Raw genomic sequence first — 72,089 nt, 5'->3', positions numbered from 1 at the left:
GTAGAGAGAGATTATGGGAAATCATGTCTGCCATGGAGGCATGGGGAGGGTGGGAAAGGGGGGGTATACCGGGGCTATTGGTGGGGAATGTGCACTTGTGGAGGGATGGGTGTTTAATCATTGTGTGATTGAAAGTCAAAAATGAAAGCTTGTAACTCTCTCACGGTGATTCAATTTTTTTAAAAAAAAGGTATGTGGGGGCCATGCCACAAAACCACCTACAGCTTAGCTACACAATCTCATTTATTGGCATTATTTCAGAGACCCATAGATAGCTCTTGAATAAGATCAAAAACCTCAATTAGCACCAGCAACTTTGTGCTATGGGTGAGCAGGTTTGCCTTGCAGGGCATATGCTAATAGTTAATTTCTCTGGAAAAGATAGAAACAAGGGCCATGATCTAGAGAAAGAATCTCTAAAACAAGCAGTTAACTGCAGAGATGCCTCCGGACTTTAAGCCAGGATGATATCACAGGTGTGTCTCAGATGGGGACTTCATACCAGGCATCATCTCTCCACCTGCCCCCTAAAAATCCCAGCAGTCGCCAACTTCCAGAATGAGAAGCGCAGAAATGCGGGTTGAGTGACCACAAACTCCAGGCCTCAAGGACAGGAGATGGGCCATTTCTTCTCATCTCCCTGTCCCCATGGGACCCTGGAGGTCATATCCACAAAATGCCTCTGGCTGCTACTTAAGCTCCTTAATGGTCATGATCCAGAGACACAAAAGAATCTCCTAACCAAGCAGCTCACTGCAGAGATTTCTCTAGACCCTAATTATCTGGAATTTTGGAGTTCCATGTGTACATGGCTGCATGACATCTTGTGCTGTTCATAATAAGCAATACAAAAGAGAGTATGAGGGAGGTTGTCTACCACAAAGGCAGAGGGAGGAGTGGTATGGGGGGAATACTGCGGTTCTAGGTGGTGGAAGATGTGCACTGGTGGAGGGTTGGGTGTTTGATCATTGTATGATGGAAACTCATACAGGAAAGCTTTATAACTCTATCTCACAGTGATTAAAAATAATTAAAAAATAAAATTAAAAAATAGTATTGTAAGTCACAGTATCTCGATATGGTAATAAAAAATGACCAAATACAATAGAATACAATCTGAAAACTAGCTAACAGACTGAACTTATCAAGGATGGGGTGGAAATTCTTTCCTTTTATGTGTCCAGTCTAATAATAAACTGATCAAAACCATTTTCATTTATTTTAGCTTATTTTTGTTTGTTTTTTCGCTTTACTTTCCCTTTGTTGTTTTTATGATGACTAGGGCTTGTTGCTTGCTCTTCTTTAGGTGAGGAATTTTCTTTTTTTTTCCCTTTATTTTATTTTATTTTTTTTAAAGTTGTAGATTTTCAATTTTTTGTGCTTTGGTTTCAATTATACAATGATCAGATACCCATCCCTCCACCAGTGCCCATTTTCCACCACCATGGATAATATCCCTCCTACCCCCATCCCCCCATCCCCCCTGTCTCTGTGGCAGGGCAATCCCCTGTGTTCTCTCTCTCCTTTTGGGTGTTGTGGTCTGCAAAAGAGGCATTGAGTGGCAAACATGTTCAGTCCATAGTCTACTTTCGACATGCATCTCCCCTCCTGGGAGGATCCTCCAAACATCCTTTATTTGGTGCTCCCTTCTCTATCTGAACTGCCCTTTAGGTGAGGAATTTTCTTTCTCTGTCTTCTTTTAGAATTTTTTTCATTACCTTTGATTTTCTGTAGTATGGAAATGCCACACATAGATGTAGCGTTTCTTAGCTATTCATCTTGTTTAATGTTCTCCGATTTTCTTTACCAACAGAGAAGCAGAGTTTAGTACTAAGACTTTCCTGGAAATGTGTAAGCCAAATAAGAGTTCAAATTATCACTGGGGAGAGGTTGCATCTTCATACCAGGCCTCAAAATATACCAATAAGCCATTAAGAAAAGTGAGCATTTTCTAACAAAGCAGTACAGAATTGAGCACAATTAAGTACAGAAGAAAACATAATGCTACACACAAGATCAAAAAAACAGTCCCTAAAAGGTATCAAATTTTGTTACATAAAACAAACGTAGATATTATATTTAATGAAGAAAAAGATTAAATTTAAAATGTTTATAGGGCCAGGGAGATAGGATAGACTAATATTTCATGCTTTGCATGCTGCTCCCCTGTTTCAATAGCTGGTAACATATGGTACTTTAAGCATCACTAGGTGTAGCTCTGAACCCCTGGAGCACTACTGGAGTGGACCAGTTATCCCTGTACCACAGAGTCCAATCAGCACCATCTCCTCTGAACCTACTTTGAACCACCAGCCTTGTTGACTGAGAATCTGCAGGAGAGGTCCTGGGTCTCCCAAGCACTTCTTAGAATGCCTCTCCTCCCCCACAGGAAATAGAAAGGTGTATGTCAAGCATATCCTTATTTATATATTTTTGGTTTGAAGGGCCACACCCAGTGAGGCTCAAGGCTTACTCCTGGCTCTGTGCTTCGGGATCACTCCTGGCGTGCTCACAAGCCCAGATGTAGTGCTGGGGATTGACTTCTCGACCTAGGTACACATAACTGTTGCATTCAGAGATGGTCGTTCCATTGAGAGAGAATAAAATGTCAGGAACGAGACCGTTTCTCATAAACATTGTCTTCGTGAGATTCAGCTGTAGTCCGACCTTTCCACACTCACAGTTGAAGTTGGCCATCATTTGTGCAGCTTGGCTAATGTTTGGTGTTATTAGAACGATGTCATCAGTGAAGTAGAGGTGGTGTAGTTGCAGACCATCTATCTTTACTCTCATTCCTTCCCATTCAGTTGTCGCATGACGTTCTTGAGTGTGACACTGAAGAGTTTCAGTGAAATGGTATCACCCTGACGAACCCCTCTCTTGACATTGATGATTACTTCCTTGTAGATTGGTGATATCCTAGTAGTGAATCTGTAATACAACTCACGGAGAATACTGATGTATTGAGTTTGAATGCCTTGTTGGCTAGGGCTTCAATGACCACTTCTGTCTCTACAGAATCAAAGACTTTCTTTAAATCAACAAACGTTAGACAGAGCGGCATCTTGAACTCTTGAGAACCATAAATGAGCTTGGTTATCATGTGGATAAGGTCTATAGTGCTGAATCCTTTTCGTAATCCGGCTTGCTCGCATGGTTGTCCTTCATCTAGTGTTCTGCCAATCCTATTCAGGATGACTCAAATGAACAGCTTGTAGGCAACAGACAACAGGCAGATCGGGCGATAGTTGCCAATATGTGGATGTCTCCCTTCTTGTACAGTAGAACAGTCCTGCTGGTTTTTCATTGGGACAGAACCTAGCATTCAGACAGGTAGCATGTGAAGAGCAGATCCAGAGTACTGATGAGTACTGATGGCAGGTTCTTCAGGTGTTCGGGCCTGACCTTGTCTGTCCTGGGTGCTGTTCACTTCTTTACCAATGAATTGGCGTGTCAGATTTCGGAAGAGAGAATGTTGGTGTGGAACATTCTACATATCCATCCCGTGGAATTTGGTGTGTGGGCAGGTGGACATGGCTATCAAAGAGATCCGAGTAGAATAATAGATACTTCTCTATTGCCCTTCTGGAAGATGTGATAGATCCATCAGGATGTCGAAGGCAGTCATCTTTGTCTTGTAGTTGGCAAAGGACAGGCAGGCGTTGCGAATGCTTTTCCCAGCTTCTGTCTCATCTGCCAGCACTGCTGCTCCTCTCTCTTTGAGGTCTTCCTTTAATGTTTCTCTGCACTGCTTTGCAAGCACAGACGTTTGCTTGTGGTTGCCTGAAGCTTGTGCCAAGCCACATTAGTGAATGAGCTCAATAGTTTTCAAAGACAGGTGTCTTTTTGTCGCTATCTCTCTCTCTCTGTGTTCCTTGTATAATCACAGAGGTGCTGAACCAGTCGATCATATTCTTCGTCAATGTTGTCTATGACGGAATATTTTCCCTGTTGCCACAATAGTACCAAAAAGCTTCACTACCTCCACTACCTCCACTATCCAGACTCCGCCACACTCCAGGACACTTTCCAGATGCTCAGGCCGAAACTCATGCACAAGTGAAGCCCCACTGGACCAGGTAAGCGGAACTCTGTGACCTCGGACTCCAGGTTCAACAGGACCCAGGAACAGAGAACCTCTGCCTGCTCCCACCAATCTCTGGCAACCCAGGGATTAAACCCAGAAGTCCCACCCTACTGGTACCAGATAAATACCTCTTTGGCCGACTTCCACTACCTCCACTACCCAGCCTCTGCCACTCTCCAAGATGCTTTCTGGACCGTGTGGCCACAAAGCAGCTGTGTGAAACATCATAAGACACTTAATATCCATCTTCCAAGATTACCACACCATATTTGATGGGGTTCAAATATGGTTTGAACCATGGGAACAGCTGCAAGGGTGATTAGAGGCCACCCTAAAAGCCTCTATCACTCTTGGAGAGCCTGGCAAGCTACTGAGAGTGTCTACCCGCATGGCAGATCCAGGCAAGCTATCTGTGAGGTATTCAATATGCCAAAACCAGTAAATACAATGGACTTCATTCCCCTGACCCTGAAAGAGCCACCAATAGCGCAGCATTAAGAAGGATGAAAAAGGAGAGGCTGATAAATTCTCAAGTTCAAACTAGACTGCGAAAACGAAGAACTACAAAAATGACTCTCTGTACTTTCAATGCACATATGCTTGCATCGTATGCATCCATCGGGGACCTGATGTTACAAGAGCGAAAGATCAAGTACGACATTATTGGTCTGACCAAGACGAGAAGGCATCAATCACATCATACTGTTTTTGACACTGGAGAAGAACTGTTTGTGGAACATGCGACAAAAGAGGCATCAGTAGTGTTGGTGTCCTTGTCAACATGAACTTGGCAGTGAGCATTGATTCATTCAAATGCTGGAGAAGTTCTATAAAGACCACACCTTCTACAAGATCATTGTCGGTGATTATAATGCCAAGATAGGACCAAGAAGATCAGCCAAAGAACTCCACATTGGGACCCATGGCCTAGAGTGGAACAAACAGGGTGAGAGACTGTCTGAGTTCATCATGTCGACCAACACCATCCAATGTAACTCACAGGTCTAGAAGGCTGAATCTAAACGTCGGACACGGGAGTCTCCTGGTGAACAGTTCCACAATGAAATTGACCACGTCATATTCAATTGGTGGTTTTGCCTGACTGATGTTGCTGTTGTCCCAAAATTCCAAATGGGATCGGACCACCATCTCCTTCATGCGAAATTCTACTTCACGGAGAGGGGAGAAAGGGCTGCAAATTTTAAGAAGAGAACTCTCAGAACAACCACCAACAATGAAAGATGACATTTTATAAATAATAATGTATTTTACATATGAATATTCTACTATAATTGACACCATACTACTTCCTTTACTACAATCCACTACAAAACCAGGCAGAATATCTGAGGCAGCTCTTTCAACAGTGGCAGGCACATGCAATCTGTAGGGTAAGGTGAAGAAGATAAGAGGAACAGAACTTGTGAGAAAGCATGAATTTCTGTCCAAGTCTTTACTTGAAAATAATTTCCTAATATTATGCGATATGGAATCTTACAAGAGCATGATAGCCTAACCGAGTGGCAGATTTAAAGACAGAATCAGTTGAAGTAGTTGAATGCAGGTTGAAGAATTGACGATGAGGTTTTCACTATGCTGAATGTGTGTCTCAGGGTCTCTGTGAGACCCCCTTATGCATTTCTGACTGGAGATTGAACTATGTGTATGCAACATGAAATCCCACAAGGCCAACTAGAGTGGAAAAGGGACCAGTGGGTGAACATTTTTGTGAGAAGAGTGCAAGGGACACTGGAATTCTGCCCCTGCCAAAGAGATCATCTTAACACCACAGTAACATGTTCTCACACAGTTAAAAAAAACATGCTTGTAATACTAGGCCCAAATTAAACTTAGGTATACATTATCTATTTTATAAGGAATCTTAATAACCAAATCCAGCATGATCTTCAGAGGAAACAGTTTGGATATTGAGCACTTGGGGAACAGGTTCAACTTCAAAACGATCCTGATAACAAAGCATAAAACCAAGTAACTTCAGTATACAGTGACAGGTCACAGATTAACTCATCACAGGAGAATCAACACTCCTCAGATGATGACAGTATGGCATCCACATAGTATACTACAGCAATGACATATATAGTATTTCATAGGAAAATTATGAGACACAAAAGAAGGAAAGGGAAATTATGAAACACAGTTAAGAAGCTCAGTCATAGATAAATAATAACATGAAGACCAGCCAGTTATTGAATTTATAGATAAAAAATTCAAGTTTCTGTTTTCAAAGTCACTGTTCAGAGTCACTGTAAGGTAATCTCTGCTTACTTAAGTAAGCAGAGATTTTTTTTTAAAAAAAGATTACAGCAGCCTTTGCATTCTCGCTCCCTCTCCCAACATGGCGGCCTCAGCAAAAAAGAAGAATAAGAAGGGAAAGACTATCTCCCTAGCAGACTTTCTGGCCGAGGATGGAGGTACTGGTAGAGGAAGTACCTATGTCCCCAAACCAGTCATCTGGGCTGATGAAACAGATGACCTGGAAGGAGATGTTTCAACTACTTGGCACAGTAACAATGATGACGTGTATAGGGCACCTCCAATTGACCATTCTATCCTGCCCACTACTCCACGGGCTGCTGGGGAACCCAATATCAACCGGAGCTGTCTTCCCAGGTCTCCACCCTATACTGCTTTTCTTGGGAACTTACCCTACCATGTGACAGAAGAGTCCATCAAAGGATTCTTTAGAGGATTAAATATCAGTGCAGTGAGCTCGGCAATCCAGAGAGGTTGAAAGGTTTTGATTTGGCGGAGTTTGAAGACCTGGATTCCTTGCTCAGTACCCTGAGCCTCAATGAAGAGTCTTTAGGTAACAGGAGAATTCGAGTGGACGTTGCTGATCAAGCACAGGATAAAGATAGGGATGATCGCTCTTTTGGCCAAGATAGAAATCAGGATTCTGACAAAACAGATACAAACTGGAGGGCCCGTCCTGCTACAGACAGCTTTGATGATCACCCACCTAGAAGAGGCAACGACAGCTTTGGAGATAAGTATCGAGATCGTTACGATTCAGACCGATACCGGGATGGGTATCCGGATGGCCCATGCCGGGATATGGATCGCTACGGGCACCGAGATTGCTTTGATGACCGAGGCGGCAGAGACTACAATAGAGGATATGATTCCAGGATTGGCAGTGGCAGAAGAGCTTTTGGTAGTGGGTACCGAAGGGATGATGACTGCAGAGGGGGTGAGGACCGCTATGAAGACAGATAGGAGAGACGAAAGGATCGGTCGTGGGGCTCCAGGGATGACTACTCTCGGGATGACTACTGGCGTGATGATAGATGTCCACCCCAAAGACCCAAGCTAAATCTGAAGCCCCGGAGTACTCCTAAGGAAGATGATTCCTCTGCCAGAACCTCCCAGTCCAGTCGTGCAGCCTCTATCTTCGGGGGGGGGGGGGGTTGGCAAAGCCTGTTGACACAGCTGCCAGAGAGTGAGAGGTCGAAGAGCGGCTACAGAAGGAGCAGGAGAAGTTGCAGCGGCAGCTGGATGAGCCAAAGCTAAAGCGAAGGCCTCGGGAGCGACACCCAAGCTGGAGAAATGAAGAAACTCAGGAACGGGAACAGTCAAGGACAGGAAGTGAGTCATCACAGACTGGAACCTCAGCCACATCTGGCAGAAGTAAGTCAGATCAGGATGCAGGGAGGAGAGTGAGAAATCTCTAGAAAACGAAACCGTCAATAAGGAGGAAGATTGCCACTCTCCGACATCTAAACCTCCCAAACCTGAACAGCTTCTAAAGGTAAGGCCAGCCCCCCACCCCCCCAAAGGAGAATGCTTGGGTGAAGCGAAGTTCTAACCCTCCTCCTCGATCTCTGGGCTCAGACCCAGAGCAACAGTCCCCGACAAGTGGAGGGGGCAAAGTTGTTCTGGCTCAGCCATCTGAAGAAGGACCAGTAAGGAAAGCGGATGAAAATAATAAAGTAGGTGGTGTGAGCGTCCCAAAAGGCCAAACTGGCAGTTCTAGCCGAGGTCCAGGAGAAGGAGGGCACAAAGACCACTGGATGGAGACCGATAGGAAAGATTGAAAAAAGAATCAAGACTCCCGATCTGCACCTGAGCCAAAGAAACCTGAAGAAAATCCAGCCTCTAAGTTCAGCTCCGCCAGCAACTATGCTGCTCTCTCTGTGGATGGCAAAGATGAGAATGAAGGCGATTACACCGAATAGATCTCTACATCCTGTGCTTTCTCCTCTCTCTCCACCCTGGAACATTCGAGAACAAATCAAACCTACCCAGAAAAGACAAAATAAAACTCACCATCTCCTGGAAAAAAAAAAGATTACAGGAAATGAGGAGATAGCAAAGGGCTAGAGGACATTCTTTCCATGTTCCAGCATCTTATGGTTCCCTGAACACTCCCTTGTATAGCACTTGTGGGTGCTCAGCACCTCTGGGCCTGAGAATTCAACTACCAGTCTGACACAACTAGACTGAGAATCATCCAGAGTGGCCCAAGATCCCTTAGTTGGGCTTGACAGCACCCCTTTTCCCGTAATTATATATTATGAAGTGTAAGATAAACAATAAAATGACTGCATTTCATGGGAAATGTAGTGTAGTTTTAGCACATACACATACTTAAAGGTAATAATCAAATCTTTAGGGTAGATTCAAAATGAATTCACAGACAAAGAGATTGAAATGGATTTTATAGGTAACTAGAAGTTTGCAAATCTAAAGAAAAGGTATGGTGCATTATCAGCTACCTAAAGGAAAGAATAGGCACAAAGACACATACTTAAAAGTAGCAGTCCTCCAAGCATAGACTCTGTTAAGAACATTGATCTTGATCTATAAGATAGACTTATTAATAATCCCAAAATTCTCCAGATTTTTAGGTTGCTATAAGTATTAAATGAAGTAATACAGGGATTGTGCTTGACTCCAGATCAATAATGTTATTTTGATGAAACTACTTGTTGAAAATTGGAAGCATTTTATTTTTGTATATCTATATCTATATAGTTGCAGTGTCACTGTCACTGTCACTGTGATCCTGTTTGTCGATTTGCTTGAGCAGGCGCCAGTAATGTCTCTATTCATCCCAGCCCTGAGATTTTAGCAGCCTCTCCTCTTAGCCTTCCCAACTGCCATATTGGAGGCTCCTTCAGGGTAAGGGGAATGAGAACCATCATTGTTACTGTTTTTGCAGTGTATGTATAGAAAAATTTGTCAAAAACTTTGCAAGGGCAAATATAAATGAAATATAAGTGAAATAGAATATAAATGAAATAGAAGATGCATAGCTTCCAAACAATATTGGTAGTTAGTCAGCTAAGGAAAATCAGCTTTTATGGATTGACTCCAAAATGAGAAAGGAAAGAAGAACAACAAAAGAATCAAATACATATTACATGTTCTAAAAGAGTTACAATGGACAGGTGGCAATTATGGTTTCTCCACTGTAATAATGTCCCGTCTTCTCAATATACTAATAAACTCAGGCTAATAAACTCAGAATCACTATTCAAACAACTTACAGTTCAAAGAAAGTTAGTTCCAAATAATATCTGCAGATAAGAAATCGGGTAACAAAGAGTAAAATGGCCAATTATTTCAACATAATCTAGTTGAAATGTACTTTTGATAATATGAACTGGATGCAATGTTAAAAATATAAGTGTGATCAAGAAATTGATGAGATCTGGGGAATATAAAATAAAAGAATGGGAGATGAACACCCAAGAATAGTTGATATAAGTACCACGAGGTCTGCTCCATGGCTTGGAAGCCAGCAGCACATGCTGGGGGGAATGGCAGCTCAGATAGAGAAGGGAACATCAAGTAAAGGATGTTTGGAGGACTAGCTTGGGATGCGAGATGTGTGCTGAAAGCAGACTATAGACCAAACACGTTGGCTACTCAATACCTCTATTGCAACTACAACACCCTAAATGCCCTGTCACAGAGGTGGGGTAGGGGGGATTGGGAGAGTGGGAGTGCTACTGGGATCATTAGTGGTGGAGAATGGGCACTGGTGAAGGAATGTGTACTCGATCATTGTATAACAGAAACCCAAGCATGAAAGTTTGAAGTTTGTAAGTCTACAATTGTACCTCATGGTGTTTCACTAACAAAAAAATAAAAGAAATTTATGACAGGAAAATGGAAATGTAACTATTACTAAATCTAGTAGGCAAAATGGCAAAGTATTATACTTTCTCCTAGAAAAAGTTTCTAGCTGATTTTCTGAAATGGGACACTTCAGTGTAAATAATTTTTAATTCTATTTTCCTTAATGCCCAGGACACAGACTTTCCTAACAGTAACATAACATTCTATTCCAAGTTCTAACATTTCTACTCCAAACATATGCCTACTTCTTCATCCATCAACCCTTGATTGAATGCCAGAGCACTGCATCATGTCCTGAAACATTTGAAATTTGTCAAACAGGGGAGAAAATGAATCCCTGAGATATGGGCTTTCCTTAAAAAATGACTTGTTCAAATTTAGAAACCATCTGGAGAAAGACTAGCCTCTTTATTGCACCCCTCACATGTTCATTCATCAACCCTTCTCCCTGTGCTGTGAAGGATTAAAAAAATAAGTAAATATGAGGAGGAATTCTAACTTCTGTCCTTTAAGTACTTTTGGGTTTTTTTTTTTTTATCAACCTACATATAAAGTACAAAAAACCAGTTTGGTTGATGGCCTAAAAAATATATGCACTTAAGAAATCTACAAACAGTTCAGACAAAAGTAGTTGAATATATTATGTTAATAAAATAATGACCTCAAAACTGAAACTGTTCATGCTGAAAATATCTAACTTATAACTTATAATTAACAATAACCAGTAAAATAAGAGGAATACTGAGGTTACAGTTTTATTGATCTAACTCACGTATACTCAGAACAGTTAAATAACAAAACCTTAGTTTCTGAACGCAGGAGTTATTTGATATGGTTATACAGGAAGTATTGTAGATTCAATGATTTTTGCACAGTGGGAAAACAATTTCAGTTAGAATTAAGCTTGGAAGATTTTCTCTATTCATCAAAAAGTGGAGCTGGTTAGACACTGCATTCCACTGCCACAATATTCAGGAAGACAGTAAAAAAGTATAACATAGATAGAAAGAGAGCGAGAATGTGCTAAGGTAGAATTTAAATCATATCAGATTTACTCAGAACCCATACTCTTCCTCTGGCCTCTCTGCTGGGCTCGACGGGTATGTGGGTCAATCCTGGTTTTGGGATAAAATTCCAGTCATTATGTCTTCCATCTATCTCCTTCAACATTAAAATTCTGCAATTCTCAGCGAAGTACTAAGTTTATGCTTAATGTTTGTTGACTGAGATTCCACAGAGATAATGTAAGCATTGAGACACATGACCTGCCTTTGGTTACCTGGGTTCAAGCCTTGGCACTAATTGTATCCTAAAAATATCTATTCAGTCACCCCCCTCCCCCAACATACACACAGAGGCACACATGCGCACAAACTGACCCCCAGCATCTTGGAAGCAGACCTTAGCAGTACCAAGTCCTTAGGTCCTCCCATTAAACCACAATCCTGGTTGATCAGAAATCCGTAGTGGTCATGAACCTCCTGAGCACTACTTGGGAACTCTCTGCCCCATGCTCAAATCTGTTGAAGGAATGGAAAATAGATTATCATGAAAGTTAAAAATGAAACAATTTCTTTTATGTTTATGTAATGCTTTGCACATAGCATTTACCAAATAATTGTTCCTTTCTATTCTCATTCCTTAGGGAAAGAGGCCGTACCTAATACTTCTTTTGATTAATCATAGTGGCTAGCACAGAACTAGAACAATAAAATACATCTTTATTGGTTATTTAATAGTATCCGTTTTATGTACCTGTAATTGGAACTTGGGGATTTAGGTCAGGCTGACATATGCCAAGTGTATTAAGGCAATATTGAAAAGCAGTATTTAAAATATGGACTACAAACTGCAGACCTGTAGGCCATATCTGCAGAGGTGTTTGGTAATACACAGGGACTTAGAAAGTATTTCATATCCAAGTATTAGAAGAACATATGCCCTCTAGTACATCACTAGCCCCTCATAATTTTGTGCATTATTACAAACTAAGTTCATATCTGTCATCTTTATGGATGCTAAGGTATTTATGGTTTAAGACTAAGTAAAAGTATTAAGTGTTGTGCTAAAGAAATAAGAATACCTCCATTTAGTAAAGTATAGGTGGAGAAAAGAGTTGTTAATAATAAGTACAAGCTAAGAACTCAAGGCTTCTGAGTATCTAGGTGTTTTCTTAACTTGCACTGCATAATAGTCAATTAAAAATCCAAAAATTTTAAGGAAACCAAGGACGTTTAATAGATGAACTTAAACAGGCAGCAGTAGCCTGCTCTAAGATATATTTAAGCAGATAACATACATCAGATTCAGTAATTTTTAGGCAAGTTGAAAGTTGAGCAAGGTTAAAAACCAAATCAAACTGAAGATAATTAGATAATAATTTCAGAAAAGTTATATGACTAATAATAAATAAAATTGCAATTTGAGCAATGTTAAGAATGATAATAATTAAAATCTGTATTTTATTAATAAAAATACATTAGAAGGTATCCTACTTCTGATTCAATATCTATCTATCTATCTATCTATCTATCTTTTTTTTCTTTTTTGGTCACATTTCGTGATGCACAGGGTTTACTCCTGGCTCAGGCACTCAGGAATTACTCCTGGCAGTGCTCGGGGGGCCACATGGGATGCTGGGAATCAAACCTGGATCAGCTGCGTGCAAGGCAAATGCCCTGGATCAGCTGCGTGCAAAGCAAATGCCCTACCCCTGTGGTATTGCTCCAACCCCTCAATGGATATATTAATAGCAAGTCACTAAATCTGCTTACCAATAACACAATGCATATTAACTACTAAAAGAAATGGAAACAATGAAGCTTAGCATTATCAAAATAAACTTCAGTTTATATATTTAGGTAATTGAATGTTGTTCAGTCTCTTCTGAGCCTTAAATTTACTTTTTAGCTTTGAATATAAAATCAGAGTTTCCTAGAATTTTAGTTTATTTGCTTTTGTTTCAGTTCTGTGTTTAATTTCTGAAGAAATTTCTTAAGCTTCACTATGAAAAGAAGATTTTATGTGCTAGTTTAAGCTAATTATCATCAACATTATATATTTTCACAGTTTAGAATTAGGACAAGAACCTTTATTTCTTATTCCTAAGTTTTAAAATAGTTTTAGAAATGTGATCATCATATTTATTGAATAAGTGAAGAGTTGATAATACAGAGGGGTTCCCAAATACGAAAAAGTGAGAAAAAAGTTCACCACAGAAGCAGAAGCAGGAGCTCTTCTTAATTTTGTAATTTAGGATGGCCCAGATTCATCTGTTGAAATCCTAATTCCCACTGTTATGACATAGGATATGGTTGATCGTGCTGATAAACCATATCCACATGATAATCAAGCTCATTGAGGTTTCTCGGGAGTTCAAGATGCCACTCTGTATAACGTTCACTGATTTAAAGAAGGCCTTTGATTCTGTTGAGACTGAAGCAGTCATTGAAGCCCTAGCCAATCAGGGCATTCATACTCAATACATCAGGATCCTTCGTGACCTATGTTACGGATTCACTACCAGAATCTCACCATTCTACAAAGAAGTGATCATCCATGTCAAAAGAGGGGTTTGGCAGGATGATACCATCTCACTGAAACTCTTCAGTGCCACCCTCAAGAATGTCATGCAACAACTGGAATGGGAAGGAATGGGAGTGAAGATAGATGATTGGCAACTACACCACCTCCGCTTTGCCAAAGACATCATTCTAATAACATTAAACATTAGTCAAACGGCACAAATGGTGGCCGACTTCGATCGTTAGTGTGAAAAGGTCTGACTACAGCTGAATCTCATGAAGACAATGTTTATGAGAAACGGTCTTGTTCCTGACATTTCAGTTGCTCTCAATGAAACGACCATCTCTGAATGCAACAGTTATGTGTACCTAGGTTGAGAAGTCAGCATGATGAATGACCTGGCACCTGAGTTGCACAGGAGGAAGAGAGCAGCTTGGAACATCTTCAAGAGTGTCGAAGGAATAGCTAAGAGGACAAAGAACCTCTGGTTCTGGGCATACCTCTTCGATTCCACTGATCTTTCTGCATTAACGTACACCTCAGAGACCTGGGCCCTATGAAAACAGGATGAAAATTGGACTAAACCCATACATGATAACACAATTAATAGAAGTCCATTTGAATTGTATCAACCAAGGCTTAAAGCAAATATATCTTTTGATCTAGACATTTCATTTCTAGAATTTAATCCTAAAGAAATAGTTAAATAAAACTTTATTTTGGGAAGACTACACCAAATGGTAGTTTTAGGGCTATTTCCAGCCTGGTTCTTAGGGCCCATGTGGTACTAGAATCCTGGGAGCAAGCCTGCAAAACAAACCTGCTCCTTTGAGTTACCTTCTTGATCCCATTAGTATTATTTTCAGTGCCAATTTCTGCTTGGTAGGAATGGCCACCTGTAGTGATGCATTGAGAAAAATACAATGACTAATTTTAGGCTTAGTAAGAAAGAGTCTAATTAATAAGTATTAATATTTATTTTAATAAACAAAGAATACACTCCCTATTCACCATCTTTATTGTAAGCCTTGGGCTAGCCATGTATATTCTTGATATTATGATAATTATGATAATTATGATAAGAATTATGGTAATTCTTGCTGCCAGGGATCAAATCTAGGACCTCACATGTGCAAGGCAAGCACTCTAACACTGAACCTTGGTTGCAAGAGAAATTTTAATAGTTTTCAGTTGAGCATTAGAGAAAAACCTTAGGTTTCTGTATCCAGGAGTGCTAAAACTCTAGTTAATATTAATAACTCTACCTTTGTCTGCGTGTCTCCAAAGATTGTGCAGTGAAAGTGAGGACCTGGCCAATATTTTAGCACTGAACCACAACTAATACAGGAAATAATTACCTAATTTATTCTATTATGTCCCATTACTGAATAATTATTCTATCCTAGCTATATCCCAGATTATATTTGCTTGAAAGTAAAAGTACAGGCTTTTTTGAAAATTTCTATTAAAATTTGCAAATTAAGCCATGATACTTAATAATATTTCTTTCTTAAAGTGTTTCTGATTTTATAGCTTCAGAAAGATTGTAACTACTTGAGGGCCAATTCTAAGCATTCTGTTTCTTTTGCATTCCTTGTAGGAGCTCAATAAATAGTAACTGAATTGAACTGTTTCTAAGATACCGACAGTCTCAGGTCTTGAAGACACTGTATGTAACTGCAGGGGGGAAAAGGCCAGCATGTTCTTGGCACCATCAAAAAGTGTATTAGAATGAAAATAGAAAGTATAGTGTTACACTTAAGGAAGAACATGTTCTAGACACTATGTTTTCAGCTATAACTGACCTGGGAAGTGGTCAGAGATGAACCATTTTTGATTGATAAAGGTGCTGGAATTATCTCCAAGGAAAAGAAACTGAAGTGGCTCATTTAGATGATTTTGTTACCTGAGAAAATTCATAAAGGGACGATTAGAATATGAGGACTATGCTATTGAGTTGGATTCTTGAGAGATCCTTGGAAACGACTGGCCAAAGATTCCTGGGTCCAATTGGCACATGCCACTTTGTCCACAAATATAGTTATGGTTGTTGATTCTAAATGAATGAGACAATCCTTCTTGCCTTAAAAACTTAAGCCTGGGGCCAAAAGATAGTAGATAAGGAGCTTGCCTTGCTTGCAGCTGACCTGGGTTCAATCTGTGCATTGCATATGGTTTCCCGAGCCTTGGCAGGAGTGGGCCTTGAGCACGGAGCCAGGAGTCAGAATTGAGTACCACTCGGTGTAGCCTGAAAACAATGACAACAACAAAAACTTTTAAAAAATAGGATAAAAAAACCAAACAAACAAATAAAAAGACACCTCAATCACACAGTAACAGACTCTGTTCTAACAAGATGGAAAAAAAAAACTTTAGTTGTCTCCAAATAATCAAGTTATTTTGCATTTATCTTTCTCAGAACAATTAATTGCCTTGGAAATTCTTTCTTGAGATTTGACCTTTTTCTTTTTTTCATTTTTTTCCCTTTATTTTATTATTATTATTTTTTTTACAGTTGTAGATTTACACTTTTTTGTGCTTGGGTTTCAATTATACAATGATCAGATACCCATCCCTCCACCAGTGTCCATTTTCCACCACCATGGATAATATCCCTCCCACCCCATCCCCCATCCCCCCTGTCTCTGTGGCAGGGCAATCCCCTGTGTTCTCTCTCTCCTTTTGGGTGTTGTGGTCTGCAAAAGAGGCATTGAGTGGCAAACATGTTCAGTCCATAGTCTACTTTCGACATGCATCTCCCCTCCTGGGAGGATCCTCCAAACATCCTTTATTTGGTGCTCCCTTCTCTATCTGAACTGCCCTTTCCTCTAGGATACCCGGCTGGCCTCTAAGTTATGGAGTAATCCTCCTGGTGCTGATCTCAGCTATTCTTGGGTATTAATCTCATACTTTGTTACTTTATATCCCCCAGATGAATGGAGATTTGACCTTTTAACCCAGTGGTTTTCAATCTTTTTTACAGGCACAGATGAAAACCAACATATGTACAGTGATCTTGACTCACTAGATGACTGTTTGTTAAAGGAGGTTTAATTCTAAAATACATATGTTTGTGGATTCAGTGGCTCTTAATCTGCTGCTACAGTAAGACAACACCTGGGTCACTCCTCCTCATGTCACTTTCACCGTCAGTATGTTTCCTATGGCATTGTTGTGGCCTTCATCTGCTTTGGTGCATTGATGTGTTGGACCATTCGGCTTTTGTTAACACAATGTCTAGTGTTTTTTCTTCAAAGGGAATGCTAAGGTATATTGTGATGAATCTCTAAAATTTTTCATAAAGTTTCTAACATTTAAGAACTCGAGGCATACATTTCATATCTCTTTTATAAGAGGTAGCTGGCCAAAGAAATATCACTGAGCAAAACTGCTGAAAAGGAGCTAAAAAATTTAAGGAAGGATTAATCCATTATTTCACTAGAGGAACTTAATCAATTCTTGGTGTTTATAACAGTTGAAGATTATATTTAAGGGCAACCAAGCTTGTCCACTAATGCCATTGTTGACATAAAACTAAATAGATGAGAAATTTAAATGACGTTTATTTTCTTTTTAATTGCTGTTGTCTTAATGTTCATGAAATTGTTAAAATACTGTGTGAAAGATTTCCTAACCAATTTTAAAGCAAAAGATATCTGACTATAGCCTCCTCACCAGAACAACTCAAATTTACTGAACTTATATTTTTTAAAAAAAATTTTATTAGTGAAACACCATGAGGTACAGTTGTAGACTTACAAATTTTGTGCTTGGGTTTCAGTTATACAACAATAAAGTATCCACCCCTCCACCAGTGCCCATTCTCCACCACCACTGACCCAAGTACCCATCCAACCCCCCACCCTCCCCCATCCCACCCTGCCTCTGTGGCAGGGCATTCCCTTTTGTTCTCTCTCTCCTTTTGGGTGCTATGGTTTGCAAAAGAGGAATTGGGTGGCAATCATATTCGGTCTATAGTCTACTTTCAGCATGTATCTCCCATCTTGGGAGGATCCTCCCAACATTCTTTATTTGGTGCTCCCTTCTCTATCTGAGCTGCCTTTTCCCCTAGCATTTGCGGCTGGCTGCCAAGCCATGGAGTAAACCTCCTGGTACTTATCTCGGCTATTCTTGGGTGTTAGTCTCCTATTTTGTTACTTTATGTTCCCCATATGAATGCAATCTTTCTATGTCTATCCCTCTGTTTCTGACTCATTTTCCTTAGCATGCTACTTTCCATGTAGTACCACTTGTATGTAAATTTCATGACTTCATCTTTTCTAACAGCTGCATAGTACTCCATTGTATAGATGTACCAAAGTTACTTTACCTAGTCATCTGTTCTTGAGCACTAGGGTTTTTTTCCCAGATTATGGGTATTGTAAACAGTGCTGCAATGAACAAACAAGTGCAGATGTCACTTCGACTACACTTCTTTTGCCTTTCCAGGATATATTACAGAATTGGTATTGCTCGGTCAAATTGGAGCTCAATTTCTAATTTTTTGAGAATCGTCCATACTGTTTTCCAAAAGGGCTGAACCAGTCGGCATTCCCACCAGCAATGAAGGAGGGTCCCTTTCTCACCACATCCACGCCAACACTGGTTGTTTTTGTTCTTGTGGATGTGGGTCAGTCTCTGTGGTGTGAGATTATATCTCATTGTTTTGATCTGCTTCTCCCTGATGATTAATGATGTAGAGCATTTTCTCATGTGCCTTTTTGCCATTCGGATTTCTTCTTTGAGAAAGTTTCTGTTCATTTCGTTGCCCCATTTTTTGATGGAGTTGGATGTTTTCTTCTTGTGGAATTCAACCAGTACTTTGTATATATTTGATATCAACCCCTTGTTGGCTATGTATTGGGCAAATATCCTTTCCTATTCTGTAGACTGTTTTTGTGTTTTGGTCCCTGTTTCTTTTGAGGTGCAGAAACTTTTTAATTTAAGATAGTCCCATTTGTCTATTTCTGTTTTCACTTGCTCGGCCAGTGGCGTGACATCTTTGAAGATACCATTAGATTCAATGTCGTGGAGGGTTTTGCCAACTTTGTCTTCAATGTACCTTATGGATTCTGGTCTGATGTTGAGGTCTTTAATCTATTTTTATCTTACTTTTGTACATGATATTAGGCAGAGATCTGAGTCTTTTTTTTTTTTGCATGTAGCTGTCCAGGTTTGCCAGCACAATTTGTTAAAGAGGCTTTCCTTGCTGTACTTCACATTTCTTGCTCCCTTATCAAAGATTAGGTGATCATATGTTTGGGAACAATGGCAGAGCTGCAGACCAATGGAACAGAGTTGAGTATACTGAACTTGTTCTTTTTCTGGGAGAAAGAGTAGAGACAAAGCAGTTACAGGACCTGAGATGGGCCAGCATTCCACCTCCTGGCACCAACACTCTTGGTTGAAAGAGCCAGTACCCTGCCCATCCTGTCTTCTTTACCTTAGTCTCCAATGGTAAGCCAATTAACTACTTGATGCAGATTTTATTTAAATCTCAAAAAAAGTTTTATGTGGTCAATCCTATTATTTTATGCATTTTGCAAATGAGTAAATTGAGGTACACAAAAGCTGAAAAATTTACCCACAAAATTCTTATGGTTGGCAGCTACATGCAAAAAAATGGGCTCAGAACTCTGCCTAACACCATGTACAAAAGTAATATCAAAATGGATTAAAGACCTCAACATCAGACCAGAATCCATAAGGTACATTGAAGACAAAGTTGGCAAAACCCTCCATGACATTGAATCTAATGGTATCTTCAAAGATGTCACGCCACTGGCCGAGCAAGTGAAAACAGAAATAGACAAATGGGACTATCTTAAACTAAGAAGCTTCTGCACCTCCAAAGAAACAGTGACCAAAATACAAAGACAGTCTACAGAATGGGAAAGGATATTCGCAGAGTACACATCTGACAAGGGGTTGATATCAAGGATATATAAAATGCTGGTTGAACTCCACAAGAAGAAAACATCCGACCCCGGGGCAATGAAATGAACAGAAACTTTCTCAAAGAAGAAAACCAAATGGCAAAAAAGCACATGAGAAAATGCTCTACATCATTAATCATCAGGGAGATGCAGATCAAAACCACAATGAGATACCATCTCACACCTCAGAGATTGGCCCACATCCAAAAGAACAAAAGCAACTGATGCTGACGTGGATGTGGCGAGAAAGGGATACTCCTTCACTGCTGGTGGGAATGCCGACTGGTTCAGCCCTTTTGGAAAACAGTAGGGACAATTCTCAAAAAATTAGAAATTGAGCTCCCATTTGACCCAGCAATACCACTGCTGGAAATATATCCCAGAGAGGCAAAAATGTGTAGTCGAAGTGACATCCGCACTTGTTTGTTCATTGCAGCACTGTTTACAGTAGCCAGAATATGGAAAAAAACCTGACTGCCCAAGAACAGATGAAGCGTTAAAAAAAACTTTAGTACATCTACACTATGGAGTACTATGTAGCTGTTAGAAAAGATGAAGTCATGAAATTTACATACAAGGGCTGGAGTGATAGCACAGCCGTAGGGCGTTTGCCTTGCACGCAGCCAGCCCGGCTGAGCAGGGTTCGATTCCTCCACCCCTCTCAGAGAGCCTGGCAAGCTACTGAGAGTATTCAATATGCCAAACACAGTAACAAGAAGTCTCACAATGGAGATGTTACTGGGCCCGCTCAAGCAAATTGATGAACAATGGGAGGACAGTGTTTGTTTGTTGTATTGGTACTACATGGAAAGTATCATGCTAAGTGAAATGAGTCAGAAAGAGTGGGATAGACAAAAAAATATTGCATTCGTCTGGGGAATATAAGGTAACAAAATAGGAGATTAATACCCAAGAATAGCCGAAATCAGTACCAGGAGGATTACTCCATGGCTTAGAGGCAGCCGGGCATTCTAGGGGAAAGGGCAGCTCAGATAGAGAAGGGAGCACCAAATAAAGGGTGTTTGGAGGATCCTTCAGGATGGGAGACGCATGTTGAAAATAGACTATAGACTGAACATGATTGCCACTCAATGCCTCTTTTGAAGACCACAACACCCAAAAGGAGAGAGAGAACAAAAGGGAATGCCCTGACACAGAGGCAAGGGTGGGATGGGGAGATGGGGGTGGGAGGGATACTGGGATCCATGGTGGTGGAAAATGGGCACTGGTGGAGGGATGGGTATTTGATCATTGTACAATCAAAACCCAAGCACTAAAATTTGTAAGTCTACAACTGTACCTCATGGTGTTTCACTAATTAATAAAAAATTAATAAAAAAAATTCATATGGTTGGAACATGCAACTCTAGAACATTAATTCCGCCTGTCTGGTTATGAAGCCCTTGTGATTAGTCACTTCTTGAGGCTGTCATTAGGGCTACTGGCCACTGTCGCCAGATTATTGTCCATATCTGCAGGGTTCACGAGAAGAGGTTGGTCTCTATCTGTTCTCCAAGTTTTGTTTCAGATTTAGGTGTGTTGTCAATGCACAAACTCATCTCCTGATGATATTATTCCTACTAGAATCCAGAAGCCCAGAAAGTACAGTTAATAAATCTTCCACTCATGCCCAGGAATTTAGTAGACTAAATGTATAAGAGGCAAAAGCAGATTTATAGTGATTGAAATGACAAAAGGTGAAATGTGAGTGAAGTGAATGAATTACAAAAGTGTGCATGAATAGTATTACACAAGTGAAGCAAATTCAATATAATTCAATTTCTTACCATGTGCAGAGGGAAAACAAGGGCAAAGGAGCAAAAGAGTCAAGGGTAATGAACAGTTTTATTACTTTTTCTATGGTGCTCCTACACATAAGTTTCTGCTGCTGTTTATTAACATGAAGAGGTTAAAGTTTGTGTAAAATGCCGATCACAACATTATGGAAAGCTAAGCGCTGCCCTGCAGTGGAGAGTGTGGTTTAATGTCAGGTTATAAAAATTCTGGTTTATTTCTAGTATTGTAATATGTTGAGGGTTTTTAAGAACAAAAAATACTGAAAAAAGAATAAAAACTACTTTGGGATCAGAAAGAATGTTCAGGGGATACAGCACTTGTCTTGCAAAAGTGTGACCCCAGTTCAACCCTTGAACACCACCAGCAATTATTCCTGAGCACAAATCCTGGAGTAATACCAGAGTACAGTCAGATGTGGCCCAAGTTCCTCCCCAATAAATAAAAATAAAATATTCTATTAACTAGCCTGGATCCTGTTGGGCAAGTCAATCATTCCTTACAGATGACTCTTTTCCAAGTTCTATAAGAGGAGTTGTACATGGATTGATATTCAACCAATCCTTCGAATCAAGGGGTATAAAATGAGCTTGAGTAACAGAGAAATGCACAGCTAACTAAGCATACGTTGCTCAGAAGATAGTATACTGAAAAATACTGTTATGCCAAACAGACTGGCCTGGGTTTTAGTCTTACCCCATTGTTTCGAGGTTTTTCCATGTGTCACTAGCTTAGTTTCCTGAGAACCAGCTTCCTTTTTATACATGAGGGTAATTGATACCTTTGAGGATTGTAAATAACAGAGTATCTGTATTATGACTGGTAGAGTGACTTGGACACAATAAGCCCTCTGTGGTGATAGTAAATAAAATTATGTAAAGTGCAAAATTCCATCCCATGCACATAGAGCAGCTTACTTATTCAAACATACTGGTTGAATAAATTTAATAAATGAAAGATTAGAAAATGTCCGCAGGCAATAAATCTGCTTTTTCGTGGTCAGCTCTTTCCTTTTCAAAAGTCCCCTCTAACAGTGGCAATTGTACCTGAGTTGGTGGTGTGAGAAGGTGAGCAGGACTCAGCTGTTCAGGAGATTTTTGAAGAATAAGGCACATGTTCATTGGTTCTTAAATCACAGTGTATAGGTAAGTTACTTATTGGATTATTTACAGAGTCATACTCGGTTGCCTATGTACTATCAATTTTTCAAGCTAGTGCTGTGTCAAGACAACTATAAATGGGTGCTGTCTTCAGTATATAGAAAACATCAATATTTTTATATTCCACTTACCAAACTTGTAAGATATTTTTTCTTACATGTACACACTTGTACACATGTACACTCCCACACGAAAGCATAATGCCTGTTTACGCATGCTTCTCAAATACATGCATGGCCTTATTGCTCTAGTGTTAGTTGGAAAAAGACGAGTCTCTATACTTTTGGTAGGACAGATCAATAGAGAAATGTTCTTCTACAATTGGAGTAATAAACTTCAAGTTACTTGGGACACTGAATACTATTGTAAGCTGGGAGACATAGGTCTTTTGGGAAACTCAATGCCCAACTCTGGCTAATTGTTACCATGAGCCAATACTGTGAGTTCTGGTGATTTCTCAAAAAAAAAAAAAGAAAGATCAAAGGTCTTACGTGATATTTACTAAGCTTAAAGAATGATACAGTTTTAAAGCACTGTAAAGATGAAACAAATTCTGCCGTCTGAGTGTGGCTAAACAGTTTGTGTAAGTGTTTTCCTAGGTTTGGCTTCACTGAAATATTTCATTTAAATTTTTTTGCTGGAACCAGTGATGGCACGGATGTGGGGAGAAAGGGACACTCCTTCACTGCTGACGGAATGCCAACTGGGTCAACTCTTTTGGAAAATAATATGGACGATTCTCAAAAAATTAGAAATTGAGCTCCTATTTGACCTAGCAATACCACTCCTGGGAATATATCCCAGAGAGGCAAAAAGGTATCTGCACTTGTATGTTCATTGCAGCACTATTTACAATAGCCAGAATCTTGAAAAAAAACTGGAGTGCCCAAGAACAGATGATTGGTGAAAGAAACTTGGAACATCTACACAATGGAATACTATGCAGCTGTTAGAAAAGATGAAGACATGAAATTTGCATATATATGGATTAACATGGAAAGTATCATGTTAAGTGAAATGAGTCTGAAAGAGCAAGATAGAAAGATCACTCTCATCTGTGGAATATAAAGTAACAGAATGGGAGACTAAAACCCAAGAGTAGTAGAGATAAGGACCTGGTCTGCTCCATGGCTTGGAAATTGGTCTCACATGCTGGGGGAAAAGGCAGCTCAGATAGAGAAGGGAACATCAAGAAAAGGATGTTGGGAGGATCCATTCAGATTGAAAGATGTGTGCCAAAAGTAGACTATAGACCGGACATGATGGTCACTCAATACCTGTATTGCAAACCACAATACCCAAAAGGAGAGACAACAATAGGGAATGCCCTGCTTCAGAAGCCAGATAGGGTGGTGGGGGAGGGGTGGAGTGGTGGGTGGGATACTGGAAATATTGGTGTAGGAGAATTGGCACCGTGGAGGGATGGGTAAGTGATAATTGTATGACTGAACTGCAAACACAAAAGTTTGTAAGTTTGTAACTCTACCTCAAGGTGATTCACTAATAAAAAGTAGCAACGTAGCTCTTTCCTCCCATTGTTCATCCATTTGCTTGAGCGGGACCAGTAACATCTCCATTGTGAGATTTGTTGTTACTGTGTTTGGCATATGGAATACATCATGGATAGCTTGCCAGGCTTTGCCGTGCAGGTGAGATACTCTCGTTAGCTTTCCGGGCTCTCCAAGAAATGTGGAGGAATTGAACTCGGGTCACCCTGGTCAGCTTCGTGCATGGCAAACACCCTACTGCTGTGCTATCGCTCCAGTCCAATAAAAAGTAAAAAAAACTAAAAAACAAATTTTGCTGAGTCTGAGATTCACAAATTCCTAGCTTGGAATCTGAGGATCTACATAGTTTGAATCCATATTCTGAACTCAATAGGCAATGGGACAGATTACATAATAGGACTGGTAACTAGACACTAAGCACAATCCAAAGGATGAGTGCAAACTTAGTAGCAGGTAGGGCACATATCCCAGAATCATTCAAGATCAGTTAGGAATTTAGTAAGGCATAGAAATATGGCATGCTTCTCAGCTTCTTGCTTAAGATCAAGTTTAGAGATATGGGATGTGTGGGAATGTGGCGATTACAGTGGGCAGAGAGCCCATGCGGTGGGGAGGAGGCAAGAACTTTCTGGAGACCTGTTCACACATACCTAACAGCCAGATTCCTAAGAAGAAAGGGGATTTAGAAGAGTGAAACTAAAGTGAACTACCCGTGCAAAGGTATTTATTTCAGATGAGGAATAGATACTGTGTTAGAATGCATGGCATGAAGCAGACTCATTTGTGTTATTGAATGAAGAGTCACCCTTCTCACTCAATCAGCATATGCTTAGACCCAAAGTCTAAGATAGGAATGAATCCACAGTTCAGAGAAGGAACTATAACACCTAGAATTCTGGTTAGAATTGAGATTTGAGCAAGAGATCAGAAAGATTAGTATGTCAAGAGTGTAAGACTGCTCTAGAGGCTGCTGATTTGTCTCTTCAGCAAGAGAAGAATGTATTCATGTTGGTGATAACTTGAATAGTGACTACAGGCCACTTGGCAGTTATCATGAGATACCAGAGTGGAGGGCCTGAAGACACCTCCTCTGGCTTTTCCTTTGTAAGAATCCCGCCCCCCCAACCCCCCCCCCCCCCCCCCCCCCGGCTTAGTAAATGACTCAAATAACTCCAAAGAACATGGGGCTTTCAAAACAAGAAGGTGTTTGTCCCCTCTCAGGTAGCAATTAAGCTGGTATTTCAACTTGCTGGGGTATGTTTGCTGAACTTGTGTCATATACCTGCCAGATAGCTCTTTGTAAGGGGTCAATAAACATCTTAGGGAAGAACTTGATACTAATAAGGAGGAGCTAGTCACTGCCAGACTGAGAGGGTTAATGCCAGCAGGGAAAGGATAGTACAATCACTGGGAATTCACCTCAGAGATTAGTTGACTGGTCGAAATCAACTCATATATGAGTCCCATGGAGGGAGCTGAGAGTTGAAAACAACGTCTTTGTCCTTACAAATTGTTTTACCAAATGTTTTGGCCACAAATAAATCTGCCTGGATATAATCCCAGTAATCCCAGTAAGGAAGACACAAACAAGGGAATTCTTTTTCACCCTGAAACAGATGCCAATGCACTTTTCACACATTACTTGTTGGCAATAGATCTTGGTGGTTGACGAGTGGTGAAGGTGAAAAGTTTAGCATCTCTTTTCTTTGTTTGTTTTTTGTTTTGGGTCGCATCTGGTGGTTCTCAGGGGCTACTTTCATCTTAATGCTTGGAGGGGGCACTCCTGGCAGTGCTTGAGGGAACTTGTGGTCCCAGGAATGGAGCCCAAAGCTTCTGTGTTCAGAGCATGTGCTCTATCCCTTTGAGTTATCTCCCCTGCCCAAGAAAAGCATTGTTGATAGTACAGCTGAACAGAGTTTTCCTGATTCCATGTATGAGATCTATTCTCTAGACACCCAGACATATTAGTATATAAGGGCATTGAGGAGAATTTGAGGTAGTGCTTGAGTAAAGCGAGTTAGCAGCACAAATTGTTTTTGTTAACATGCTCCTCCCCCATGTACTAAAGCTTAGCACAATTATCAGTTTTTAAGATAGGACATACAAGTAATAATATAAATAATTTGGGCCTGGAGGGATAGTTCAATTGATAGGGTACTTGTCTTGCATGTACCTAACCTGGGTTCAATCTCTGGCACCTCAAGTACCTTAAGAACCTCTAGGAGTGATCCCTGAGCGTACAGTCAGAAGTAAGCCCTGACCACTGCTAGGTGAGGTTCAAAAACAAAATAATAACAATAATAATGATTATTACTATTAATAAATAAATGCAAAACTTAAAAGAATGGTCTTTAAAGTCTGTGCTTTTCCATGATCAAGTTTTGTCAGTGACTCCTTTTCTCCTGTGAGACAACCTGAACTCTTCAGACAGCATTAGGTACCATCCTGAATTTAGTGTATCTTTTCTTTGACCAGAGAATACTATTGCAATGAATCTACTCTGGCTTCCATTCTTTAGAGATAAATAAAGGGTATTTTTCCTTTAAAGTTATCAAGAGAGACATGGATACACTCAGATAAAGAAAAACAGTTTTATGTAGAAATAAAATTAAGTATGTGAAGCTGCAAGTCCCGACACACATTGTTTGAGAAATAGTAGGTCTCCTTTATCTCAAAAATAGTGATCATTTGAAAAGTAGACTTTAAAGCATAACAAACGGAAAGGAAAAGCTGTAGTATGTGAAACAATAGGTTTTGCCCTACTTTTATGACAACACTGGATATTAGGGGATTTGTTAACAGGCTTCAGTCAGAAAAATGCAGTAGCTTTATAAGAAAAATTCTGCATACACAGAGTATCAGCATCATTATTATGTTTCAAACCTATTTTTTAAAATAGAAGTTAGATTGAGAAAACAGTCATAAAAGGAGTCATAATGAATTGTTAGGTAATTATATTATAAAATTTGTTTCCATATATAAGGTACCTTTGGCAGACACTTCCCATCCCTTGTTTTTCATTGCAAGTGGCTTACATCAGTACTGACATCTTCCAGATGTTAGTATCTTTGATTCCACACCCCCACCCTACCCCCTCCATGTTGCAAATGAGTTGGCATGGAAACAACTCTTTGCTGGCAACATGACATATGATTCCAGGCAAATGCATTTTAACACAGATGAATAGTTCAGAAATCTGCCTTTAACAAAAGTCATTTTGAGAGCTGTTTTGAATTTGTTGGTGTTTTGTCACAACTTTTTCTACTTAGATGGGAGAAATCAAAGCACTCCATGTTATGCAATGTAGCAATTGCTAAAATGTAATTTGGCTCTCACACTGAATAGAGCCTTCAAATTTAAAAATGGACTTTAGGTATAAGGAATCTAAACAGAATGTCTTGCTCATGAGAAATCACCTATTTGTTTTCAAGAAAGAACCCTCTTAATCAGACCAAATATGGACTGGTCATCTGCTCTTCTACACTAAGAGCTAGTGCTATAATTATTTCAGATGGTTTGAATTTTTTTCCCTTAAGAGGAGTATCAACAGAGGGAATAACAACCATTTTCTTCCCTTTGCCTTTCTAACTCACATTGTTCACCTACTTCATCCTTTCTCCACCAGAAGGGACAGGAGCACAGGCTGTTCTGCTAGATACCCTATTCCTTATGCTTGTCCCAGATATGTGGGGACTAAAAATGCTCTTTCATTCCATTTGCTCTCCTTCTCAGCACAGGGAAACTTTGAATGCACCTCTCTGTCCCACTGCAGAAAATGGGCCATGTGACTAGTTCTGGAAGTGGACCATGTAGCACTGTAGCACTGTCCTCCTGTTGTTCATCAATTTGCTTGAGTGGGCACCAGTAATGTCTACATCATGAGACTCGTTGTTATTGTTTGCCACGAGGAGCTTGCCAGGCTTTGATGTGTGGGTGGGATACTCTCATAGCTTGCTGGGCTCTCTGAGAGTGATGGAGGAATCAAACCTGGGTTGGCTGCGTGCAAGGCGAACGCCCTACCCTCTGTGCTACCGCTCCAGGTGCCACTTACAGAATATTTGCACAATCCTTCAGCATCTTTCTCTTGGCAGAGAATATAGTTGCACACAGGGCAGCATCTAGTGGCTTAGAACTAGGAAACTATGCTGACCAGCGTCTTCAAATACTACACACAACGGCCATGTAGCTGAGTGTAATAATGTTACTCTGTGGAGGGTATATTTGTATGAGTGTGTATGTGTGTGTGAAGACACTAAGGATTTGAAATTATTTATACCTACAGCCTAAATTCAGAGAATGCTTGAGTTCCAACACAAGTTAGTTTACAGCAGCAATATACTACCTTGTGGATTTCCCTGGAAAAGGTGTCACATCAAAGGCATGTTTGCATTCCTAGGAACTAGGTCAGGGCATGGTCACGACCATCCTGTTGTTCGTCAATTGCCTGGAGCAGGTCCCAGTAACGTCTCCTTCATCCTAGCCCTGAGATTTTTTAAAAAGTGCCATATTCAAGGCTCTTTCAGGGTTAGGAGAATGAGACCCATCATTGTTACTGGTATTTGGCATATTGGGCACACCACAGGGAGTTTGCCAGACTCTGCCGTGTGGGCAGGTTACATTTGGTAGCCTGCCAGTTTGTCCAAAGTAGGAATGAGATGATAAGATGTTGCACAGCCACGAATGCGGCCACGCTCTTCTGGGAGCTGGGTTTTATAGTCTGAGTCTTGGCCGTTGATGGGATTACACGGCGCCAGGGGGCCAGTTGGTGGGTGTGACCCCTGCCTACTGGAATTTGGAGGATCTGGGTGGAGGATGCCCAGCCCCTATCCGAGCAGGCTTGGAGATCTCAGCCCTGGGACCCTCAAGCCTTTGTTCCTCTGCCGGTACCTTCATGCATGTGGAGAGTGGTCTCAGCATGGTGATGGCTGGTTCTGGAGGTCTTGGTATATAGTTAAAACTATATACAGGGCATGGTATATAGTTAAAACATAAATACAATGGGTTTGCTTATTTTTTCCTATTGTAGTACAATTTGAGAGAATTTGTAGCATATTAGAAAATAAATCAGAAATTCAGTAAAATACTGCTTTCTGGGGAACGAGGTGATGTAGACACTGTTCCACAGTTCCACAGTTCCAAAAGTATACTATTAGACATTAGCACACCTGAGACTTCTTTTAAGGAACTTGTTTCATTAATAATGGGAAATTTCCATAAGTCCATATCTGGTTATATTACAAAATAAGTCTGCACTAAACAATTATAAAATTGCAATTATTATTGTGTTTGGCATTTAACAATTCATACTTTAAAATATGGTCACAGTTTCAATAAGCCATATTACCATGAACATGTAGCTCATCCACTGATATGATCTTTGTTCCTCGTATCACTTGAGAAAGGAAATATAGTTACAACCCAAAGATTTAGTTAGAATACTTGTGAGTTAGACTATCAGCTATAGCAATTTCTAGGCCTATCTCTCCCTGGACAGTTATTTTATCTCTCTGATACTCAATTATTAACTGGAGTTAATTCAGTTGTTCTAAGAATTTAATGAGTGTTTATATTATAAAGCACTTAGTAAAGCATTTCATACCTCATGCTCAATCTATTGAGCCCTTACTATGACTTTACAAATGAAGAATTAAAAGTAAGAAAAGTTAACTATTCTCCCAAAGGTCACATAGTAAGAGACAATCTCAGGTCAGATTGACCCCCAAAGTCCTTATTCTTGTCACAATTATGCCTCCTTTTCTATAAGATGTAGGTTAGCTCAATGGATTAAGACCACAGGTGATTTATCCAAACTGTCAGGCATAGGATTATGTGCATTTTAGCTTTCTCTGTCTCCATTTATTCATATGCAAAATAAAAGCCAAATGTTTATTAGGATATTAGCATTTAATTTTTTTCCATAGTTGAGGATTAGTAATTGGAGAGGCAGTATAGGCAATAGAAGGTATCTGTGCTGAACCTCAGTCTCCTCATCTGTAAACCAGTAAGAGTACCCCTAGGCAAAATTATCATGAGGGTTAGAATAAGCTCAGTGCTTGCACCTAGTAGGTGCTCTACAGATAATACCCACTTTCATAATTTCTGTCATTAATACCAAAAAGGCTGGAGCAGTTCTCTGTAAATTTACTTATAGGGAAAAGAAGAGTTTTACATGTGCCTGAATGCCACAGCCCAGTGAGCTACCATTTAGCTGGTTTATTTATGAAAGTTCTTTATTCCATTGAGTGGATGGATGATGGCCTTAGGGCAACTTCAGTACTGCTTCTTCGTGTGAATTTTAGAGCAAAGCATCAAACTGATGGAGCGGGCAGCTCAGGCCACCAACTGTCCAGAGTGATTCCCTCTGCCTTCTGACTGTGAGTTCAGCACCAAGAATTCACAGAAGGAGAGAGAGTGTGAAGGGGCTGGTCTTTCTGCTCTGTGCTTGAGAGATGTATTTCCTTGTGACAGAGGGGAAATGTGGTGAGTGATCGAAGTCTACATTGCAAAGGAAAAGCAGAAAATGATTTCTTATTAGTTGTAGTTGTCCCATTAATAATAACAATAGCCAAGCAATAGCAAAACAGTCTCTGTGCTTGAAATATAGGAGAGAAATAATTGGCCCAGAAAGACATTATCAGTTGGAATGTTCCATATTTGCTTGATTTACCATCTTCAAGCAGTTCAAACAGCTTTGCACAATAAACTTAAATGCTTAAAATGTCCTGCTCGTGCACTGAAGTATCTTTTATATACTTGTTTCTGCCGTTTGGAACATTCTTGTTGCAGAAATAAGAAATCAGAGTAGACCCAATTTATTTTACTGATATTTGAAGGTAATTTTTCCCTTAATGAATGCATCTGTTTGGATGATAAATTGTCCATTAGACAATGTTCAAGTGTTTTTATGCTCTCTGTTTTGATTACGGAGCTTTTAATGTAGTGCTGCATCTACTCTGAATTTTCTCTGCAATTCAGTCATCCACTAAAGAGAAAAGACTCTAGAAAATGCCAGACTGACTTTTCTTCCTTAAGTATTTTCATTTATTTAATAACTGACCTAATAGATTGCATGAAGACACATATCTCAGCGTTGTGCTGACCTTATTGAGAGTTAATCAGTTTCATAATGCTAATTAGATGTCAGCATTAGTGTCCACTGCATACACACAGACATAATGGCTCCAGTCACACACGGAATGTCTAAGACTTGATACTTTATTGTGTCCCACACAATCACCAGAATTTTAAAATTCTTTGCACTCTTCGTCTGGCTGGTGTGCTGCTTGTTTCCTTTCTGACTCAAGAGGGAGTGTGCTCAATGTAGTGTGAGAAGAAGACACCCACAATGTGGGGAATTAGTTACACAGTTGCTGTTTCTATCATATTGTTAATGGGAATTACACATCTAAATTTCCCTGTAGCAATAGTTCACAGTGGGCATGGAGAGGGTGTAAAAATGCATGAATTCAAATAATGAATGGTATGGTATTTTGGTCTGGCTGAATTTTAAACTACCTTTGGAAATGAACATATCTTTATCTTATACAAACATTCTCTCTATATATTTAGGCTTCCTGTCAAAATTGGTCTGTTTTACTTCATTGTGGGCTTGGATTCTAATGCTAGGAAACAATGTTTGACAGTGATACTCAGTTCTATTGGGTCTCCTTGGAGAAAACTAAGTAAGGATATTAAGTTGTTTTGACAAATGGCTTTGCATTTTTTAAATGTTTATTCTACACTATCACTTAGTACTCTGACCTTTTGGAGAAGTAATCGTATGATACTAACTTGCATAAATAAAGGAGGGGAAAACAATGAAAAAAAACAAAGAAGTTTTTATTATATCCTGTGCTGCATATCATTGAAATTCAATATGCTTCTCAAACAGAAATGGGTAAAAATCATGGGCATAAATTGCAATTTTTCTTTTTTTAAGCCATTGGCTATGTATAAAAATACAATCTCGTGTCTGCTCACCCTTAGCTCCTAAAAAGTTATTTCCTATTGAACTTAAAATTAAAGAAAAGATTAAATGGAAACAATCAGAGGTGGGATGACAAGACTGGAGGGATCTTTTGTTTGTTTATTTGTGGGCCATTCCAGTGGTCTCAGGAGCTCCTATCAGCTCAGGGCTCACTCCTGGTGGGCTTAGGGAACCATATGGGGATCAAACCCAGGTCAGTTATATGCAAGGCAAGCACCCTACCCTCTGTACTGCTGTTCCAGCCTGAAACTGGAGAAATTCAAGAACTCTCAGGGTTTCTGCTGTAACACTCAGTTCCTGGGGCCATAAAATTAAGAAAACCATTGCTTCCAGCAATCATATGTTATAACAACATTTTAACAATTCTTTCTCAATAAAAGAGAAACATAGGGGCTGGAGCGATAGCCCAGCGGGTAGGGCATTTGCCTTGCATGCAGCCAACCTGGGTTCGATTTCCAGCATCCCATATTGTCCCCTGAGAACTGCCAGGAGTAATTACTGAGTACAGAGCCAGGAGTAACCCCTGTGCATTGCCAAGTGTGACCCAAAAAGAAAAAAAAATAAAACACACAGTATATCATAACCACCAATACTGACCCTATCACTGTCACTGTCACTGTCTTGTTGTTCATCGATTTGCTCAAGTGGGCCCCGTAACATCACCATTGTGAGACTTATTGTTACTGTGTTTGGCATATCGAATACATCATGGGTAGCTTGCCAGGCTTTGCCGTGCAGGCGAGATACTCTCGGTAGCTTGCCCAGCTCGCACAGGGGGTAGGGAGTTTGTCTTGCACGAGGCCTGCCAGTTGACCCAGGTTCGATTTCTCCACCCCTCTTGGAGAGACTGGCAATACTGACAATAAATAATTAATTCCATTTCCCTTTACTGCCAAGAAAACTCATTTCTCTAACAGTTGCTGGGACCAGCAGCTACAATCTAACAGTAAAAAATACTTGTTCAATATAATAGATAGGAAAAGTTCAAAGCTGAGGTTCAGGGGCTCCTGCTCTCTTGCTCTGTCACCCTTGCCTTGACACATGAAACTTAGCAGTTGTTTTTTGTTTGTTTGTTTTGTTGGGGTCACACCTCACAATACTCAAGGGTTACTCCTGGCTCTGCACTCAAGAATTACTCCTGGTGGTGCTCAGTGGACCATCCAGGGTTCTGGGGATTGAACCCAGGTCAGCCACATACAAGTAGCTTACCCACTGCATGATGGCTCCAACTTAGCCCTAAGAATGACTTATCCTGAAAGGCTTTATCTTGATCCTATACACAGCCTGGTACCAAACACAACACCTTGCTGAGTGAACAAATACATTTTTTGTGGTCTCACACATTTCCACTGTCATAGTCCTGCAAACTTTCCTCAAATTATGGATATTCCTTCTCGTCTTTTTTTTTTAAGGTGATACCTCATTATTAGTTTGAAATTTCATAGATTTTTTCCCACTTACAAGTAAAATGTGTTAAAATTCTGGGAGTGGGATTTAATAGGATTAATTGAAAATAAGGTTTCCTCATTTTAATTTTTATGGTATAAAAAATAATTCATTTAATCAGAGTGAATTCCTGCTGATTTATCACAGTTGCTGCAGGTGTTTTCAGAATGGCTCCTAAAAGAAAGTCTAACATGAAAATGTGCAAATTCCTCCTGTGTGCCAGACATGCTTCTTTTGGTGAACAATGCAAACTTAGTCAACACCCTGTCCTCCAGGAGTTTATAATCTACTTAGGCATAAGAAACACGTAATTTGTTTGTTTTTTAACTTTAATTTATGTTTTTAGGTTTTTTTGTTTTGTTTTAGGAGGCCGTATCCAGCGATGCTCAGGTAATACTTCTGTCTCTGCACCTAGGAATTATTCCTGATAGTGGTTGGGGAGAACATATGCTATGCTGGGGAAGCAGCATGCAAGGCAAACACACTACTGCTGTGTTTTATAACCAACAGTACAAATAATGTGAAACATTATAAATTACTGACATAGAAGATATATCAGAGAAAATTCAGGCAGAATCATACCGTTTCATCAGATACCTGAAGCCTCATATTGACATTCATAATCATACAGCTGCTGAAGAACATAGGCAATTGTGCAAAATGGGTCAAACAAAGAGAAGAGAAAATAGACTTGACTCCTTGCTCAGAAGAGAAGACTGCAGAAGAAAATATCTTTTTGCATCCACAGCCAAACATCTGGTGTTTAACAGAGACACCAGTGCCTGGTACATTGTAAGTGTACCTTAAATTATTGTTTAGCGAAATAATAAATGAACATACTATCAAAGCAGCCAAATATGTTACTTCTCCTCCTAGGTAAGAATTATTCAATATGGATAATAATTAAAAATTATACTTATTTTGATGTGTAGAAAGTTTTAGATGGTATTGAATTTTCATGAAATCTATAAAACCGGTTTAGAGGAACAAGTATCTTGGAGTTAAATGATGAGATGAGTTTATTCAAGAATGTCAGTCATTGCAAGTATTTTAAAGTGATCATGGTTTTTGTACTTTTTAAATGTGGATTTTGATAGTTTCTAAGTAGAGAAAAGATTGTGATGATCATAAAAACTTTCATCTTAATTCAATTTTTACAAAAGCCTTTGAACTCAGAAATAAAGGGATGAAAATCATTCTCATGTGATTTGTGCTGAATTCAAGAGCAAATGTTTCATTTTTGAGATGGCCTTCATTAGACGTAAAATTGGTCAGAAAGACATGAACAATGAGCAATGGGTTGTTTTTGTGTGGGGGGAGCTAGGGTGAATAACTGACTAAGTTTTATGCTTTTCTCTGATCTATGGAAAATCTACAAATGTGTATATAAAGTTAATAATTAGTATTTCAAGCTTTACAATTTATCAATTGCCATTATGAAACACTTTACTTCAAAAGTTTATTCAAACCACAGTAGTTAGCCTTAGAGGCAAATGATTAGTCAGCTCTATTAGCATATATAAACAGATTCCCTATGTATATTCGCATATATATATATATTTAAGCATTTCTTCTGTTTCAATAACTAGATCTTGTATGCCTTTAAGTCAGTGAAATTTTTATTTATTTATTCAGCTAATATTTACTGAGTGGTTACCATGGGACAACTTGGCATTAGGGTAAATGATGAATAAGTAAAATGTTGCCCCCATTTTCTTGGCACTTTTATCCTGAGGAAAAGATTAATAAATGAGCTGTGGTATAAAGTGTTTTGCTATGTAAAGTAGAATACTGTGGGGAGTAGAGGTTACTTTAGCAACACATTGTGGGAGTATCTAATCTATACCTAGAGTCAGGGAAACTATCAAGAGAAAAGTCGTATATGTAAGCTGATGCTGGAAAGATGAAAAAGATTTTGTTGGTCTACTAACTCTAGCACCCAGCAGAACCTTGTACGTAGATTGGGTGTCAAAGAATTTTTATTTAATTAAAATTTTTTTTTAAATTCTGTGAGCTTGTCACAGATCCAGCTTTGCACTAGGAATTGGAAGAGATTTAAGAGAACATGAAACTTCATCTCAGTCAAAGATTCTGCATGTTAGTTGAAGAAGGGAGACTATGTATATTGTTCTATAACTGTTTTATCCAAGAGAGTGTGATCAAGAGCAATACACATAGTAAAGACAATGCATTTTATGGAGCACTGAGAAGAAGGGAGATTGAAATAAGGGTGAAGAAGGAAAGTGGATATAAGAGATAGCAGAGCAAAGAGACTTATGATTACAGGAGATCACAGGAGAGATAAAATTAATGCAGTAGGAATTGATATTAGCAATAAAGTGTCTATGGAAGGAAGGTTGAGGAGAAGATCAAGGGTTTTGTTTAGCAGAGGGTATATGTTGAACTGCATTTATGACTGAATTTGAAAGACTGTGGTGCCAGTTATAAGGAATGAGTAGGAAAAACCATGTTAATAATTTGCTCCAAAGTTTTTTTCCTCAACCCAAAGTCCTATGTCAATATTATATTCCTCTGATTATATTTTTAAAAAATTTACATTTGGATGACCAACTGAGAAGTCCCTGATATAAAATGGAGCTTTTAATTGCTTGCTAATAGAAAAAAAACAAAACTAAAAACCCCTTCAAAAACTTGGCTGTCCTTCTTTACCAAGAAGCGAGGAGAGGAAAAGTTACTTCCTCATGCATCAACTCTCCAATAATAATGAGCCCAAGTCACAAGTTAATATCCCAATATATTTTCCTATTTCACCATTATTACTACTTAAAAAATACTAAGATACTTTTTCAAGGAATGAAGATTATTTCACAAAAAAGATACTAAATATAATTACACTAAAGATAAGACATTAGGAGTGCAGAAAAATGGGGTGGGGTTGAAATTTGCAATTAATCCTGATTTTTAATAAGCAGAGGCTTTAAATTTTGAGATAAGAAGGCATTCACTGAAGTTGAATTAACCTATCTAAGGGAAGTAGGTCACACAGCGATCTGTTTCTTTCATCGAGCCTCCTGTAGATTCTTAGCAAATGCATATGGTTCTTATATCTGTCCACCTAGAATGCTTCTTCATTCACCCACCCCTATCTTTCGTCTGACCTTCTATTTCAACTTCATATTTTCATTTATTTAAATATAACTACCTTGGGCAGGCTGTCCAAGATTTCTTTAGGTTCCTTCATTCACAACACTCCATGCAACTTACTTTTCAGAATGCCTGTTGAAACTCCTTTTATGTTCTTATTAGGCTGTGAGCCCTTATGGAGACAGGACAATATAATTTTTACATTGTCCCTCCATGCTATCTTTGCTGTCAGTACTTTGTTTTACATAAAGATTCTTCAACGAAACATTACTGAATGTGTACGTACATGCAGCTTTTGCATGGAGGAGAGGAAGGAACATTGTCAGAGACTTGAAGAGAGACTCACTGGGCATTGTCATAGCTCGTGAGTAAGTCTATTAACAGATAATCACCCAAAGAATGTCCCGTAGTTATCAAAAGCATGGATTTATATTGCGATGGTACTCTGAGTCCAGAAATGAGAAAAACTGATGGGTCAATAATTCATAGTTGTTAACTTCCTGACAGGAATCCTATGGTAGGATTCACATTTTTAGATTCAAATATTTTAATATTTCACAAAAAGTGTCTTTTCCTCTAAACATACTGCAACATAAGATAAGGTGGAAAATGTTCTGACTTAAACATTTAGATTAGGAAATTCCAAAATTACCAAGCAATCAGTAAATTTAAAAAAAAGATTTTATTAGCAATTCATGTGTCTTTGCTTTTGTCTCTCAACCAGAATACCAAAAAAGTGATCCTGACCAGGGTAATGGGTGGACAGGGGAGAGGTTCTGCCACAGATCAGGTCAAGATATAACAGCAAAAAACTTGCTTGTGCGGTGTCACAGAATCTGTGTTTCAAGAATTCCTCCTTACATTGCTGTCATAGCTTTGCCTTTTCAGCAGACATAACATACCACTCATCACTCACTCTCTGTGTCAGAACCTTATCAGCAACTTGCGCTGCGGCTGCCTCTAGTGGATGAAGGGCTTCTCAGCTTACCTAAAAGAACATCAATCATTCTTCATTCTTAGTGTTCAAACTTGCTCATCAGTTAGTAACAACACTTCCTGCAGCCTTGAAAATTATTTCTGAATAAACACAGGGCTGAGAACAGCTGAAATGATTGACAGCTCATAACTCCTCCAGTGCTTTATGCTTCAAAACCAGTGTGTATGCAGATGTCTCCTCATTACCAATGTTTGTATGTCACTTAGTGTAACTGCTACTGAGAGAGGAATGGCATGGGTTAGATTGTCAAGCGTCTTAATGGGGGTTTTGTGCCTGCAGCAGACATTCGAGAGAGCTCTGAACCAGCCTTGAGATTTGTGTAGGAGAAGAGCTATCACTTGCAGATCACGTAGCTTACAAAATTGTCATGTGGGGAAATTTTTTTTAGCATTTCTTTCTTTTTCTTTATGCTTTCTTTCCAAATCCCCATAATCAAAGCAAGACTCCCCACTGAGTTATATATACGCCTTATTATTTTTTTTAAATCAAGTTTCCTGGTCTACATTAAGTATTAATTACCACCACCCTGCTCCACTCCCCAGATTTGGTCTCACAGCATTTTGAGTAAAAATAAAGCTTGGGAGGAAGATAAGAAGGTCTCAGGAGGAAGGGTAATGAATTAATTTAATTAGATCATTCCTGATAATGGCTAAGATATCATCATGAGTTTTTCCTCCCCAGGTATCTGATGACTTAATCTATTGAGAGTATCTTTTTTGGAAAGGTGTTAAGAAATTTGTGACTGGGAATATTTCTAAGACAAGAAAGATGTTTAAGTTTCTCAGTCATTCAAAGAAGGTAACTTTTTTGGCTTCTGAATATTAATAACCACTTGTATAACTTGGAAAGACAGTGATCTTTTTTTGCTTCTTTTAATTGGTCTGATATTAGATTTCATCAGATTCTGCCACTGACTAAAAGGTACATTCAGTATTCACTTGGGCAGTGGCAGCAAGCTTATTGGCATGGAAGAATGATCATAAAGTTCAACAATGCATAACTAACAGTCAGACTTGTGGCACAAGTTCTGAAAAATTCCATCCACTATCATTTTTCCTTGACAAGAGGAGAACAACCTGAGGCCTAACAATCACTTATATTGTATGAGTTTCAGGTCAGTAAAATTTGTAAGGCTACTGGGTTTGTACACAACTGGGTTTGTATACACCTGCCCCCATAAGATCTTCAGCACTATGAGAATAGAAACTGTGTCCTGTTTGTGAATTTCCCCTAAGAGAATAGCACAGTACTGGGCCTTGAATAAGTAAATGATAAATAAATAACTGTTGAATAAACTAAAGGATTTCCACTCTCTTTTTTTTCATTTCATCCCACCCTCTTCCTTTGTCTTTCTTTACAGTTCTTGGCCGTGTATCTATGCCCAGGTCTTGCACTCATGTGGTCAGCAAAAGTTGGGTGTCAAAGAGTTTTCAGATGATGTAGCATTCATCTTAACAAATCTTTACTGATAGCACAGTGATTTAAATACATGCTGTCCTATATGAATTTAGGACAGGGGAAAGAATAAGACGAAATAGGAACAGCAACAGCAAGAGAAGAGATACCATGATATGGGAAATGCCAGAGCTGTCATGTGGCCTCTCATAATCCAAGTAGCTGTGTAAATGCATAAGGTAAAAATAGCTTGGGTTTAAAATTTTCAGTTCTTGCATCTAAACATATGGTTTTATCAGCCCTAATGTTACAAAAACAATTTGTTTATTTATTCACTCATCCATTCATTTATCTTAAAGAATTAAATTCTTTCAAAACTCTAGGCCTAGGCATCAAGGACTCAAAATAAAAATAAATTTTGTCTATGAGCCTCTCACAATCCAGGAGACTCATATATGTAGTGCTTGACAATAAAAGTCGGTGATTCTTCTTTGTAATGCCATACAAAGAAGAATCTACAATATCATGTGATATGAGGAAATGCTGAATGGAGACCCAGTCTCCTTGCATAGTCAGACTGTCATTCTTGGTGTGTGGCTGTGGAATTTTCCCATAAGTTTCTTATAAGATCAAAACCATTAATATTCAAGGACCATATGTAAGCAAGAACATGGGCTCATCCTATTAATAAGCAGACAGAAATTGGAGGAACCTGCTTTTCCAAATATTGTGAGAGCATCCCAAAACCTACTATCAAATTGTTGAGCCCATGAGATTACATAGAGAGCCGAAAGGAAAGTGTAGCAATTCATTTTAGGAACAAATATAGACAGAATATATAAATGGGGCAAACCAAAATAATATAGAAATAGAAATGAATGGAAAGAAATCTTTGGAAATAAGAAGTGATCCTTAGGGCTAACACTACGAGTAGCTGACAGGACCATCTCAACAAGCTCTGCTCTATTTTCTATTGGCTGTTCATGGTCTATTTTTCTCTCTAAACATATTTCTTTAAAAAGAGAATCCAGATTTTCAGGGCTGGGCAGAGCGTTGGGAAGGAGTGACAGGAGGCAGGCTCTGTCAAGGAAAGCCGTTGTCTCTGGAAGGAAGCGAGAGGCCAGAAGGGAAGGCTGGCTCCTCTTGCGGGTTCCTTGTCGCCACGCCATGTGGCTTGCCCCTCCCACTCTTGTGGGCACTTTCTTTCTTGGCGCAGGAAGAATTTAGAAAAGTCACGACAAATATCCTGTCATGTGCTGGAAAAGGAGAAAAAGTTTTAGATCTTTTCCTTTTCACAAATGAAGAGCTTCATGAAAATCAATGCCTAATTTTAGATAGAAATTTTGCCTTGTGGAAGTTATTCTAACAATATCCCCAAGAATCCCTCGAACCCCAGACATAGGATGGAGGCTGTGCATGGAGGGAGCTTTCCTTGTACACGGTGGACCCGGGTTTGATCCCTGGAACCCCATATGATCCCAGAGCCCTGCTAGGAGTGATTTCTGAGTAAAGAGCCAGGAGTAAGCCCTGAGTACTGCTGCAAAGAATCCCATAAATCCCTTTAACTATCATAATAACAAAAAACAATAAAACTCTCCTGCCCACCCCTGCACACACATACGCACTCACGCATGCATGCATGCACGCACGCACGCACACACTGCTACTTAGTTGGCAGCCAGCATCATCTATCTCAGGGTTGTCTCTAAGCACTGTAGATTTATCTTGGACTGACTTCAGACAGTTCCCCCTTTGATCTTTCGCTGGCGTCGCTTTTCTCCAATGTTTCCTCACCGCCTCCCTTGGCTCTCATTAATTAACTGCTCCTCATTCTGTGACTAAATGTGAACCTGTCTGGCTCTGGGAAGGATTATGGCATTTTATACACACACACACACACACACACACACACACACACACACACACAGATACACCATGGCTGGGGGGAAATAGCTTCTGTAACACACAGGCAAAGGAGATCAACGAAGAAAACCCATTAAAAAAATAAATAAATAAACCTGTTGAAGCAAGTCACCTAAAAAGAAAAAAAGGGGGAAAATAGGCTGATTATTTGGTGACATTTACGTATTCCCAACATGATATTTGAAAAGGCAAATACAGAAACTGGAACTTGCAATTTAATTGAGGTTCAGGTATTTCAAAGCTTGCTTATCTCTCCAGCCCGTCTGGTGTTTCCATGGTGTTCCTTTTCTGCTTCTATTAGTCTGGAACGTGGGTAGCAAGTTGATGAACATTTTTAATGAGTAAATTCTTTCCTACACCAAATTTTATAGATAATTAAATCTGATTTATTGGGCAGGTTTCAGCAACAGTAAAATAGGGAGAAAAGGAATGTGAAGGGGAGGGGCCCCAATTATTGGAGCTGAGAGTGGGATTCTGAAAGGCTCTGCTTTGTGTGGATAACCTTCCCGCAGGCGCTCTGCAGGGCTTCTGAGAAGTTTCTGATTCAATGGTGGCTTTCCCAGGGGTGCTTTGGTTTTGTTTGTTTGTGTTTTGATTTTTTTAGGGGGCGTGTACTCCCAGCGGTGCTTAAGGCATATTCTTGGCTCTGAATTCAGGGGTCATTCCTGGCAGGGCTCAGGGGACCATTTGTGGTGTCAGGGACAGAACTCAGGTTGGCTGCATGTAAGGCTGCAGCCTTACATGCACTTGGCTGTACTCTCTCCTGCCTTGAGTTTTGATTTCAAGCAATGAACTTTTCATGTTCAAGGAAATCCCAATCGCTGCTCTTACACTTATATTAAGTGTAAGATATCAAGCAAATATCACAAGTATAAAAACAAAAACAAAACACCCATCGGGTGCACCAGTAAAGAATTTATCCTTTTCAGATATATCTTTTCTATTTCTTCTGTGTAGATAACACTGTTTTATAGGCTGGAAAAAGAAAACTATTCAACAATACAGGATGTTAGACTGTTTATTTTTGATATGAAATTGACTTGGTGGAAGGAAATGCAAACAAAAGTCAATGCAACCTTCTTAAGGAAAGAAAGGAGAAATGGCAAGAAAGTTGGCCAAGATAACACAGCTTCTCTGCAGTGATAGAGTTGGATTCTAGAGATCAGTTTTCTCAGTTTATTTACCAAATTCTTCGTTATGCATTCAGTGTTCATTGTTTATTCCTGGAATGCACTAAAACAACAGAACCAACAGCAGCTAACATTTTGAGAGTCTATTGGCACTAGTAGGTAACTATAGGAATTAACCTTGAAATACCAAAGTCCTTGTTTGATTAAATAAATCAATGGTTTATTTGAGTGGTTACACAAGTTTTTAACTTCTGTATCCCCATCTGTTTGTGTTCATTGATAATTTGAAGGGCTGGAGCTATAGCACAGCGGGTAAGGCCTTGCAAGCGGCCAATATGGCCTACCCGAGTTCGATTCCTCTGCCCCTCTCGTAGAGCCCGGCAAGCTACCGAGAGTATCTTGACCACACGGGAAAGCCTGGCAAGCTCCCTTGACGTATTCAATATGCCAAACACAGTAACAACAAGTCTCACGATGGAGATGTTACTGGGCCTGCTCAAGCAAATCAATGAATAATGGGAGGACCGTGACAGTGATAATTTAAAGATTTTGCATTTGAATTACAGTTCTGAATTATTTCATAATGCTGAAGCTTAGATACATACAAGATTTTGCCATTCGGGTTTCTGACTTGATTTCCTAATGAAGGAATGTCTTCAAATAGATTTTAAATTCCATCGCACCTTCCCCATTCCTTCCCCCACCCCATCCCCAACACCCAACACACACATACCAGCATAAAGAGATTCCAAATAATACATGGGTTACATACTTGATACAAAAAACTTAAAATACAGTCTTCTGAAGTGATAATCCAATGTGAAACTCTGTTCTAATGCCTAAGATTAAGATATCAAGATGCATACTTATCTAAGGGCAACCTGTTACTGGTCTCCATCTCATTTTTTTTTTTGTCCTTGGGCCATACCCCGGGGTCACTCCTGGAAATGCTCAAGGGACTTTATTTGGTGCTGGGAAGTTGGCCACATATAAGACAGTGCCTTATATCTCTCCATCCTCTGAATTTTTTCTTATGATCATGATAAAGTTGCACTCAATTTGTACGTAACAGAAAGTATATGGATCCATCACAGAGAGAGTTGTTAATAATATGGGATATACTGTTGCAACTTTCTTAGACACAGTCTAAGATGGAAATTCATGTAGTAGTATGTCACAATAACTTAGTCAATGATAATTTTTATTTACTTTCATTTAGTTTTTAGGTTTTTGTGGCATACCATCAATGCTCAGGAGTTACTCCTGGCTCTGCTCTCAGGAATTAGTCCTGGTGAGCTCAGGGGATCAAATGGGGTTGCAGGGGATCAACCCAGGTCAGTTGTATACAAGCTTGTTCAGTCTTTACTCATGATAATTTTTATTTTCTATTCATGTCTGTAATATAAATTTATAGGTATAATTTTAAACAGTTATATGACATTGCTATAAGACTGAATAGTAATTTATTTAATCTGTATTTAGTTATTATAGCTGAGTTACTAACAGTGATTCCTTATCAAAATTAAAGCTACAAAATTTATTTCAACATATGGTTACTTGTAAAATATACTCATTAACCCAGAATTCCTGCTTTGCTTTTAGAACTAAATTCAAAGAGAAGATCTGATAGACACATGTACATTAGCACAATCAATATGTCTATGATACATGTGTGAGTATATATATTCCCATAGTCAAATTTTCTACTTAACTTAGAACGCAATTAACAAACTCAAAGAAAAGCCCCAATTTACCTACTCATTGTTCTGCAAAATAATGCAACTGTAAACCATAAAACAAAACTCACATTTTTGTTACTTGGGTGGTCTATATTATTTTTAACTGATTAGGTGAAAGAGTGGCTATTAGCAAAAGTGATTTAAAATGTAGCTCAGACTAAAATACAATCTTCATGAATCAAGGTGCTATTACTCTAAGTCAATTAAACCTATCTCCCTCAAGGAAAAAAAATTATAAGGACTAAAATTCCTTTATTAGAAGTATGTTATTAAAATGTGTCTGAGGTCTATTGATTTCTTTAGTTCTGCTTCTTCAAAAATATGGAGATTTCTAATATAACTAAGATCAATTCTAAATGCTTGGACATGCCTGTCAAAATTGTATTCAGGGACAATCAGAGTAGTATATCAATATGCAAGAACTGGTTTGACACTTCTTTCAGAACACTTATTCTCACCAAGCATTTGCATGGCTTCTACCTTCATTCTGTATTACCTCATTAAGGGTTTCATTTTAAATTTTCAATGAGGAAAACTGGGTATAACTTAGAGAACTGTTACTTAGAACTTTCTTATGCTGGTATCACGTTACTGTTATGCTATTTTGTGCAAGATTTTGCCTTTTCTGCACTTTGATCCATGAGCTTGAAACAATGGGACTTTCATACATTTTTTATGTTCTTTATTGGAACACCAATTTAGGGCTGGAGCCATAGTACAGAGGGTAGGGAGATTGCCTTGCACGTGGCTGACACGGGTTCGATTCCTTCATCCTTCTTGGAGAGCCTGGCAAGCTACCAAGAGTATCCCGCCCGCATGGCAGATCCTGGCAAGTTCCTCGTGGCATATTCCATATGCCAAAAACAGTAAAAACAAGTCTCACAATGTAGACATTACTGGTGCCTGCTCGAGCAAATCAATGAACAACAGGAGGACAGTGCTACAGTGCTACAGTGCTTTATTGAAATACAATTTTGAACTTCAGATCTGTTCTCTGTGCTTCAACTTTATGAAAAAATTTAGAAGCATAAAAGTTTTCAAGATAGCCTAATATCCTTATTGTAAAGATGGAAAACTAAGCCCAGAGAAGTAACTTGCCCTCCATATAACAAAAAAAACCCACTATGAATTATAACCAAATTAGATACTTGACTCTCAATCCTATGTCATCCAGCACATGTCAGTTTCTGATGGATTTCTGTCCTTTTAATGGCTGAGATATTTAATCCATCTATCAGAACTTGTGTTCCTATAAAACTGGCACCAAGAACTCTGCTGCTTGTATTGTCTGATTAATAATCAGTGATTATCTATTACTAAGGGACGACATGGTTAGAAGTGATATGTTTCTAAGAGATTTATTGAAATGTCAGCATTGGTTCTGAAAGTAATTCTGGCCCTCTGGCTGATCATTTCTGTCTCTTTGGGTTTCTAATGCTCTGTGGGATATAAGCCCTAGGTTGACCATTTCCTGTTTTAATATCTGTGAATGCTCAGCACCCTTTAATTAAGCTAATTGAAAACACTATGTATCTTTGTAGGGAATAGGTCTAAAATTAACATCTCAAATTGACAGAATTACTTGCTTTCTCTGTGCACTCAGTATGTGGCCCTTCAATTCTGTGGGGGCTGTTCGCAGTGCACTTCTTATGTCCAAATGATAATGGTTTGAAGCTGGTTCTCACAACTTGCTAGCTGCATGACTTTGGACTACAGTTTTCTTTTTGGCAAAATGTAAATAATGATATAAACTTGGTAATATGAATGCCAATGCATGAATACTAGTTTGTTTGTTTTTTTTACCATCACCAAAGCTTCTGTCCAATATGGACAGAATGAGATAGAGTTGTGTAAGTCTAAGTACAATCATTTCAGTTCCTTTTTTGGAGGGGGTGGGTCAGGATATATAGCTTGGGGTGGGGAAGGAAATTTAGATTCACCATATAGTACCCAGGGCTTACTCCTGGCTTTGTGCTCAGGGATCACTCCTGGAAGTGCTCAGGGGCAAACACACAGTGCTACACATCAAGCTGGGGTTTGGGGTATACAAGACATCCATATGCTTTACCTCCTGTGCTATCTCTCAGTTCCGTTTTTCCTCATTTAAATCCACAATTTCTTGTTGAAAGTGTTACAATATAAATGGACTTCTTAAGAGCCACTTGTATCAGTAGTCTGATCATTCCTTGATGAGAAATACCTTAGTCTATTAATAAGAAGAAATATTAATTGAGCATTAATCAAAAACTTCACAAGGAGTGGAGTGTGTTGAACAGTTCCCACTAGTTCAGCCTGGGTGTTTTATGTATTGACTTTGGCCTCAGACTACTAAAAGGAAGCCTGATTCCTCAGTTAACTGGGCAGCCTTAAAGTGTTTTTTAAAATCCATATGTACAATTTTTTTTTGTAAAGTGGCTTACTTGATTTTATTTTACTTACATTTCCCCCCTCCTCCCTGACAATTAATTTCTTGCTGGTACCATGCCTGGAAACAGTGGGAGAAATGAGTGGCTAGAAGTGTATTTCCAAATTAGCAATCATCTCAGTGACGTGTGCATTTAGTCAATGTGTTCAGTTTTTGGTTATTATCTGTTTTCTAAAAATACCTGTGGAAGCTAGGCAGATCTTGGTAATTTCCTGGAAAATGAACTGAACTGAGCAGATAAAAGCTGTCAGAGTTTGCCTTTTGCAGGGCAGGGGTGGGGAAGTTCTACCCTTGTTTTTGGGATGAGGCAAGGATTATCAAAGTAAAATTACTTATATCCCAACTTCAAGGCCTTCTCTGGATGATGCGAGTTGCTAGTTAAAAACTTTGATTAAAACACTTTGTCCTTCAAATCCTACCAAGGTCACGAGTTGCCCCCCACAAGCGGCTCTCTGGCACGGCCATGGCTCCAGAGGCACAAGGACTTAATGCAGAGCCTGGCAGCTTGCAGCAGAAAAGTGAATAGACTATCTGTTAATCCACGGTACCATGCCTCCCTGGGAAGGAAGGGGTGTCGCTCCCTTCTGACTCCTTCCCCTGAGCAGCAAGATGGTGGCCACCTCGGAGCCTTTTGGAAAGCCAGGTGTGAGCCAGTGGTGACGGGGCAACTGCAACCTCATGGGAAGGGAGGTGTTCCTGGCTCGTCCTTCATGCCCTACCAAGGTCACCAGTTGTCCCCCAAGAGTGGCTCTCTGGCACGGCCATGGCTCCAGAGCCACAGAAACCAATCTTATAATTATCTGGCTCTAGGCAGAAATCTCTCCAGACTTAATAAATAAAATATTAGAAATCCAAAATCACATGGCCGCAATATGGTTCTCATAACCAGCTGTAGAAAACAAATTATTTCACAATGCCTTTTCAGCAGTTCTGATTGTTGGGTGGAAACTCTAAACAATAATGGTGCATCTTTTGTCGAAATAATGAATGTAATCAAAGTAGATAGAGAGTTAAGTAGACTTCGTCTTCTTTACAGGCATTAGGAGGTGTGGGAGGGGAGTATATTGGGGTTCTTGGTGGTGAAAATTGAATACTGGTGAAAGGAAAGGTGTTTGATCATTGAATGACCGAGACTTAAACCTGAAAGCTGTGTAACTTTCCCCACAGTGACTCAATTAATAAATATAAAAAAATTAAATAAAACACTTTGTTAGATTTGAGGTGTCTCTACCAGAACACTTCCTGTCTTTGAAAACATTGATGGGAAGCCCTATTGAAAGCTCAGTAGTGAGAAAAATAGAGGTGACCTCACAGAGTGTAAATTCCCTGTCAGAGGGAGAAGAGCTGTTATTTAGTTATTTACTAGTATGCTATTATATCAGCATATAATGGGGCAGAATTATCCAGGAAACAGTGATACAAGACTAGAGAATGTGTGTGTGTGTGTGTGTGTGTGTGTGTGTGAGAGAGAGAGAGAGAGAGAGAGAGAGAGAGAGAGAGAGAGAGAGAGAGAGAGAGCATGCACACGCGCACACTTGGACAAGCCCAAGTGTTTAAAAGGATCCACTAAGCTCCTAACCATCCATTGTCAGAATTCTCTTCCCCATTTTTTGCTTTTCCCCAAGGTGCACTGCTATGCCAAGTGTGTATGGAGTAGCTTTAAGATGCAATAGTGTATCAGAAGATGGGGAAGGATGAGTTGTGAGTCTCTGAGGAGAATTGTATTGGATTTATAATCCATTTGGAAATGTAACCACAATTTTATTTCATCCCAGAGACCCCCCATGGAGCAGTAACAGGGGAGGGTAAGGATGATTCACCTAATTTCTTTGATGTAAATTTAAAATTTTTCTTGACAGTTTATGCTGGAAGAGTGGAGCTTGAATGCATCATCCTGAAGAATTTTTGCAGTTGCCCAGAAATGTGGGGCTAGAGAGAGCAGATGCTTGGAAATGCCGCTTGACATTTCCAAGTTTTTATAGCCCTGGTACATAGCCCACTAACTCCAGCATGCTTCACACATGGAGAAGGATCATTTGTCATTTTGATGCCAAGATGATACTCACAACCCTAAATGAAACGGATTACTTCTTTTTACCTCCTGCTCAGATAGTCAGAGTAGAGGCATTTCAGGCATTTACAGGCTGCCCTGCGTATTCAAAGTCCTATCAATGTTTGTTGTGTAAAGGTGGAAGTGAGGGCCTCTACACTGCTCTCGGCAAGAGAAAAGACAAATTTCTGCCATCTTCAATGAGGGCATGATTTATTTGGTAAAATGACTTCACCAAGAAACAAATGAATAATCGTCATTAAAAGTACATTTAATTCTGAAACAATTAACATTCAAACAGATGATACTCACTTATACACCCCAGTCTTTGTAATTTAAACAAAAGTATTTACCTGGGCAACTCAGCAACTTGCCAGCGTTGAAAATCTGGACAACTTCCCAGACAGTAGATATTTTGCATTTTGTGCTGTTGACAGAGTAAAAAAGAAATTAAAAAAATTCTCTATGGCAAGTCTCCCTGCTTTCAGGAAATTATTCCTTGATGGTAATTCCAAATCTGAATGCTGCCAAGGAATATGTTGAGGTCAGGATTGCACATATTTTGGCTACTGGACTAAGAAGAGTGCCCAGGCATGTTGAATCAAGTTTCTACTTCTCTAGAAACTGAAAGGAAATGGGAAAATCAATCCCTCTCCAGATATTTATTGAATGGCCGCTCTGACCCAAAGGCATTCTGGAAGTCAGGTTGCTTTCTCTGACTTGCCTGTCTGAAGGCTATAATCTTAGTATGTTGCCTCTATCAAATTGAGTTTCTTTGTTTTAAGTGTTGTCCAGAAATTGCTGTCCTGTGTCCTGGGTTTATGAGTTGGTGGAACAAATGTCCTTGAGACCAGCTCATATGCAGGTGGACAGAGTTCATGGGGACACTGCACTATGTGCCATACATAGGATTTCTTTTCATTGTTGTTAACATAGAGGTCCTAGTAGGTTCCTTGCTGTGATTTCATCTATATTTCATCTACATCCAAACTTTCTACCTACCCATGATTTACCGCATAACCAACCACCTGATGAAATCATTTGTCTTGACTCGTAACAAGGGACTTCTTGTCTTTTATTTGAAAGGTTCCTTCTCCTTGCAGCTCTTGGCACTGTCCTAGTCCTGGTTCTGAACAGGTGACCTGTGACTGGCTTGACTCAGTGAGTTAGTCTCAGGTTAGTCTTGGTAACATCCTTCCTTAGCTTTCACCTTGTTTATTAGTAAAATTATATTTTAAAATCTCAATTTCTGTAACTTATGTTAATTATTGATGTCTCTCAAAGTCTACATCCTCCACTCCTCTGGTCCTGTCCTGATGTCTGAGTCATTTTATCGACCCAAACTTCAGGGCTTCTGTTTGGCTCCTTTTACCTGTCGCCAGATTTCTCTGCTATCACCTCTGCTTGCTGCCAATCCACTCCTGATGCTGTGTTTGCCTTCTCTGCCAGCACACCTGTTGCTCACGAATGACTCTCCCCTGGTGCACATTTGCCATCTGCCTGGACTCTCTCTTTTCTCTTTCCCGCTGCCGGGACTGGATCCTGCCCTCTTTCTCTGCAACAATGCCTTGGAAAAGTTTGCTAACAATGGAGAAGCAAAACTTTCCATGATAAGGAGTTAAGCTCTCTTTGTCCTATCCTCTACCAATCCCTGGCTGTGAAATATATTGATTACAATCCATTATAACACTGAGCATGTTTGTATAAAATGTTCACATTTGCCTCAGAATTTACTCCTAAACAAGTGAACCACAGGATCATCCATATGCAAAAAAGTGAATTTAAGATAAAAGTTCCGAAAAGGGGAAATAAATGTTATCAAATAAAAATGGCTTTAATATTTCCAAAGACATTTGTGGATGTGGGTTTTACAGAGTCAGATGGAGGCTGCTTTTCAACATGCCAGAGGAAATTTATTAAGGTACAGGAAACCTTGAAAAAGAAATGAAATCACTCCTGCTGGGGTGAAGAGGAGAGAGGAAGCAGCTGTCCTCTGTGGTCAGGTGTCAAGGGTTTTCCCTAAAGCCCAGTGAGAAAGGAAGGCTTGCAGGGAACTGGTGTGTTTACAGAGTCAAGTGAGAAAGAGGCTTAAAGGAGCCGAGAGGAACTGAGCCAGGGTTAAGGGCCTGAGGAAACAGCAATTTGAAAAGGATTAGGAGGAAGGATAGAAGAGACAAAATAGAAAAGAAATAAGATTAGGTAGTGACAGTGAGGCCAGGGGGGTGGGGTGCTAGAAAGAGAAAAGACAACAGAAACCAGGAAGAACTGATTATGCTGGCATGCAGTTCAGGGAGTGAATAATAGGTCTTCTTCAGTGTGAGGAAAAGTGTTCTTGGACGGAACCAGGAACATTTCCAGTTACGATGTGAAGCTGACCATCACGAACATATGCTTTCTCAATGGCAAGAGAGGCTGTACCTAGAAAGGAAAATGTGTCTATTCATTGTTCTAGGTTTTCATTGGAGAAAGTCTTTTTGTTTGCTTGCTTTTAGCGATACCTTGCTTTTGGGCATGCTCAAGCCTTACTCTGTGCTCTGTGCTCAGGGATCGCTATTGGTAGGGTTTGGAGAAAGCATATGCAGTGCTGGGATCAAATCTACATGATGGATGTAAAGCAAATGCCTTTCCACTATCCTATCTCTCAGTCCCTGGAAAAGAAGTCTTAATCAATACCTCGTATAAATACTAGGGAAGTCTTAGACGAAAGCCACGACGGGTGTTAGGAGGAGAAGATGATTGAAGGAGAGAAATAATATGAGCATACTCCAGGAACAGATCCCTGGATCATTTCAAAGTAATCAAGAAGTAAAAGTCCATGTTAGTTCCCTGCTCTTAGCACATATTTTAGAATTATGAATCTACTTAGGAGATTGTCATATATCATTTAGCTTATTCTCCTCACAATTCTAAAGCTTTTCGTGGACACTGACGCCAAAAGAATTGTTGGACACAAATAACCAAACATGGTGGCCAGCCACCACACCTGTCTTAAATGGTTTAATCAGATTTTATCAGATGAAAAAAAATTACTTCTGGATTATGGTACTGTTGGCTAGAGGGATACTAACCTTTTAAAATCTTGACTGTTATTCCTCTCTCTCTCTTCCTCCCTTCCTCTCTCTCTGCTTCTCCCTAAAAATGTAGTCAAAAGCATCAATATTCCTTCCAGAGTGTTTGCAATTGTCTCAAGAAAAATCTCTTGAGATCATAGACTTAAACAATTACGAATATGTTTTTACAACAAAAACCTAAACCTGTAAAGAAGGTGGTTTATAGAAAAATTAGTGGAGAATGTCTCATTGCTGTTGCCCAATTGGCTTCGTTAGACAGTCCTAGTGTTAAAGCGCCTTGTATATAGTTTCTTATGCTAGAGTCTAGTTTCCTTACTAAGAGACTTTTAATGTACCTTTCAGAGTTGATGGAAGATTTCTCTCTAAAAAGAACTATGCAACATATTCAGCCTGTAGCTTCTGGGGATACCATCTGTGTCATGATAACAATCTTGAGAAGTGTACAGTGGCCTCCACATGCTGGCAAAAAGCCTCATTGTTGGTATCTTTACTGACTGACACAGAAGCACTGGTATTGACTACCATCTGGCACTCTTGGGTCATTTTCTAATTCTGTGCAAAGGCTGCAGTATCCTCAAATATCTTCCCATGAGCCCCCTGAATAGAACCCAATTCCCAGGCTTGTCTGTCATGATTACAAGGTAAACTCTACAATGCTAGATGATGTCACTAGCTATGTCCTTTTGTAAGATTTATTTTGAGGTTTTCTGAATACTCCTTTAAGATAGTGCCATCTTTATATTCTAAACATGGATAATATGTATGAATGTAAGTATAGATTTTGTGGCATGCATGGTGGTAACAGAATTTATAGAATGTTGTTAAGAACTTCGAGACTTGTGCTTGTATAGTTTCTATTTTCTTTGTACTTTTGGGCCTATAATAACTTGTGTACACACACGTATATTTCTCCTATAAATGCTGTTAGATTTCCACAAGAGAAGTTGAAATGATTGCAAAATAAAATAAAATAGAAAAAAAATTCAAAAATGAGAAAAAATTTGCATCAATGTGGGGGGAGCTAGGGAGCATTACCATATTTCCTGCCAGTTACCTTGACTATACTGTGTTCCAGATGGAGTGAAATAGAAAGACATCATTAAGGGCTGGTGTACAACTTTCTTCTATAATTAGTAAAGTGTTCTAGAAAAGAATAAAGAGCTCAGTGGAACCTCATTAACACCTTCTAAATGTAGGGGACCCTGGGACGGATAGGAATATTTTTTCTGAAAGGTATTTATTATCTTTTTTGTAGACTAGAGCATTTAGTTGTGGCTGTATTGAGAGGTTGGGGATTTGTGCAGATAGGCATAAAATAGACTGCACCAGTAAAAGAGGATTTTGAACACTGGGGGCTATTTTCTCTGACTGGAAGGAAGTTCCACAGAGAAAACCTGGAGAACCATCAAGGTAAATAGTGTGAAGAAGAGAGCAGATAGCTAGGAACAGACCAACTGGCAGTTCCTCAAACATCTGTATAGAGACTGGGGCTTGGGTTATGTAAAATTTCTCTATCAGTAAGGGATCTGGAAAAAGCTCTCTCACTAGGAAGATAAAATGGAAATTGAGTAATATTCTGATCTTTTGCTTCTAGGCAAACTTGAGGATAGGAGTGCCCATGTTAAATAATAACAAATAACAACAAAGATGATTAAAAAAAAAAGACCAAAGAGTAAATGATGCATCCTATTTTAGATCTGAGTAAATTTGGGGGAAAAAACAACTTTTGAGATGAAGCAGTAATTATTTTTTAATTTCTTTTTTAATGTAACTCAGGATTCTATAACACATGGAATAGAGGAAGATTGGGATGAGTGAGGTGACTGAACATAAGAAATGCTTTATGCACACTGTCTGTCAAACACACTGTCCTCCCGTTGTTCATTGATTTGCTCGAGTGGGCCCAGTAATGTCTCCATTGTGAGATTTAGTTGTTACTGTGTTTGGCATATCGAATACATCATTGGTAGCTTGGCAGGCTTTGCCGTGCGGGTGAGATACTTTTGGTAGCTTGGGCTCTCCAAGAGGGGCGGAGGAATCGAACCTGGCTGGCCGGGCTGGCTGCGCGCAAGGCAAATGCCCTACTGCTGTGCTATTGCTCCAGCCCATAAAGCATAAATCAATATGTCAATATGCTTTATGCACAAAAATATCAATATAAGGAAAATACATAGTAGTACAGCAATAGAAGAACTCAAAAGGGCAATGGGAGCAACCACAACCAAGTCATGTAAGGCAGGGAACTGAGGAATATTTGCTTTTTTTTTTATTGAACACCCAACCTCCTACCAGTGCACATTTTCCACCACCAATGTCCCCGGTATCCAGCTCCCCCCCCCCATCACAGCCGTCCCACTGCCTCTATGGAGACAATTGCCCTATACCCTCTCTCTACATTTGGGCATGATAGATAGTTTGCTTGAATTTTCCCACCGCCATTCAAACCTGCCTGCCAGAGGGAGACACTAGATAATTTATTTTCTATTGCTCACTTTGAATATCGCAAGAGGTTGATCGGCTGCTTTTGCAGCTGTGTAGTATGGAATTCTAAAATTGTATATGGTTGGGCTCCAGAGACATCTCTGTAGGGTGCTAGTCCATTCTGGGATTCATTTAGGAGTCTCTGGACCAAGGCCTTTAATGTGCTTAGATGTTGCCCAGAGGCAGATTGTGGGGGTGACAGCCAGGACCCCAAGAAGGCAGGAGATGGCAGGAGATGGGGAGGGATGGCCTGTCTCTGCAGCATGTGGCCTGGAGTCTTAGTCCTGGAACCCACATACTTGGGCCTTGCTTCTGGAAGATCATGGCTGCTGGGATTTAATATGGAGTGCGCAGATGGACTCCTGCTCCATCTGAAGTCCCCCAGTGGAGCTGGCTTGGTACAGGATCTGAAGAGATCTCTAGTGAACTGCTGACTTCCGGAACTCCGAACTGAGGAATACTTACTAAACACAGGAGGGATGGAATAAGGAAAAGGTGCACTGCTATGTTCAGTGAGGAATTTTAACACAGTTCTTTTGTGTTCTTAAAGAGAGAAACGACCTGTGTCGACAATCAAGAATCAGGGATGCTGTCTCATTTGCCAAGGCGTCGAAAATCAAATGGGCTGGACATGTAATGAGATTTGGAGACAACTACTAGACTAGAGCCTTTACCGACTGGATTCCATGGGACGTCAAAAGACCACATGGCTGCCCACCTACCAGATGGTCAGACTTTTTCGTCAAGACCCTGAACGATCGGTTTGAGGCTGTTCGTGTTCCCAGAACGAACAGACGCCATTGGGCTACACTAGCACAGGACAGGGACAAATGGAGATGTTACTGGCACCCACTCGAGCAAATCAATGATTAACGGGAAGTCAAGTGATCAAATGATCAAAGAGAGAAACAAAAGAAAATGAAACAAACACAAATCATGCAATGGAAGCAGCATTTTGAGATTTTAGGAGAAATTATTGGATCAAACAATACCTTTATCATGTGCCCAGAATAATTAACTGACAAAGGAACACAGGGATAATCCATGGTAGCTCTTTGTTGTGAAGCATGGTATTCCAAGCATAGCTCTTTCGATTCCTCTTTGGGAGACCTGAATAGCGTTCTCAGTTCTCATCCTGTTTTGTAGGGCCCTGGTCTCTGTCTCTGAGGCGTATGTTAGTGCAGGAAGAACAGTGGAGTTGAAAAGATGTGCACGGAGCCTTCATCCTCTTAACAACTTCTTTGATGCTCTTGAAGGTGTCCCATACCACTGTTTTCCTCCTGCACAGTTCTGGCACCAAGTCATTCGTTAGTAATACCAAGAAACACCAAGTTAAATTTTGGAGAGGAAACTCTACCTAGCTTTTTGCCCCCACTCAAAACTTCACCCTTTGTTGCAACTAAGTGAAAACAGCCTAGCTCAGTCCAGGTCACCTCTGAGCAAACTCTCACTTATTCTATGATCATTATAATTTTTAATATTTCAAAATCACACCTATGGGAGTTGCTATGACAGTTTAGAAATACCAATACAAGGCATGAAACTGGTTTCCGTGGTCAGAAACACAAACCCAAGTTATTTCCATCTTTTTGGGGAGGTGAGTGGGAGGGAATAGGGAAAGTGCGTTATATGAACCCATGTAGAACTGCATGAAGAAATGAAACTGTCACACTGTCCTCCCGTTGTTCATCGATTTGCTCAAGCGGGCCCAGTAAACTCTCCATTTTTTGGAGACTTGTTGTTACTGTGTTTGGCATATTAAATACATCACAGGTAGAGAGGTTAAATGAACATAGTAGCAGTACTTCCCCTGATACCTCCACTCCTTTCTACTTGTAATTGTAGGAGTATCTTTCTTGTACCTGCTGTAGTATTTTTCTATTTTCTCTTTTTCTTAAATAGACACTTGTCTTTAATTCCAGTGGAATGATTTGTACCATTCTCTTCTTAAATCAATGACTGCTTTACTAAATACTACTCATGAATTTTTTTTGGGTGGGGGAAGCACAAGAATCAGGAAAGGGGGGAGCACAAGGCAGGAGGCGGCTGTGTGTGAGCCAGAACCATAGCAGTTTGTGATCTCAGTGGCCATAACGAAGCATGTCATCACTAGAACCATACAACAAGGTGTGTACAGGTGTGCAAAACTCCAGCTAAGTGTATTTGAACCCTGGTGATTACAGCATCATCAACAAAGGGAAAGGGATAATAAGTTAGACATTAATTAGAAAATGTCAACTAGATAAATTATTAGAAAGCTATGAAGTTCAAAGATAAAAAACTGCTTTTCATAATCATTTTCTCAGATATTTAAAATGAATAAAAGGCAAGCGGGTCAATCAATTTTATTTGATAATTCTAAACGCCAAAATAATGATGGTTATGATCATGACAAATGGCAGTAGAAATGATAACAAACACTTCCTGAGCATGCTAAAATCCCTGGTACTATGCAACATGTTTTTAATAGCTGGTAACTGAAACCTTAAAACAGATATATAACATAAGTGCTTATAGAATCTGCATCTTATAAAATGATATTTTAATACATCTAAAGAAAAAGATTATATTAAAAATAACAACAGACACAAAGGAAAGAGGAAAAGGTGATCAAAATTTAAAAAAGAAAACTAGCCATATCAATTATGACAAAAATTTTATTATTTATTCCCCTAAATTCCCTTAATTTTGCATTTTGCTTTGTTTTTGTTTTGAGCATCATTCCAACAGTGCTCAGGAGTCACGCTTGGTATTGCTCAGGGGACCTTATATAATTCTGGGGATGTAACCGTGGTCAGCTTCATGCAGGGCAAGGGCCCCCTAACTGGGCCCCCTAACTTCTGTAATATCTGTCTTGCCCCAAATTTCCCTATGCTTTTTAAAGAACTCACAAATGAAAAATAAACATTAAATTAAAAAAATATCAGACCCCTTCTAAAGGTCACAAAAGCAACTTTATCCTCATTGCAGAAAGTTTAAAAGTTACAGAATAAAAAATTAAAAAGTAGAACAATAACTACAAGTATTAAATCAGATTACAATCCCAAAGCGCCCTCATTGAAATAAAGAGGTCAATTTCATTCGAAAGTGACAGTAAAGTCTTAAAGTAGATCAATGCGCAATCATTGTCAAGACAGTAATATCCTCCCATATTTTAAAGAATAATGGCAAAACCCCAATAAAATGTAAAGATTTAATTGATTTTAAAATGATGATCTAGAGCTTGAGAGGTACTATAGGGTTTCACGTGCTTGCCTTGCATACTACTGCTGCTGGTTTGACCCTGGCTCTACATGCCAAATACAGCCAGGTCATGCACTGAATGATCACGAAGCATAGAGCCTGGGGTATCTCTCAAAGTACTGAGCGACGCAGCCACCCCAAACCCCCAAACATAATCTAATAAATACTGTTGGAACTAGAGAGATAGATAAGGGAAGTGGTCAGGAAAGACAATTTATGAGACCTTCCAATACAGAATGCGGGATTTGGGGAATGGGGAATGGAATGCTGTCCTGTAGTGCTCCCCGCCCCCCACATCAACTCCCAACCTGCAAGGTTCTGCACTCTTCTTTGCCTCCTTCCTCAGAGGAGCTTCCTGTTGTGAAAGGCTTTTTCAACTAAACCACAACTAAAGGTTCTTGGATATTGAAAAGTATGAGAGTTTTCCTAACTGCAGACTGAAGTGAAAATCAAAAACTACAGTTTCAACTTAGAAAATTAACATATCAAAACACAGGGAATGCAGTTAAAGCTGTAACTATAAGCAAAATCAATATGTCTTATTGATTTATCTAAGAAATTCATTAGAATAACAATCAGATTAATGAGGAAGATTTTTACTTTGATTCTTAAGTACTAGACAATTGATATTATCTAAACTGTAGCACTGTAGCACTGTCCTCCCATTGTTCATCGATTTGCTCCAGCAGGCAAAAGTAATGTCTCCATTGTGAGACTTGCTGTTACTGTTTTTGGCATATATAATATGCCATGGGGAGCTTGCCAGGCCCTGTTGTGTGGGCGGGATATTCTTGGTAGCTGCCGGGCTCTCTAAGAGGAATGAAGGAATTGAACCCGGTCAGCCGCATGCAAGACAAGCACCCTACTTGTTTTTTTTTTTCCCTTTATTTTATTTTATTTTTTTTTAAAGTTGTAGATTTACAACTTTTTGTGCTTTGGTTTCAATTATACAATGATCAGATACCCATCCCTCCACCAGTGCCCATTTTCCACCACCATGGATAATATCCCTCCCACCCCCATCCCCCCATCCCCCCTGTCTCTGTGGCAGGGCAATCCCCTGTGTTCTCTCTCTCCTTTTGGGTGTTGTGGTCTGCAAAAGAGGCATTGAGTGGCAAACATGTTCAGTCCATAGTCTACTTTCGACACGCATCTCCCCTCCTGGGAGGATCCTCCAAACATCCTTTATTTGGTGATCCCTTCTCTATCTGAACTGCCCTTTCCTCTAGGATACCCGGCTGGCCTCTAAGTTATGGAGAAATCCTCCTGGTGCTGATCTCAGCTATTCTTGGGTATTAATCTCATACTTTGTTACTTTATATCCCCCAGATGAATGCAATCTTTCTATGTCTATCCCTCTCTTTCTGACTCATTTCGCTTAGCATGATACTTTCCATATTGTACCACTTGTATGTAAATTTCATGACTTCATCTTTTCTAAGAGCTACATAGTACTCCATTGTGTAGATGTTCCAAAGTTTCTTTAACCAGTCATCTGTTCTTGGGCATTCAAGTTTCTTCCAGTTTCTGGCTATTGTAAAGAGAAGCACCCTACTTGTTGTGCTATTGCTCCATCCCATTATCCAAAATAAGGTTATTATATATTAATAAATTAATAATAGGAAAATATTTTTAATATTATTGATGATATGTAATATGCCCACCTATCCTTCACCAACTAAAAGAACAAGATGACTGCCCTCCAACGTCCTGATGGATCTATCACATCTTCCAGAAGGGCAATGGAGAAGATTATTCATGACTTCTACTCAGATCTCTTTAATAGCCATGTCCACTTACCCACATACCAAATTCTGCAGGATGGATATGTCATTCCCAACGTTCTCCCTTCCGAAATCTGACACGCTATTTCATCGGTAAAGAAACAAAGAGCACCTGGCCAGACATGGTCAGACCTGAACACCTGAAGAACCTGCCTGATGAGTATTGAAGTACTCATCAATACACTGGCTCGGCTCTTCACATGCTACCTGTCTGAATGCAAGGTTCCATCCCAATGGAAAACCAGCAGGACTGTACTAGTATACAAGAAGGGAGACATCCATGACATTGGCAACTATCGCCCAATCTGCCTATTGTCTGTCATTTACAAGCTGTTCACTTGAGTCGTCCTGAATAGGATTGACAGAACACTAGATGAAGGACAACAATGCGAGCAAGCCGGATTCCAAAAAGGATTCAGCACGATCAACCATATCCACATGATAACCAAGCTCATTGAGGTTTCTCGGGAGTTCAAGATGCTGCTCTATCTAGTATTCATTGATTTAAAGAAGGCCTTTGAGTCTGTTGAGACAGAAGCAGTCATCGAAGCCCTAGCCAATCAGAGCATTCATAATGAATACATCAGGATCCTCCATGAGCTGTATTACGGATTCACTACCAGGATCTCACCATTCTACAAAGAAGTGATCATCCATGTCAAAGAGGGGTTTGGCAGGGTGATACCATTTCACTGAAACTATTCAGTGCCACCCTTGAGAACACCATGTGACGACTGGAATGGGAAGGAATGGGAGTGAAGATAGATGGTTGGCAACTACACCACCTCTGTTTCACTGATGACATCGTTCTAATAACACCAAACATCAGCCAAGCGGCTCAAATGCTGACCGACTTCGACCCTGAATGTGGGAAGGTCAGACTACAGCTGAATCTCACAGACAGTGTTCATGAGAAACAGTCTTGTTCCTGATGTTCCATTCACTGTCAATGGAACGACCATCTCCGAATGCAACAGTACTTAGGTCGAGAAGTCAACATGACAAATGACCTTGCCTCTGAGTTGTGCAGGATAAAGAGAGCGGCTTGGAATGCCTTCAAGAGCATCGGAGAAATAACTAAGAGGATGAAAAACCTCCAGCTCCGAGTACATCTTTTTGATTCCACTGTTTTTCCTGCATTAACATACACTTCAGAGACCTGGGCCTTAGGAAAACAGGATGAGAACACTATTCAGGTCTCTCAAAGAGGAATTGAAAGAGCTATGCTTGGAGTATCACGTTTAACTCAAATGAGAGAAAGAATCTGGAGTTCCAACCTCCGTCAACACTCAAGAATCAGGGATGCTGTCTCGTTTGCCAAGGCATCGAAAATCAGATGGGCTGGACACGTAATGAGATTTAGAGACGACCACTGGACTAGAGCCATTACTGACTGGTTTCCACGGGATGCCAAAAGATCGCGTGGACGCTCTCCTATGACATGGTCAGACTTCTTTGTCAAGACCCTGAATGATCGGTTTGAGGCTCTTCTTGTTCCTAGAATGAGCAGATGCCATTGGGCTACGCTAGCACACAACAGGGATGAATAGAGATGTTACTGGCACCCGCTCGAGCAAATCGATGAGTAACGGGATATCAAATGATCAAGTGATCAAGTGATGTAATACTTTAGAGGAAAACTCATAAGTCCTATAAAACAAGGCTGTTTCTATCATTGTTATCATTCAATGTTTTTCAGGAAGCCCTAGATAATACATGACAAAAACGAGAACTGAAATAAATATTATAAAAGATGTTCATGTGTAGTTTGTATTCTTTTTAAAAATTTTTTATTAGTGAAAAACCATGAGGTATAGTTGTAGACTTACAAACTTTTGTGCTAGGGTTTCAGTTATACAATGTTCGAGAACCCATCCTTCAACCAGGGCCAATTCTACACCACCAATGATCCCAGTAGCCCTCTCACCCCCCACTCACTATAACCACATCCCACAATGCCTCTGTGGCAGGGCATTCTTTTTTGCTTTCTCTTTCCTTTAGGTTATTGTGGTTTGCAATAGAGGTATTGAGTGACCATCATGTTCAGTCTACCGTCTACTCTCAGCATACATCTCGCATCCCGATCAAATCCTCCAAACACCCTTTACTTGGTGTTCCCTTCTCTATCTGAGTTGCCTTTTACCCCAGCATGTGCTGCCAGCTTCCAAGCCATTGAGCAGACCTCCTGATACTTATCTCAACTGTTCTTCAGGGGTTCATCTCCCCTTCTGTTACCTTATATTCCCCAGTGCAGTCTTTCTATGTCTGTCCCCCTCATTCTGACTCATTTCACTTAGCATGCTACTCTCATGTAGAAACACTTGTATGTAAATTTCATGACTTAATCATTTCTAACAGCTGCATAGTATTTCATTCTGTAGATGTTCCAAAGTTTCTTTAGCCAGTAATCTGTTTGCAGGCACTTGGGTTTTTTCCTATTTGGGGTATTGTGAACAGTGCAGCAATGAATATACAAGTGCAGATGTCATTTAGACTATAATTTTTTGCCTGTCTGGGATATATTCTCAGAAGTGCTATTGCTGGGTCAAATGGGAGCTCAATTTCTAATTTTTTGAGAAGAGTTCATACATACTGTTTTCCAAAAGGGCTGAACCAGTCGGCATTCCCATCAACAGTGAAGGAGAGTCACTTTATCCCCACATTCACACCAACATCGTTGCTTTTGTTCATTTGGATGTGGGCCAGTCTCTGTGGTGTGAGATGATATCTCATTGTTGTTTTGATCTGCATCTCCCTGATGATTAGTGATATAGAGAATTTCTTCATGTGCCTTTTAGCCATTAATATTTCTTCTTTGAGAAAGTTTCTGTTCATTTTGTCACTCCATTTTTTGATGGGGTTCAATGTTTTCTTCTTGTGGAGTTCAAGCAGTACTTTGTATATCCTTGATATCAACCCCTTGTCGGATGTGTATTGGGTGAATATCCTTTCCCATTCTGTAGACTGTCTTTGTATTTTGGTCATTGTTTCTTTTGAGTTTCAGAAGCTTCTTAGTTTAAGATAGTCCCATTTGGTTATCTCTGTTTTCACTTGCTTGACCAGTGGCCTGTCATCTTTGAAGATACCATTAGCTTCAGTGTCATGGAGGGTTTTGCCAAACTTGTATTCAATGTACCTTATGGATACCGGTTTGATGTTGAGGTCTTTAATCCACTTTGATCTTACTTTAGTACATGGTGTAGGAAGAGATCTGAGACCATTCTTTTGCATGTAGCTGTCCAGTTTTGCCAGCACAATTTGTAAAGAGGCTTTCCTTGCTGCACTTCTCATTTCTTGGTCCCTTATCCAGTACTAGATGATCATATATTTGGGGGGAAGATTTCAGTATATTTAAGACTCTTCCATTGGTCTGCAGCTCTGCTTTTTTCAAGTACCATGCTGTTTTAATCATTACTGCTTTGTAGTAGAGTTTGAAGTTAGGGAAGTTAATTCCTCCCATTTTTCCCCCAAGAATTGCTCTAGCTATTCGTGGGGGCTTATTGTTCCATATGAATTTCAGGAATGTTTACTCCATTTCTTAGAAGAATGTCATGGGTTTCCTTATAGGAATCATATTACATTTGTATAATGTTTGGGGGAGTATTGAAATTTTGACAAGGTTAATTCTCTGATCCATGAGCAGGGGATATCTTTCCATTTCCTGGGGCCCTCTTTTATTTCCTGAAGTAGCCTTTTGAAATTTTCTTTGTACAGGTCTTGTACTTCCTTAGATAAGCTGATTCCGAGGTACTTGATTTTCTGAGGCATGATTATGAATGGTGTTGCTTTTTCATATCACTATCTTCTGTCTCATTATTTGCATATAAGAAAGCCATGGACTTTTGGGTATTGATTTTATAGCCTGCTACTTTTCTATACAAGTCCATTGTTTCTAGGAGTTTCTTGGTTGAGGTTTTAGGGTTCTCTAAGTATAATATCAAATCATCTGTGTATAGAGAGAGTTCGATTTCTTCTTTTCCTACCCAAATGCCCTTCATATCTTTTTCTTGCCTAACTGCTGTTGCGAGTACTTCCAATACTCTATTTAACAGCAGTGGAGAGAGTAGGCATACTTGTCTCATTCCAGATCTTAGAGGGAAGGCTCTTAGTTTTTCCCCATTGAGGATAAAGCTTGCCATAGGCTTGTGGTTGATGGCTTTGACTATATAGAGGAAACTCCCTTCTATACCCATTTTGGCGAGAGTTTTCATCGTAAATGGGTGCTGTATCTTGTCAAAAGCTTTCTCTGGATCTTTTGATATCATATGTTTTTTATCCTTTCTTTTGTTGATTCCTCCACCCCTCTCAGAGAGCCCGGCAACCTACCGGTAGTATCTCGCCTGCATGGCAAAGACTGGTAAGCTACCCATGATGCTAAACACAGTAACAACAAGTCTCAAGATGGAGGCATTACTGGGCTCACTCAAGCAAATCGATGAACAATGGGAGGACAGTGTTTGTTTTTTGATATGGTGGATTATGTTGATTGATTTCTGAATGTTAAACCATCCTTGCATCCCAGGGATGAATCCCACTTGGTCATGGTGTATGATCTTTTTGATGAGTTGTTGAATTATATTTGCTAGTATTTTGTTGAGAATCTTCCTTCACATCAGTGTTCATCAGGGATATTGACCTGTAGTTTTCTTTTCTTGTGGTGTATTTGTTTTCTTTTGGTAGTAGAGAGATACAGGCTTCATAGAAACTGTTTGGGAGAATTTCTGTTTTTTTTTTTTCTCAATTTCCTGAAAAATCTTGAGAAGAACTGGCAAGAGGTCCTCTTTAAATGTTTGGAAAAATTCGCTAGTGAATCCATCTGAACCTGGGCTTTTGTTTTGGGAAGAGTTTTAACTACAGTTTCAATTTCCTTGATATTAATAGAACTATTCAGTTATTCTATATCTTCTTGATTCAGTCTTGGGAAATTATAGGAATCCAGGAATTTATCCATTTCTTCTAGGTTCTCTTGTTTCGTGGAATACATACTTTAAGTAGTCTCTAATGATCTTTTGAATTTTTTTCTGTTGTGATATCCCCTTTTTATTTCTGATTTGGTTTATTAGGGTTATCTCTCTATTTCTTTGTTAATCTTGTTAGTGGTTTATCAATCTTGTTTATTTTCTCGAGGAACCAAGTCTTGGTTTCACTGACCTTTTGGATTGGTTTTGGGGTTTCCATGTCATTGATTTTTGCTCTAACTTTTATGATCTCTTTCCTTCTGCCTGTTTTGAGCTCCTTTTGTGGGTCCTTTACTAAGATCTTGAATTGTGAAGTCAAGTTTTTTTTAATGTGGGCCCTTTCTTCCTTCCTGAGAAATGCTTGCAGAGCTATAAATTTTCCCCTTAACACAGCTTTAGCTGCATCCCACTGGTTCTGGTAGCTCTTGTCTTCATTCTCATTTGTTTCCAAGTATCTTTTGATTTGTTCCTTGATTTCTTTCCTGACCCACTCGTTTTCAACATTGAGTTGTTTAATTTGGTTTTCTGTGTTGTACATGATTAACTTCTATCTTCAGTGCATCATGGTCTGAAAAAGATAGTTGATACAATGTCTATCTTCCTGATTCTGTTGAGGTATGATTTGTGTCCCAGAACATGGTATATTCTGGAAAATGTTCCATGTGCACTGAAAAACAATATGTATTCTTTTGGGGGGAACGTAAAGTCCTGTATAGATCTATTAGCCCTCTCTCTTCTATTTCTTCCTTCAGAGCCATTATTTCCTTGTTGTGTTTTAACCTTCTTGATGAATCCAGAAGATAATGTAGTGTTGAAGTTTCCAACTAATATGGGCTGGAGCGATAGCACAGCGGTAGGGCGTTTGCCTTGCACGCAGCCAATATGGTCGACCCGAGTTCGATTCCCTCGCCCCTCTTGGAGAGCCCGGCAAGCTACCGAGAGTATCTCGCCCTCACGGCAGAGCCTGGCAAGCTACCCGTGACGTATTCAATATGCCAAACACAGTAACAACAAGTCTCATGATGGAGACGTTACTGGGCCCGCTTGAGCAAATCGATGAACAACGGGAAGACCGTGACCGTGACCGTGATAATGTTGCTCACAATGTCCTTCTTAAGGTCTGTTAGCAGTTGTTGTAGGCATTTGGCTGGTCCCTCAATGGGTGCGTATACATTTATGAGTGTGATTTCTTCCTGCTGTACATATCCATTAATTAATAAAAAATGGCCTTCACTGTCCCTTCTCATCTTTTTTAACCTAACTCTATGTTGTTCTAGACTAGTAAGGCCACCCCAGCTTTTTTGAGGGGGTTGCTTGCTTGCAGAATTGTTTTCCATCCTTTGATTTTGAGTTTGTGTTTGTTTTGACTTTTCAGATGTGCTTCTTGTAGGCAGCAGAATGTTGGGTTCAGTTTCTGAATCCATTTTGCCACTCTGTGTCTCTTAATTGGTGAGTTTAGACCATTGACATTGAGAGAGATTATTGTTATGGGATTTTGTTTCATCTTTCTGTAAGGGTTTGTTGTACTTGTATGGGTTTGTCTTTTCTTACAGTAACCCCTATAGGCCTTCTTTTAGGTTTGGTTTTGAGTTTATGAAGTTCCTGAGCTGTTGTTCATCCACAAAATAGTGTACCATTCCTTCAAGTTTGAGTGAGAGTTTAGTCAGAGAAAGTTTTCTTGGTGAAGCGTTCATTTCGTTGAGTTTTTTTCACTATATTCCATCATTGCCTTTGGACTTGGATGGTTTCCTTTGATAGGTCTGTTGTAAATCTAAGGGGTGCTCTTTTATATTGATTTCCTTCTTTGACCCTACTGCTTACAGTATTGTGTCTCTATCCATAGCATCCATCAATCTAACTATAATATGTCTTAGAGTATTTTTGTTAGAGTCTTTTTTAGCTGGTACCCTTCAGGCTCGTTGAATCTGGATGCCTGCATTCTTCAGCTCTGGGAACTTTTCAGCAATGACTTCTTTAACTGTGGCTTTTTCATTGGAATTGCTTCCCTGTTCTTCTGGTACTCCAGTGATTCTAATATTGTTCCTCTTAAAATCATCCTCTAGGACTCTGATTTACCCTAGAACTATTTTGAGGTCTCTTCCCATTGTTCCTTGTTGCTTGTAGGCTTCCTGCAGCTCATCTTCAAGCTCACTGATTCTGTCTTCGGCTGTAGCCATTCTACTGTTGAGTTTTTTATTTCATCTACCGAATCCTTTATTGGTGACACTTCTGTGTGTAGCCTTTCAATTTCTGCTCTCATATCTTCCTGTAGTTTCTCTATTGTCCGATCCATTTTTTCTTTCATGTCCTCCTTTAATTTACTGGATATCTGTCCCACCATTTCTTTGAATTCACTGAAGGATGTCACTGTGCAGAAGCAGTGTGCATCCTTCTGGCGTTACAACGGTGGCATTGGCAGGTGCGCCCAGGCCAAACAGTGGGGCTGGACACAGGGTCGTTGGCCCAAAAAGGGTGTTGAATTTTTACTGCACACGCTTAAAAATACAGAAAGTAATGCTAAACTCAAGGGTGCTAAACTCTTCAATAGTTCATCTATGAATTCTATATCAGAGAGCTCACATTTGTGAGTAATGCCTATTGAGGCCTCTGAACTCTTTACATGGACCTCTCCTCATGGTGGGCATTTGTGCTGTTTCTTCATCTTGTTGTGGTGGTATGGAGACTGAGATGTGACACCAGATTGCTGGGTATTGGTAAAATTACTGCTGCAGAGTGAGCGGCCACCAGCCCCAAAATAGGCCATGCCCACTTCTGCAAAGGCCACACCCTCTGTGGTAGAGGTCACACCTTCTGCAGCACTGTAGCTGGGGAGCTGGGTTCGAGAAGGCTTACACAAACCTGGGAGGAGAACAAAGTGGCAAAGATGCTGGGGATCCGCACACTGCCCACTAGTGTGGCCCTTCAGTCAGTGACTGCGACAGTCTGTAGTTTGGATTCTTATGTAACAGATATAGTAAACTAAAATTTAATAAAGATTTAAAAATAGAAAAAACTACATTTATATGTACTATAGTGGTACAATGCAATGTAGAACCAGTCTATTTAGAAATATAAAATCTCTATTACTCCTTGAGTAAACTGATGAAAAAGGGAATCATTGTTTTAATAATCTGGTTATATTTTTCCCCTATGGGTTTTTCTGGTTTTTGTTTGTTTTGTGCCACTCATGTCTGTACAGGATCAGGTCTCACTCCTGGCTCTGTGTGCTGGGATTACTCCAGGTGGTGATGGTTGAACTACATATGGTACTAGGGGCGGGGGATGTTTTAACCAATGTGTACTATCTCTCCAGGCCATAATTCAGTTTATTTAAAAAATTATATGCAAGCATCAACATTCATGGAGAGCTAAATCTATTTCAAGGAAAAAAAGCACATGGATATTTGTCATTTTATTTATTGTTGTATTATAAAACTCTAGATATATAATCTGTAAAAAGAAAAATATAAAACTAAAACAATATAGTAAACTCAGAAAAAGATTTATGATTATTTAGAAAATTAAAATATACTAGAGGTGGGCCTAAATCTTTTATTTTTGTTTTCAGTTTGCTTTGATTTTTATTTTATGCTGAGCTTTTTCCTGGGCCATAAGTTTTTGCTTCTTCAGTTTCTTCTGTGATATCTTTTTCTTCTGTGCAACTTCCTCTTCGGATTTAGGAACAATCTGTTCTTTTCAGTAAGAATTATCTCAATGTGTCAGGGAGAGCTCATATAGGTGTTAATTCGCCCAAGAACCTGTAAGTTCTGTAGTGCATCCTGGGCGCTTTGTTCACCTGGATATTCTCAATGACCAGAGAATCTACACCTAAACCCTTGAGTTTAGCATTACTTTCTGCATTTTTAAGCATGTGCAGTAAAAATTCAGCACCCTTTTTGGACCAACGACCCTGTGTCCAGCCCCACTGTTTGGCCTGGGCGCACCTGCCAATGCCACCGCTGTAAACCAGAAGGATACACACTGCTTCTGCACAGTGACATCCTTAAAGTACTTAGTGTCCTTTCTGATATGCATGCCCTCGATGGCCTGTGCCATTTCCCGAGTGTTCTTGACGTGCACGCGGAGGTTCAAGCCCCAGGACTTGCATGATTTCGTCGGGTTGTCAGGGTCCAGCGAGTAGCGCACCATCTCGGGACCTCCAACGGCCACTCATGGAAGAGAGTGGACCCAAATCTTAATAAAGATACTAGTAGATGGTGTTGGGAAAGTATTTAAATATATAGAGAAAAATAAAATGTAAAAATAGAGAGATTCCAGACAGATTGGAGAACTCAATATGCAGATAAAACCATAAAGCTAATAGAAAATAATGCCGAAGAAAACCTTAGCACTAATTGTGCAGAAGTACAACACTCATAATAATTCTGTAAAACAACTGCTGTCTAGATTACATTACACTAGAGATTGTTTATTCAATGTCATACAATTTTAAGACTAATATCTAGAATATACATGAACTCCATATGAACATACAAGTAGCAAATATGAAACTTTCTCTCTGTGTCCCCCTCACCTTAAGAATTCCAGGAATACATGGAGAGGCAATGTTCAATGTACATGGGTCAGAAAAAGAGAACAGGGTTAAAACTTTTGCTTTAATACAACTTGATTTGATACTGGATACTACATGAGGTCCCCTTAGCACCTCTGGCAGTGATCCCTGAGCCCTAATGGTAATCAAAGGAATGCAAACTAAAATAATAATGACTTATCTCTGGGCTGGAGCTATAGCACAGCGGTAGGACGTTTGCCTTGCAAGCGGCCAACACGGCTGACCAGAGTTCGATTCCTCCACTCCTCTCGGAGAGCCTGCCAAGATACTGAGAGTATCTCGCCCACACAGCAAAGCCTGGCAAGCTACCCGTGATGTATTCGATATGCCAAACATAGTAACAACAAAGTGTCATGATGAAGACGTTACTGGGCCCGTTCGAGCAAATCGATGAACAATTGGAGGACAGTGACAGTGACAGTGAGTTATCTCTGAAGACCTGTCAGATAGATTAAATATTAGTTGATACTTCTAGAGGATCTTTGGCACTAATGGTAGCAAACTGGTAAAAACTAAACTGAATAAAAATATTTCTTCTGATCGATTCCACTTTTCTAAAACCATTAAGGAGAAATAAATGAGGATATTCTTTGAAACACTGTTTGTAGTGGCAGGAAATCAAAGGCAATCCAGTAATGCTTTATTGAGGGAATATATACCCATATACAGTGAATGCTTGTTATGGAAATCTGTGCTGATTAGAATAATTAATGATTATTAGCAATATGGCTCCATTTAAAAAATTTAATAGAAAAGAAGCAAGAAATTTACAGCACATAAAAGCACTTATGTAAATAAACAATATGTACGCACATGGATCCGAGATGAGAGCTCCCAGGGTTGGAGCATATGCTTTTCATGTTAAAGGGTCAGTTTGATTTCCAGCATGATGTGCCTCCCACCTCTGTCCCCCAGGCTACCAACGTGATCCCAGAGCAATGAGCTGAGAGTCCTGAGCACTGCTGGGTAACAAATGCAAAGAAAACAAATGAAAAACAATTTATGCACACAAGTGAACACACATTTCTTACACATGTATTTATACTCTGAAAAGGGAAAAGCAAAAGAAAATTATTATACATAATGGTGAGGAAGGAAATGGGATGGAGAATGGGGAATAAGAGAATGAACAAAATAGAATAAAGAGAGTAAGGTAGAGTAGGGTAGTGTGATAGAAGAAAGGGGAGTGTAAAAAGAAAAAAAGAGAAAAAGAGTAAATTGACGACACACACATATATACATTTACATATGTCTTATAAACATAATACATGTCACTGTCACTGTCACTGTCCTCCAGTTGTTCATTGATTTGCTCTAGCGGGCCCAGTAACGTCTCCATTGTGACAATTATTACTGTGTTTGGAATATCGAATATGCCACAGGTAGCTTGCCAGACTTTGCCTTGCAGGCAAGATACTCTTGGTAGCTTACCAGGCTCTCCGAGAGGGGTAGAGGAATCGAACTCGGGTTGGCCAACTTGGCCACTTGCAAGGCAAACACCCTACCTGCTGTGCTATCGCTCCAGCCCATAATACATGTATAATACATATTATTTCTCATTTACAGGAGGCCTTTATTCTGTTCCTCACTTACCCTTCTAATAATCCTGACATGTTGTTCCCATTTTGCAGATAAAGAGCTAAAGGTTAAAGGACTCATTCAAGCTCCTAGCATCAATGGACCACTGGAATGTTTACAAAGCACAAGGCTGTCTATTCAAGGTGACTGTGGCCCAAACAAGAGCCAGCACAACTCACAGTAATACCTGTAGTCAGAGACATGAGCCTCTCCCCTCCTCCCTGGCCAAGGATCCTAATCAGGAGCCTAAGCAGGATTTTGAGCTATTATTGTTTTTTGTTGTTATGGTTTTGGGACCATGCCTGGTGGTGCTCAGGGTTTACTCTTGATTCTGTGCTCAGTGGACCATATAGGATACCAGGATCAAACTTGAATCTTCTGTGTGCCAGGCAAATGCCCTACCTGCCGTACTATCACTCTTGCCCCTACTCAGAGTATTTTTAAGTGTCTAAACTGGAGATGTGATTAAAAGAAAATGCATGCCATATTCTTGAATTTGAAAGTTCAGATGATAACAATGCCGCTTTCCATCTCATTTTGTAATAAATAGAATCAAATTCCATTCAGAAATGGTGCAATATTGTCTTTGTAATTAGATTATCAGAGACTGGTACCTCCTGTTTCAGCCTTTAACCTTTCCCCCCTGTGCTGTGCCCAGCAAAGCTGATCTTGAGGTGACTGCATCAAAGGCCTCCCTTGCTTTCTGGTCTCAGGGTGGTTGTGCCAGGCAGTAAATCACAAGGCAGAAGAATTACAGAAGGAGTGGGAGTAGTATTTATCCCCGTCTCTTTTTAAAAACCACTATGATTTGGATCAGGTAGATTTCCACATTGGTCTCTGCATATTCAGGCGTAGGGTTATAATGGTTTCCGACTGTAACCAATCTTAAAATTATGCATTATTCATAGTAGTCAAATTCAACCATAATGTTTTTTTAAAAAGATTAGGAGAGTCTTATATTATTTGATAAATTCAAGTGTATCCTAAAACTTCTATAATTAAAGCAAAGTGGTAGAAGTCACAGTAGTCTCTACCCATATTTCATAATTACCACACCATATGTGGCAATAAAGACAGACAAGTTATGAGAACATATCTATATCTAAAATGTAACCATATATACTTGTGCTTTTATTTTTGTATCTATAAAAAAATAAAACTAATATTTCAATGGTTTGGGAATATTTAGCTAAATATTTTTAAACTGAAAATTTAGATTTCTGTGTCATGAAACACTCAGATAAATTTAAGGTGGATGAAAAAAGTCTAAAATTAAAGGAAGGGAAGGAGGAAGAAAGGGAAGAAGGAAGGAAGGAAGATATTAGAAACAAAAATAAAAGTAGGCAGAAATGAAGGAAGCAAAAAGAAAAGACAAAAGAAATAAATAAAGGGAAAAGAAAAATAGGAAAACTAGCCAAAAATTCTTTGAATCCGGTTGAGAAAGATATATTTAATTAATTAAGAGAAATTAAGAATGAGATAGTAAAAATAATTAGTGATTTATAAAACATAACAATAAACTGTCAGTGCCATAAAAAGATATATTTTAAAGACTATCCTATAAGAAAAATATATTTGCAATAATGACATATAATTAACTTCCACAAAATTTCAAGTTTCTCAAGATAATATAAAACATTAACAGCAATAGGAATGAAGGAATTTTAATGACATGATAAAATATTAACTGCAACATTAATGAGATGAATATAATGACGACTTTATACTATTTTCACTTATTCATTTGAGAAAAAATTAAATTTAGTGCTCGTACATTTTTTGACAAACAGAAGTATAAATTATTAATAATTATTTGTTTTACTATATATATTTAAAGTTTAACTATATATTTTTCTATGAAAATAATTAGAAACAAGGATAAGCTACAGACCCTCCAGAACTCATGGCTGCTTCACCCGGAAGGGAGCATAAAATGAGGCTCCCACAACCATGCCACTGGACTATGCGCCAGCTGTTTTCACTCAGGGCGCCCCATAGGGGGGCCACCTCAAGGGACCCAGCCCTGGCAGCTGACCTCCACTACCCAACCGCCACCATGTTCTAGGCCACTTTCCACATGCTAGGG

At 39.5% G+C, this 72,089-nt stretch overlaps 2 pseudogenes; one reads left to right on the top strand and one right to left on the bottom strand.

Moving 5' to 3' along the window:
* Positions 1-6,426: 6,426 nt before the first annotated feature.
* LOC130046151 (eukaryotic translation initiation factor 4B-like) lies at positions 6,427-8,387 on the top strand (annotated as a pseudogene).
* Positions 8,388-40,131: 31,744 nt separating this feature from the next.
* Positions 40,132-68,001, bottom strand: LOC130046099 (60S ribosomal protein L17-like; annotated as a pseudogene).
* Positions 68,002-72,089: the final 4,088 nt, after the last annotated feature.

This window comes from Sorex fumeus, unplaced genomic scaffold (genome assembly GCF_029834395.1).
Source record: "Sorex fumeus unplaced genomic scaffold, SorFum_2.1 ptg000131l, whole genome shotgun sequence".
NCBI classification, from domain to species: Eukaryota; Metazoa; Chordata; class Mammalia; order Eulipotyphla; family Soricidae; genus Sorex; species Sorex fumeus.
Note: the sequence above shows the minus strand (reverse complement) of the source record. Positions and strands in the feature narration are given on the sequence as shown.